The following is a 53,757-nucleotide window of genomic DNA, read 5'->3' as shown; positions in this document are numbered from 1 at the left end:
GGGGAAGAAACCCTGCCCCAGGGTCCTGTCTCCATTCTGCCTTTCATTTGCTGAGTGTCTTCAGACGAGTTGGCTTACCTCTCGGCCATACTCCATCTGTTGATGATGAAGTTGGACCGGAACTCTGACCGTCCTGCCAGAGTTTCCGTCTCTAATAAGTTGGGTTTATCATTGTGCTTACTTGGTGGGTTTGAATCCTCAGTCTACCAGTTCTAGCTGTGTGAACCAACGGCAAGGCACTTGACCTCTCTGAGCTTCAGTTTCCTGGTCTATTACATGGGGATGATGGGAGTGCCTTCTGTGTAGGTTCTTTGTGAGTATTAAAGGAGTTGTTAAATGCAATTAACACAGTCATAGACTCTGGCACATGGACATAACTGCTGGCAGAGACACATGGGAGAATGCTTAAGGACCTGGAGAACCAGAAGATTCTGCCAGCAGGCTATGGAGCCGCAGGAATTGAGGAAGAGGGGTTCAAGGACCGTAGTCCAGTCATTCAACAAATATCGAGATGGCCACTGTGTGTGAGGCACTGTGCTAGGTTCCACTAGGCACATGGTGGCAAACATGAGGCTTGAACTACAGGAGATGTTGTAAATGCCATTCTATATCAAAGATACGTGAACATGAAGGAGGGCATGTGATGTAATGAGCACTGGGTATTCTATGAGACTAATGAATCACAGACGTATACCTCTGAAACCAATAATACATTATACATTAATTGAATTAAAGTAATTTAAATTCTAAAAAAGATATGGGACCCGTGTACTATAGGAAAGCATGTGTGAACCATTTTCCTGAAAGATATTTTGCATCTATGTATTAAAATCATTAATGTGCATACCTTTGACCTAAGAAATCCTACTTCTGGCAAGTTTTCCTTTAAAAATGCAGGTGTCCACAAGAGATGTTCATCATAGTGTTTTTTATAATGGGAAAAATGAAAAGATATCTAAAACGGGAATTACTATTTTGGTGAAATATGCAGTCATTTAAAACCTTGTTTTGGCTTGAAGAAAATACCCATCAAATATGGCAAAGTACCAACCTCACTAATACATGAAGCAGTCTGCCAAGTTACTAAGAAAAAGGTGAATAACTTGGAAGCTAAGTCTAATAACACAAACAGGCAATTAGTACAAGAAATACAGGGGAACCTGTGTGGCTCAGAGGGTTAAGTCTCTGCCTTCAGCTCAGGTTACGGTCCCAGGGTCCTGGGATCGAGTCCCACATCAGGCTCTGTGCTCAACGGGAGCCTGCTTCTTTCTCTCCCTCTGCCTACCATTTCCTCTGTTTGTGCTCTCTCTCTGTCAAATAAATAAAATCTTTTAAAAAAATAAAATGCTCATAAGGGCGCTTGGGTGGCTCAGTCGTTTAAGCATCTGCCTTCGGCTCAGGTCATGATCCCAGGATCCTGGATTGAGTCCTACATCAGGCTCCCTGCTCAGTGGGGAGCTTGCTTCTCCCTCTCCTGCTCCCCCTCCTTGTGTGAGTTCTCTCTCTGTGGCAAATAAATAAATAAATAATAAATAAATAAATAAATAAAATCTTTAAAAAGTACACAACAGAGTGTACTTTGTGCCTGGGTGGCTCAATCGGTTAAGCGTCCAACACTTGATTGTGGCTTGGGTCCTGATCTTGGGGTTGTGGGATTGAGCCCCGAAACTGGCTCTGTGCTCAGCATGGAACCTGCTTGGGATTCTCTCTCCCTCTCACTCTGCTCCTCCCCTGCCCCTCCTCGTGCCTGTGCCCTCTCTCTCTCTCTCTCAAAAAAAAAGAAAACAAAAAGCACATAACACTCAACCAACTGAGCCTCCCAGGTACTCCATAAATAAGTTCTAAAGAAAAAAAAAAAGAAAAAAGAAAAAGTAAAAAATGCTTAAGAAGACATAAAACATCAAAGTACAAAGCTAAATGGAAAAAACAAGCCGTAAATTCATATAAAGCACCATGCGTTTTTTTGGTAAACGTGTATAAGAAAAAAATTGGAAATGCTCACAACAAATTGTTAATAGTGGTTAACTCCGGGAGAGTCATTTCCTGTTGTATTTCCCTCTGATGTCTAAGTTTTCTGCATCAGGCATGTATTATTCTTATAACGGGGGAGGAATCTATTAGAAGGGGGCTGCCCAGAGAGGGTGTGAACACAGAGAAATGCAAAATGTGAGCCCCCGGCTCTGGCTCCAGGCCTAGAACCCAGCTGCTGGGAGGCCCAGGGTTCCCCTTCCTGAGCTCCCAGTGAGGGTTCGTCCTTGCGTGGCACTGCCAACTGGGAGCTGGGCCTCCCCAGAGCTCCCTGGGTGGGTGTGCCTCACAGGTGGGGGAAGTGAGGATTAGCACCCACCTCAGACTGGCACCAAGAAGCTTTTTATTACTGGAAAAAGTTTCCTTCCCAAGCTCAGCTTGAGGCATTTCCTGGAGGCAAGAGCTGGGACAGTCTTTACGGTTAGAAAGCTCTGGGGACTCCCCACCTGCTCCCCTCGCACAGGTGTCAGGAAAAGCTAAATGCTTGGAAACCTCAATAAGCAAGTTACTGAAGGCCTCTGAAATCCTCTTCTGAGAAGTTGGCATCCAGTATAGCTCTCCTCTGAGCAAGCAGGACAACTCTCTCAGCTAAGTGTATTTGAGCTAATGTCCTATTCTCCTAGTTTCTCTCTTGTTTTCAAAAATCTCTCCAAACTGGTAGAAACTTCTCATTTATTCAGTCAGTCTGTCAGTCAACCAATACATCTTTATTGAGTGCCTACTCTGCTTGGCCCTGTTCTAGACCTCATACACAGTGAAGAACAAGAAAGATCCCTACCCTCTCGCAGCTTGCATTCTAGTAGGGGAGACAGATGGTAAATAAGAAATTAAATAAGAACGTCAGCTCACATTAAGGGCTATGAATAAAATAAAACAGGGTGACATTTGGGACTGACTCAGGCTTAAAGAGCAGTGTGAGATGCTCAGGTAGGAAGTCAGGGAACATTTCTCCATGGAGATGGCATTTGAGCTGAGACCTGAATGGAAATCTCATCCAAGTAAAGATCAAGAGTATTTCAGGAAACAAGAACAGCCAGTGCAAAGGCCCTGAGGTGGGTGTGGGTTTGGTTTATCACGGAACTGAAGGAAATGAGGCAGTAATAGATAGGGTCATGGTCTTATAGGTCTTATACGTCATGCTGCAAGAGTTTGGATTCCATTCTAAGAAGACAGGTAAGCCTCTGGAGGGTTTCTGATGAATAGCTTACATTTATCAACCACTTACCATGAGCCAGGCATTGTACTAAGTGCTTTGCAGTTTATGTGTCAATTTATTTGAACAGTGATCCAAGAGGTCGTTTTATTATTCCCACTGAAGAGCTCTAGTGAGGTGTGAAGAGCACTGGTTTTAGAACGGACAGTCTTGGGTTAGAATTCAAGCCCTGCCACTCACCAGCTGTGTGAATTTAGGCAAGTAATTTACTGTTCCTGAGCCAGTGTCCTCATCTGTCAAATACCCACCATGATATTGCACAATGGCAGCTGTGATTCTTGTTATTTCTGGAGATGTTGTCATCTTGGAGGGGTGTCAAGGGGAGTAAGGAGTAAGTGCAATAAATCCTTACCCAGCTGACTGCTTAACTAACCCAGCCAGGGGCTAACCAGGCTGGCACTCTAGGGGTGCCTGCCAAGGTTCAAAACTTTGCAGCACTGGGTGGAGTCCAAGTTGGCCTGGCAGCTCAAAGAAGAAAGGCCCAGCCCTTGGAACATTCTAGGCTTTTCCCCAGTAGACACAGAGAGGCTGCCTATCACAGGCTGTGTTCCCCAGGAAACAGATTCTGGGCTGGGCGTTAGTGTGTAAGAGGTTTCTCTCTCAGGTCTATTTAATTTTTAAAAAAAGATTTATTTATTTGACAGAGAGAAAGAGAGAACACAAACAGGGGGAGCAGGACAGGGAGAAGCAGGCTCCTCGCCAAGCAGGGACCCCGATGCGGGGCTTGATCCCAGGACCCTTGGGATCATGACCTGAGCTGAAGGCAGATGACTAACTGACTGAGCCACCCAGGCGCCCCATTTAATTTTTTTAAATTAATTTTTGTATTCGACTATAGCTGACACGCAGTGTTACATCAGTTTCAGGTGTAGGACAGAGTGATTTAGCAAGTTTATATTTTATGGTATGCTCATGAGTGTAGCTACCATCTGTCACCATACAATGCTCCTCTAATGGAATTGACTATATTCCTTATGCTGCGCCTTTTATTCTCATGACTTACTCATTCCATAACTGGAAGTCTGCATCTCCCGCCACCTTTCACCCACTCTGCCCATCCCCCCCACCCACGCTCTCAGATCCATTTTAGACCTTGAGACCCATCTACTCCTTGAGGACCCGCAAGAACAGATTTGCCAAATCAAATAGCTAGATGCCCTTTTACTTATTAAACTCATGAAGATTTGTAAAAATTATGACAATATCCAGCGTGAGCAAAGATGCAGGAAATGATCCTTCTGAAATCCGGCTGGTGGGAGGGGCTAATTCGACAGTCAAGAAACTTGACTCAGCAATTCTAAGGATTTACCCTGAGAAAATAACCATGGATTGGACAAGTATTTAGCCAGGAGGTTGATCGTTGCAGCTTAATAGCAAATAATGAGAAACAACCAACACGCACAACTCTAGGCACGACAGTATCACCAGAGAACATTGCTAACCCTTTAAAGAGGATACAGATGAGAAAGGGAAACATGTTCACTATGTTCAACTAACCAAAAAAACAAGGATAAGCGCCTGTGTAGTATAATCCCATGTTTGTGGAAAATGCATATGTAAAAAAAAATAAAATGCCTATGTATATTCCTTTTTCTAAAATAATGTCATAGGGATAAGAGCTAAAGTCCTAACGGCAATTATTTCCGGGTGGTGGAGATGTTCTTTCTCTTTGCTTCCTGATGTGAACCACACTGAGAAGGATGTTACCGCTTTTGTAATAAGAGGGGGGAAAGTCATGTAAGTTATTAAACAGAAATAGATTTCATCCCGTAACTCAGCCAGCTCTTCCAATAACACGGAACAAGTCTGTCCTACAAATGAATTTGAAGTCTTGCGAGGAAAGGACAGGAATCAATGAATTTAAAATGTCTGAGCAATGTGCAAAGTTGGAGGGAATACAAATTCCACAGGCAAAATAGAGGTTATGGCCATTGCTTCAGTGTGAGCAAAGGATGAATACGGGAAAAGGGGCAGGCACCAGCCCACCCAGAGGATATCACACACACACACACACACACACACACACACACCTGGGCCTGCTACCATTAACATACCCTATGTTACTAGATTCCCCAGCCCAGGGTGGGCACTGCTCTCTACCCCATTGTACAGGTGGAAAATGAAAGTTCAGAGAGGTTACGTATCTTGCCCAGGGTAACCCAGCTAGAGAAAGTAGAGCAAAGGTTCAAATACAGGATAGTTGTCTCCACAGGCTGTGCTCATAACCACAGCTCTGTGCTGTGAAAAAATCATTTAGCTCTCTTCACTGGGGCCTTGGACTGATATGCTTGGATTTATACACAGACTGAATGCCAAGGGCAGACTCCCGCTGGCATCAAGGACAAGGCAATGATGGAATATAGTGAAAGTGTCAGCTGGGAGCCACTTAGCCAACACCCTGTGAGTACAGGGGTACTGACTGTCTTCCTGCTGTTCCCAGCCTTTCCTCCCTTTGAAACTCCTGCACAGAAAATTTCCTTGGCTGCTCTGGACACTTCTCCACTGCACCTTCATAAGACCGCCAGATCAACTCGCTTGCTCAAACAGCTTCAGTGGCTCTCCACTACTGCTAAAAGCAAGTTCAAATTCCTTAACTTGACATTTAAGATCCAAGCTACCTCCAATCTCACCTTACAAACTTTCCAAATGCAGTTCTTGCTGTGGGTCCCTTTGCTCTCCTGCCTCGGTTCTAGGCATGGATTGTGGAAATAGCGCATGCCTGGGTTTGAATTCTAGCTCTTTTTTTTTTTTTTTAAAGATTTTATTTATTTATTTGACAGAGAGAAACACAGAGAGAGAGGGGCACAAGCAGGGGGAGCGGGAGAGGGAGAAGCAGGCTTCCTACAGAGCTGGAAGTCTAATGCAGGGCTCCATCCCAGGACCCTGGGAGCACGACCAAGCTGAAGGCAGACGTTTAACTGACTGAGCCAACCAGGTGCCCCTGAATTATAGTTCTGCTACTCTCTGGCTAGGTGACCTTGGGCAGGTTGCTTCCCCTCTGTGAGCCTCAGTTTCCTCCTGTGGAAAATGGGATAATGATAGCAATACCTCACAGGGTGGTTGGGAAGCTATGTGACGTAATGCTTCTAATGTTTTTAGCACACGCCTACCAGCCGTGGTTTTGTTATGTTGTTACCATGAGTACATTATGGGGGGGCTCCCTGCACAGTCTTCAGGGAACAGTGCCTAATTAGCATATTTGATCCACAAAATACGGGCTGAGAGCCTTGGGGATGACTGTACAGCTGAATCATCGAAGTGCCCCACCCCTTGTCCTAGCTGTTTTGAAACCGTGTTCCTGACATCCTTTCTATCCCTCTAAGGCCTGATCACTTTCTTGTGCTCCCCTGCGTGTCCTGTGATAATCTTGTTTTCAGTGTCTCTAACACTGTTTTAAACTCCAGCTGACTGGTGCATTCCTCCGGCGGTCCTTATCTCTTCCCCACACCTTTAACCACATAACGGACTCCTCTCTGCTTTCGTCTGTCTTTCTCCTTTGCAGAAGTCTGAGCACAATTCTCTCTCCCTCCGTCCAGGCCTCCAACAGAGAGGCTACGTCCTGCCCTGGGGCTGCAAGTCTGCGCGATGTCTTATCTCCTGGGCTCACTAATCTTTCCTAATGAAACACCTCCTTCAAGTTGGACCCTCTAAGGAGTAGCCCGTCCTTCTGCTCGCAGACAGGGAAAACTATTTTAAAGTGGAGATTTGGGAAATATATCCTGCCCAACTTCCCACTCTCATCTCTGTGAATGGAATGACTTGATTATAAGTTGTACTCATAGAAGTATGGTGTTTAGAACAAGGGAGGTGATAGGTCCTCTTTTCCATGCGGAGCTAACCAGGCATGGAGTTAAGTGTCAAGCTATAGGGAAGTAGGAAAGCCAGGAGGCTGAAAATAATGGACTTTGGAGGCTGGTACACCTGGGTTTGAATCTTGAATCAGCCACTGCTCAGCCATGAGCAACTGGCTGAACCTCTAAAGGAGGCTTTTATAATCACACCTATCACCTGGCTTTGTTTCAAGGATTCATGGCAATTTCCTGTCCCACAAAGTTGAGCAGGATACCTCCTCTGTGCTCCCAGGGCACCCATCACACACTTACCAGGGTGGATTGTGCCAATTGTCTTCTCTTGTGTGTCTGGATCACCCTGAGCCCAGAAGCTTCTGGAAGGACTGCCGTACAGGAGTCACAGCAGCCGTGCTAAGAGGCTGAGAGGTGGGCTGCACGGAAGTCTGACTGGGGCATTGGTGGAAGGCACCCACCCCCTTCTCCTGGGTCCCACTGAGCAGGGCCCTGTGAGTTCGTGTGCCTGCCTCACCATGGGAGGACTATATATCTACCTTATCCCAGCCATCCTGGGTCCCACTGAGCAGGGCCCTGTGAGTTCGTGTGCCTGCCTCACCATGGGAGGACTATATATCTACCTTATCCCAGCCATCCTGCCAACATCTCAGTGTAGAGACAACCGTGGCTCAGAAAAATGAGGCCACCTCGCTCAGAGTCCCAAAGCCAGAGAGTGGCTGAGGCCAGCAGCTTGCTTCTAACCCCAGAGCTCAGCTCCTGCTCTAAATGGCAAAACCCAAATAGGCCACTGGCCATTGCATGTTACTCTGAGTTACTACTCTGGGGGAGGAGCCAGTGCCTTTCCGTGTAGACTCTAAAGTTGGGACAGGCTGCACACACCCCTGTGGCCGGTCACGGAGTGGGTCTGTTGCCGCTCTCCTGTGACACAGGCCAGCTGGACCTGGGGTGCGTTCTGCCCATCTGTGGCATCTGGTAGACCAGTCAGGAGAAAGGGGCAACCGTCTCACCAGCCAGAGGGGTCCTAGTGTGAGAGTTCCCAGGCTCCCCTAGGGGCAGGGGCCTTTTGGGGGAGGCTGTTCCGTGACAGAACTTGCTCATGGAGCCAAAAGCTTTGGAGTTCAGGCCTTCCCTGATTCCGTCCTTCCAGGGAGAACGGTCAGCAACAATCCAGACAGTGGCAGCTCTCAAACTTTTCCTGGCCCTGGGACCCTGGCATTCCATGGGAAATGTGCCCGTTGGAAATGGGTGATTTGTGCAAAGAAGTTTCTGGCAGGGTGAATTAAAAGAGAGAAGAGGAAACTGCCCCAAATGCAGCGTAGCCAGAAAATTCCCATTGGTTTTCTTCTCTCCCCTTTGAACAAGATTCCCCAATTTCAGAGTGCCCTCTGCCCCCATCCAGCATGATCTCAGCCGACCCTCACAATTACCCATGCCCATGAGGCAAGAGAGATGAGGGAATGATCATCCCCATTTCCTCTAAGAAGAAATTGAGGCCCAGAGAGGACAAGGAACTGACCCAAGGTCACAGAGCTTGCTGAAATCTAAGGGCCTAGACCCTAGGCTCCCGACCCTCAGTCCAGTGCTCTTTTCGCCACCCTTTACGAACAAAATAACAATAAAAATGTTGGGCTCTTGAGGCCTGCAAACGTGCACGTGAAAGAATGCAATGTAAGCACGTTAGATCACAGGATGGAAGATGGGGGCAGGAGCCTGCGTGGAAGCTCTGCCCATAAAATTCCTAAACGGACGGGCATGGTTGGCCCTTATCCCACTGAAGGGCCCCCTTTCTGCCTGGCCCTTCTGCAAAAACCACTTTCAGAAGAAAACCCAAATTACCACCTTGGAATGGTAGAGCACTTAAGGGACCCACCAGAGTGCTGAGGGTGGGCTTGTGCAGCCAGAAAAGGCGTATTCAATGTCATAATTTCATAGTGGGGAACCTAGAATTAAGTGCCTGTTGTTTTTGTAATTCAGACCACAGCGAGTAAAGCTCAAAGATATAACCTCCATGGCTGGGAGAGCACCTTGGAAGCCCAGTGAATTCTCAAGCAGGGTGAACCTCCCCGACTCCTGGGAGTGGGGGTGGGGGTAACTGAAATCCCAGGGTCCGAGACTTGTGGGGGAGGGTTGGGGGTTTAAATAGGTTGAGAAACTGGGCAAAATGCCCTTTAAGGCTCTCCGAGGTCTGCCAGCTGTGTGAAATTCTCTTGATGATTATCGATTGTTGGGAGAGAATTTCCAGTGTGATGCGAAGTCAGAATTTGATTCTCATTTTAAGACACACATACCAACCCACCCCCATCCTCCCAGGGGCTGGAGATAGTAACCTTTAGATTACATTGGTTACCTCTCTTCAGGCTGCAGAATTGCAACACCAGTCTCAGGCCATAGTCAAGGTCCCTTTCTCCTGCCCCAGCACTCAGAGATATAGCTGGGGCAGGACACCAGGCTGACCTGGGGAGCTCCTCCTGGGGACTAGCCTTCCCCCAAGCACATCTTCTAGAGCCCTGGTGCCTCCCCTCCTCCTTCTAGACATCCCATCAAAACAGTCTGGGTGGGGTGCATGGGTGGCTCAGTGGGTTAAAGCCTCTGCCTTTGGGCTCAGGTCGTGATCCCAGGGTCCTGGGATTGAGCCCCGCATCGGGCTCTCTGCTCAGCGGGGAGCCTGTCTCTCCCTCTCTCTCTGCCTACTTGTGATCTCTGTCTGTCAAATAAATAAATAAAATCTTTAAAAAAATGAAAAACAAAACAAAACAAAAAAACAGTCTGGGTTCCAAGGCTCCCTCCTCTCCTCTCAGCTCTCTTTTCCTCCCGAAGCCAAGTTCCTTGGAAGAGGGGCCCACTCTCCTGCTTTCTCTTCCTCACCTTCCATTCTTTCCATGTCTCCCCATCACTTCTTGGCAAGGTGGGACAGAGCCCCCGAGAGCCTCACTGACTTAGCCTGGTTGACCTCCCAGCTGCTGCCTGACACTGTGACCACTACCCTTTGCTGCTGCTGCTTCTTTTTTTTTTCTTTTTTAAAAAAGATTTTATTTATTTGAGAGAGACAGAGAGTGAGAGGTAGTAGGGGGCACAGAGGGCAGAGGGAGAGGGAAAAGCAGGCTCCCCACTGAGCAGAGGGCCTGACTCCTCACTCGATCCCAGGACCCTGGGATCATGACCTGAGCCGAAAGCAGACGCTTAACCAACTGAGCCACCCAGGTGCCCCCACTACCTGCTGCTTCTGGAAAGTCTCTTTGCTCTTGGCTTCTTTCTGTTCATCTTGCCTGTTCATTTCTTCATTCATTTATTAGGGTTTAGTACAACTGTGACTAAATCACTTTCCCAAAATGTCTTAACATCCAGATCCCACCTTGGACTGTGAACTCCATGAGAGCAGGGGGTGGGGGGCTGGTCTTTCTCACACATGCCTGACTCAGTGCCTGGCACCTAGTAGATCTTGGTAAACATGTGCCGAGTGGATGCATTTAGCCTCTCCTCCCTTGGTCCTCCCAACTAGGCTGACCGTCCATGCTCCAAGCCCTGAGGACAGCCAGTTAATACTGGGAGCTGCTCTGGACAAAATGTCTGGGCCATGGCCTGGACTGTGGTCCTAATCCTGGGGCTCCCATCCTCTTTCCCACTCTTCTTCCATATTCACCCTGGACCCTTTGGCCCCCTCCCAGGCCTCTGTGCTCCTCAGGGTCTGCTGTCCCCATCTCTGCTAAGAGAGATCTTTTCTCTGCTTCACCCCGCAAGCCTTTTCTATGCTTCCCCTGGACGTAAAAATGAAGAATCATTCAGTGGGCTTCACAGCAGACTGGACACACAGAGGAAAGGACAAACCAATCTGAAAACAAAGTGAAAAAAAAAAAAAAGGTCTGAAGAACTGGGATTTCCCATCCTCTTGTCCTATTAGGCTTATATTTTCTTCTTTCTTTGTTAAGAACACTAGTGACAAGGATGCGGAGGTGGGGAAAGGAAGAAAGGATGGCACATGGCATAGGGGTTAGAAGCGTGGGCTTTAGGAAATCCTGGGCCTGAAGCCCTCCTTGGTCAAGTGGTAAGTGTGGAACGTTAGACAGGTCACCTACGCTCTCTGACCTTGGTTTTCTCATCTGAACCTACTGGTGTGAGTTCGACAAGATAACACAAGGAAAGAGCCCAGCAGAAAACTCTGGTGGTGAGTACTCGGTAAGCGCTTTTATTCTCATTACAAATATCATGGTCTTACTGTCATTTTCATTTATGCACATTGCTTTCCAGACTTAGTCTGTACACGAAGTTTTCCAAAAATATTTTCACAATCGTGGAGCATTACCATCCAGTTCATTCTCTTAAAAAACACCACCACCAAAAACAAACTTACTCTTCAATATTTTGTTTCTCACATTGCTACCAAGTGTTCATTGACATCATTTTAAAGTAGGGGGCTCCACAACAACCCCCTGCATTTTTGGTGGGTTTACTTTTGTTTGTGGTTTTGTGGTCTCCCTCTCTGCATTATTTAACCCAAGCTCCCAGTGTGACAGGGACAGGCGGGCTCCTGCTAATCGTTTTCTTTTCCAGACTGCACCTGGGGCTAAGGACCGACCTGCATCCAGGCTCCACTGCTAACTTGCCTCCCTGGGCTCCCGGGTCCCTTTCTTTAAAATCAATGACAGGCCCTGCCCTGCCCTCCCCACCTCACAGAGGCCCAGAAGCCCTGTTCAGACAGACACATTTGCCATCAGTGCCCTTCGTGAGCTAGAAACAATGGCACTCGAAATCCTAAGTCCTCTTGGAGGCACTGGGTCGTAAAAGCTTCCTGGGAAATGCCTGTGATAGCCGTGTTCTCTAACAGGGTGCAGAGAAGGCACTTAGAAATTCCTGCTTAGGAGCAGCGGTGGGGTGGTGGGGCCCAGGGATCAAGTGAGCAGGGTTCAGGGCTCCTACCCCACTTCACTTGTAACACTTTTGCCATTGCCCATCTTAAATCTTGGGGCCTCCTCAGAGGATTTAATTGGCACCAAGTGGAAACCATTCACCTGGCCCAATGCACCCACTTTGCAGATGGGAAAACTGAGGCCCTGAGAGGCGAAGGGTTGTGCTTGCCAGCACTGCTCTGGAGGACTCCTGAGTGAGGTGTTTGCAAAGCATCCCTGAAGGGGGCGCCCTCAAGATCTGCAATGAGGAAGAATAGTTTTTCAAGGGAGATCAAGTTTGGCCTGGCAGTACATTCTGGAAAGTTTGAAAAATCGTTTTTCTTCTCTAATCCTTTAGACCGGGATGCCAAGGTGAGGCCCAAATGCCGCTCTCAGAGGTCAGGAGGTATGTATGACAAAATGAAGGCGAGAAGGGCTGTGTGAACAGTAACAGGTAAGGTGGGTAAAGCCCAGGGCTCCCCCAATTCACCTCGCCTTGCTCCAGGGCCAAGAGCTGGGTCTGAGGAGCTCAGGGAGACAGTAAAGAAATGACCCTCACCTGTGTGGTCCCTGGCAAAGGCCTCTGGGAGGAAACAGAGTCTTCCTGCTGCCTGTCAGAGTGGCTGACCCCGAGCCCAATCTCAGCTAATTCAGCAGCTGGAGGGGAAGACACCGCTCCCCTCTCTGGTCTGCATCTCAAATGCACCAAGAGAACTGGCGTGACTCAGAGGAATTGCTATTGATTTTCACTTGTGCAGCTGACCTAACAAAACCAATTCGTCAAGTGCCTGTCTGCCTCGCTACTCCGGACACTCATCCAAACCACGTGCAAATAAATTACACAAGTATCTCGGGTGATTTGTCAAGGTCCAGCTGGGCAGGGGCCCTGGCTCCCATGGATGGACTCCAGGCCGGGCTGGGGAGGATCAGGCCAGCAATACCGCATACTCGATCCTCTGTTGATCAGCAACAATCTGGGGGTGGGGGGAGACCAGGAATTGGGATGCCTGGCACCTGCTGCCACACTATCAACCAACTGACCACACCCGGGTGGGGTTTTGAGGAACTAGGCCCAAGTCCTTCAATGGGGCTTGGCACGGACCTCCTTCACAGGCGTCTTCTGGTCTCCGACTCCTTGACTCTGGAGGATCTGACTTCTGGTATTGGCTTTGCTACTGGACAAGTGTCCTCAGGACAGCTGTGAGATGGCAATGACACCACCTATGGGAGTCTAGGACTCTATAAAGGCCAGGGGTCAGACTGAGGGTCTGATCCTTGTTCTTCCTCCAACCCCCCTGCCTATTGCCTGAGCAGGTACCTCCAGCTCTCAGTGCCTCACCTACACCACGGGGCTGGAAATACTCCCTCCCTCTAGGGGTGGAGATTGCAGGGACTGGACGAGAGCATGGAGGGGACCAGAGGGCCTCACACCCTCACCTCTTCTTTCCACAAGCAGGGACTAGAGGTTCAGAGGAGGAAGTAATATGCTCAGGGCCACACGACAAAGCAGGGCAACCTCAGGAGGGGTTAAAACGAGAGACAAGCACGCCAGGCTGATGAGCAGAGCAATCACCCTGCTCTCTCACTCTCCTGATGGTGGCTGCCACTGAAGAATGGGATACAGGGGGAGCAGGCTGGGGGCACTCATGGATCATTGCTTGAAAGGGTCATAAACTTTATTTGCAGGCCTTTTCTGTTTTTGTTTTTGAATTTACAGGTTTCCTGCCATCCGGGAAGGAAACCACCAAGAGAAGTGGTGTCTTGCTGCATGAGGTCTATGGGGCTTGCCTTGGGGCTCTGTCCCCATCCCTTTCGCCTGCTCGCTGGGCCCAGGGGCTCTTCCACTGTGGGATAAGGCACTGTGTGTTCTGCAAGAAGGCGCTCACGGCTGGCTGGTGGACGACGAGGCGGCCTTCTCAGGGGCTGCGAAGCTGAGGCTGTTGAGGGGTGGAGTTGAACTCGGGGCCCCGGCAGGAAGCCAATGGGTGAGGAGACCCAAGGCTGTAGTAACTCAGCCTGGTAGGTCTGCTGCTGCCCCCTCCCAGCTGGCCCTGACAGGGTGGCCTCAGGATGGAATCATGCCTTTGCTTCTTTTGCGGTCAGCCATGGTTCTCCGGTTGTGGTTGGCTCGCGTTGCCTTGTTGGCTTCCTTCTTCCTGCGTTCCTGGGTTGTCTCACGGGTTTGCCCGTGGCCCCGGGGGCTGCCGGCCACTGCCGTCGAGCTGTCATGCCTGTACCTAAGGGGAGGAACAAGCCACCCCAGGGAATGGGAAGAGCCCACTGCCTTTCTTAGAGGTCCCTGGGAGCAGACACACAGCTTGGGCCAGGACACCCCCGTCCCACCGCCAGTGAGAAGAAATGGAGCGCCGCAAGGGCAGAGTCCTGTGTCTGGTGAATTCTCTTCTCTGAGCCCTGCCTCCAGATGGGTCCCTGGCCTCCCTGCGGGAAGGACCCGCTGTAGGCTGAGCACAGCCCACAGCAAGGAGAGGAGGGCTTGGGGATGGGGATGGGCCTATTTCTTCCTCTGTAAAATGAGGATGATGATAAAGTGGCTATGTCATGGGGCTGTCGTGAGGATTAAACTAACACACATAACACACTAGGTGCTTGGCTGAGCCTTCCCCAGATGGGTCCCTTTCCCCCAGAAGGCCCCTTTCCCCCCAGACACAGCTCTTCAAAATGCTCACCCCTTCCTGGCGAGGAAGGCCATCCGCCTGGCTTCTGCTTTCTCCCGCAGCACCGCAGGGTCCTGCACAAAATGATCGGGCTGTGGAGGGGAGGGGAGAAAAAAAATCTAGAGTCAGGAGCCGCCCCATTTGCCTAAGCCTCACTCAGCTGTGAAGCTGCGCCTGGCTGAATCTTGTAGACGCCTCCGGGCCAGGAGTAGGGGACGCCACAGAGTGGCAGGGCGAGGCCCTGTAATGCAGCCACCCTTGCTTGGGTCCAAGCTTTCCATGAGAAGCCTCTCTCGTCCTTTAGAAGCCGCTAAAGGGATGAAGGCTTCCTGCACAGGTAGGGTGGAGCAGGTGGACCACAGATGGGCGCGTGGATGACAAATGGGGGACAGGATGGCCACCACGAGAGTCCACACAGGGCCTTGGAGGCCAAGAGAGTTGCCCCTGGGATCTGCCTTGTCCTCGCTCTAGGGCCGCCCCCAGGGTGCTCCGGGAGTACCCACTCCTGAAGATCGTTTTTTTGGCCAATAAGCAAAGGAACCTGGACTAGCAGTGGGGAGAACTGGGACTGAAGGATCACACACAGGCTTTCACGGTCTGTACCGTTTAAAAAGAAACACAAACAAATGCAACTAGTAACATTCAAAAACTGTAAGACTTTACAGAAAAATCTGGGCTGATGCCTTGCCTGGGAAGAAGAGAAAGCCCTTGAAGCTTTGGGCCTCTGTTTCTTCTGAGAAACCCCTCAGACAGGGTATATGTGTGCTTCTGCCCCACCAGCCACCATCTCTGGCAGTCTCTGCTACTCGTTACCTCAGGAGCCTGGTCTGGATGCATCAGAATTTGTCACCCTGGTGGGAGGGCACGAGGGGATACAGGGATCCCAGGGTGCCACTCCGTTCAACCTGAGCAATACTACCCTTAACCTGTTTTATATGTTGAGGTTCTAGTTGAGATTTCATTTGAGGAAAAAGTTCAGCTGCCAAAAAACAGAATTTTCAAACCCAGCAGCCCAGATGACCTCCAAGGGCCCTTGGGTTCTAACATCTCTGTGAGTTTCAGAATTGCCATCCTGGGACGCCTGGGTGACTCAGTTGGTTAAGCGTCTGCCTTTGGCTCAGGTCATGATCCCAGGTTCCTGGGATCGAGTCTCACATTGGACTCCTTGCTCAGCAGGAAGCCTGCTTCTCCCTCTGCCTGCTTTCTCTCCCTGCTTGTGCTTGTTCTCTGTCTCGCTCTGACAAATCAAATAAATAAACAAAATCTTTTAAAAAACAAACAAATTGAAGAACTGCCATCCTGAGCACGGTGGCCCAGAGCTGTCCTTCTTTCAGCCCCCAGGCTCATGGGCCCGACGAACCCAGCAGCTCAAAGTCTTGGCCTCTAACCTGTCCCCTAAGCCCACACTCTCCAAGCCAGCAACTCTCCAAGCAGACATCCTAGGCTCAGAGAAACCCCTCTTCTCCCGGGCAGTGAGGCCGCCTCAAAGCCAGCTGCAGGCAAGCAGGGGCACAGTGGCCCCAATCTGCCCTTCAGAACCGCCCCCTGCCCTTCCTCTGCCACCTGCCAAGGCGGTACCTTGGGGGCCTCATCCTCAGCCTCCTCCTCCTCCTCCTCCTCCTCCTCTTCCTGCCCTTCTCCGGGCACTTTGGTTCTCAGCACCTGAGGGATGGTGAAGGGCCTGAGGGTTTAGAGAGAAAGTGAGATCAAAGACTGGATTAGACCTGGAAAGGGAGCCTTGGGGAGGAGGTGATGGGGCTGGGTGAGAGGGGGCATCAGGATGGGGATGGGTTCAGGTGGCTGGGTGCTTTTAAGCCAGCTTTGCTCCAGCCCCCAGACTCTCTGAGAGTACCAGAATCTGAGGTGGAGGCTTAGGGGAGGCTGAGCTGGGCAGCTCTGTTTTTATCTGCGCTGGGAAATCTAAGATTCCATGGCTAAGAGTTTTCTGCATTTAAGAACAATCTGAAAGGACTGCATGAAATCAAATAAATGCTGCCCCACTGGGGATGGGTTGGACCAACTGGCTGAGGGGGTGTCTGGGGCTAGAGGGAGCACTGCACCAGGAGTCAAAAGGGCTCAGTTTGGGCCCTGGCTCTACCACTGACTTGCTAATGCCATCAGGGCCTCAGCTGTGCCCCGCCCCTGGCCCCGCCCCCCGAACTCCACCCTCTTAGCGCCCCGAAGCCTCACCTGCGGCTGATGAGCTCATCATCTGAGTCGGCATCATTAGCGCCCACCTGGTTGCCATCGTAGGTGTCATCGTACTCATCCTCGTAGTCGTCGCTGCGGTAGGGCAGGCCCTCGCCAGGCTGCAGGGGCACCTGCAAAGAGTGTGGGGGTTAGGAGTGTGGGGCCGATGGGCCCGGGGCCGGCCGACTCCCTCCGCTCCGCCCCCACCCCCCGCAAAGGCCTGGGGTCCCTACCTCCTCCACCACCACGCTGTACTGCTCATAGCGCTGCCGCTGAGCCACCACCTCCCTCTTGTCGTTCAGCAGGCTCCGCGTGTTCTCCTCCTTCCTGGCGGCGGTGAGCCGGGACAGCGCAGAGAGAGGAAGGAAAACCATCAGGCCTTGGAGGCTGTGAGCGCGAGTGTCCAAGGCACCACGGGTTTGGGCTGGTGCAAACTGACAAGTAGCCGTGTCAAAGGCGGGGGGCGGGGGGGGGGCGAGGAGGGCAGTTGTCCCTGCTGCTGGTGGCCCTGTGACCCGGTCCAGCTGCTCTGGAAGGCATCCCAAAAGGGATGCTGCCATGTAAAACGTGCCTACCCTTCGGCTGGGAAATTCTTCTCAGAGGCACCCACCCTAGGGAACCACTGGCCAGGTGCATAAAGAGGTCTGATGGGGAATTTTCTTTTCAACGTTGATTGTGACAGTGAAAAATGGAAAACAACTAGTGTCCATCACAGGTGAAATGGCCAAATGATGTGCCACATCTATATTACAGAACGCTGTGTGGCTGTTATCAAGAATGACATTCATCTATTTGTGCTGATGCAGAAAGAATTCTAAGACTTACTCCTGAGTAAGCTACAGAAAAATGTATGCAGTAAGATCCCAACTGTATAAAAAGCAGAAGGCAAACCAGACAAACTATGTGTTCCTATGAGCATATAGATTATAATTTACACGTCAATGCACAAAGAGCTATTAAATCCCCTGTCAAATGACAATGGTTACTCCTAGGTAGGGCCTGGGATTATTTGAACCTTTTAAAACAACAAAAATTTAGGGGCACCTGGGTGGCTCAGTCATTAAGAGTCTGCCTTCGGCTCAGGTCCTGATCTCAGGGTCTTGGGATCGGCCCTGTGTTGGGCTCCCTGTTCAGCAGGGAGCCTGCTTCTCCAGCTCCCACTCCCCCTGCTTGTGTTCCCTCTCTAGCTGTCTCTCTGTGTCAAATAAATAAATAAAATCTTCAAAAAAAAATAAAAAATAAAAACCAAAAATTTAGGGGCACCTGGGTGGCACATATTCTAAAGCCTCTGACTCTTGGTTTAGACTCAGGTCATGATCTCAGGGTCCCAGGATCGAGCCCCTTGTCAGGCTCCGTGCTTAGCATGGAGTCTGCTTGAGATTCTCTCTCTTCCTTTGCCCCTCCCGCTCATGCTGTCTCTCTCTAAAATAAAGAAAATCTTTAAAAAATTAAAAAAAAATTTAAGAAAGAGCGAGGCCACATGTGGCCTGTTTACTAAGCTCAGGGGAGCCACAGGAGACCTCAGGGGGGTGAGGGGAGAGCAGGGGTAGCTGCCTTCTTCTTTGCACCCCTGCTTTCCTCACAGTAGCCTTCTATCTCTTCTACCGTTCAATCTTCCACGTCAGATTGCACTGGAAGAAAAAGTCCAAAAGTTCAACTCCTGTTATATATCACAGGTGAGGAAATTCGGGCATGGTGGAAGAGAGAGGGATGTGCTTGAGATCTGTGAACTGTATAGCAGAGCCTCAGTGGGGACTCAGGCCTCTTGACTGTGGCTTTGCAAATCTGTAGAAAAACCTGGCTTGTCAGACACATAGCAGGCCTGTGGAATGTAGTTTCTAGCCCTGCAGGGGAAAATCAATATGAGATGCCAGGCAAGAAAATCCAGCTTAGCTGTGAAATCGGTTTTCTGGAAGGTATCAAGGGTTGGGGGGAAAAAAAGAAGAAGAAGAAGAAGAAAAAGAGGTACAAAGTCATACACAGCTCCCATAAAAATCTTCTATTAACTGGCTTTTGATGCAGAGAGGGACAGGGGCCTGTGTCACTCAGGCTGTCTGCCTGGGAGCCTGAGGCAGGTCAGGATTTGGCTTCCTTCAATAGTTTTTACTAAGGGCCTACTATGTGGCAGGCAGGGTACTAAGGCTGAGTTGCGAGAGAGAATTAAAAAAGAGTAAGGTCAGGGCGCCTGGGTGGCTCAGTGGGTTAAAGCCTCTGCCTTCGGCTCAGGTCACGATCTCAGGGTCATGGGATTGAGCCCAGTATCAGGCTCTCTGCTCTGCAGGGAGCCTGCTTCTCCCTCTCTCTCTGCCTGCCTCTCTGCCTACTTGTGATCTCTGTCAAATAAATAAATAAAATCTTAAAAAAAAAGAAAAGAGTAAGGTCTGGATCTGGCCTCATGGAACTCATAGTCTAGAGAGGGTCACAACCAAACAGCAGCTACCATGAAATGTGCTGAACGAAGGTAAGCATGCCCTAGGAACACAGAGAAAGGAAACATGACCTCTGGCTTCAGGGGGGTCTAGCGGGGGTGGGGTGGGAGGAGAGGAAATGGAGGCTCTTGGCAGGTGGTGTTAGGGGGCACTGGATCTAGACCAGGGAAAATTCTTGGTCCACAGGAAAATTTCATATCATGCCAAGAAAGGGGGCCTGTGACTTTGGGCCCAGCCCTTACCTGGTCCTCTTCACCAAGTTGGGGGCTAAAGAGGAAAGAAGAGGGGAGCAAGGCAAAGGGGCCCGAGCTCATCCAAGTGGTTGGCGCCACTGGAAGGAGCACATCCCCTCTTTCTACACATTTCCTGAGGGCCTACTACGTGCTAGGACCTGTGCTGAGCCAGGCATCCAGGGATGAATGAGAGAGGTCACTGTCCCTTCTGCCACACCCCACAGCTCCTGGTCCATCCGGTCCCTGGTTCTCGTGCATAAGGTCCCACTGTAGGCTTCTGGTTATGTGGCTCCCTGGTAGGGCCAGCAAAGCCTTGACAACTCTGTCCACCCAGGGTCCTAGAGAGGACACACGCAGGGACAGTGGAGCCTAGTGCCCTGGGCATCCCATCCAGGGAGGTACAGTTTCGGCCACATGACCTCATTTAGAGCCAAGAAGGAAAAGTCAGGGGCAATGAATGCCAGCCAGGAAAAGACCCATCCGAGGCCCAGAACTCCAGTCAAGTCTGGAAACACGAGCGACCGTGGCTTCGGAGACTTTGGAGCAGGTGCTTCTTCGGCCTCTTACAAGATGACAGGGAGCCCAGGGACCATGTGGGCTCCCCTGAAGCCCAGCCACTTTCCCCCTCCTCATTTCTTCCTGCCTATCCTTCAAGGCCCAACTGGCACTTGGGGGATGACTCCCACCTCTGAACTCCCAAAGGACCTGAAGAGGTAAAAAACCCCTCCTTTTGCAGGTGAGGAAACGGAGGTCCCAAAAGGCATAGCACCTTTCACCCAGCTTCTACCAGCCGAGCCAGGGCCAGAATACAGGTGTACCAACTCGAGTCTGCTCAGGTACTTCCTGAGCTGTGTGATCCATCACAAGTAAGCCTCTTATCCTTGCCAAGTCTTAATTTTGCATCCCAGGGATGAAATAAGATGATGACTAAAAGTGAACCTGGCACCTACTGAGCTCAACAAAGTGAATCCTGTTTCTTTTCACTGCAGGACTTGTCAGAGCCTTTAATGTGCTTATGTGCTCTGTGCCTCTCCAAGAAGCCAGGTGCACAGACATTTTTTTGGCCAGAGACCCTTTTCTGAGGGAGAACACTCATAATCTTCCAGATTATGAGTTTAGTCCAAAGGAGTTATGGGACCCCACCTTATACACACTGCCTCCTTCATTTGGCCCATGTGCCTGGCATCTACCCAACAGCCATCATCTACCTCACCCCACTCCTAACAGACCCTCACTTGGTTCAGGTCTTTTGACCCTTCCCCCTTCTGCTGGAGGCCTGGACCTTGGCACTGTGACCCAGCTCCCCACTGGGATGAGACCGGAGTCTGGAGACTTCTGGGAAAGGCTTCCTGGTCTCCAAAAGAGATACAGGAAGATCTGGTCCAGACTTCCTCTTGGCACTGTCACTTCTGGAGGTCGTGGCTGAAACAGCTGCAGCCGTCCAGGGGCTTCGAAGGAACTAGCTCTGAGAGATGGCAAAGATGTTTCCTTGATGATGAGGCTGTACCACAAGTTAACCAAGCCTAGACTGCCCTACCTTGTAACTCCCTGTCATGCCAGGAAGAGATTTCCCTATTACTTGAGCCACTGAGTGCAGCTATTTGATTTAACCACACACCTACCTTTTAACTCAAGTGTGACCTACCTTGTGCTACTTTTCTTGTGTGCCTGCTGACTGCCCTGCCCGGATTAGGACAGGCGTCCCCACTGCGGTCCCTGTATGCCCCACCCCAGCACCTCTCCCACTCTGTCGCTACTTGTTTAATGGCCCGAGTCTTTCCCACGGTCTCTGTGCCATTTGAGAGCATGGCCCTGAGTGCCCCACTCACCTTGTCTCCCTGGTGTCTAGCACAGGATCTGGAGCTAGTAAATCACTTAATAAATATTTGCTGAATGAATAAATAAATAATGAACGCATAAATGGAGGCCTTGCCTCTTTGCAATCCCCAGCTCCCAGGCGACCCAACTTCACGAGTTTGGTAAACATTTGCTGCCCAGTCTCTCTGCCCGGCGACTTGGTGTACCCTTGGAGCAAGGCAAAGCCCTCCTCATCTGCCCCTTTTTCCATAGCAGGAGCTGCAAGGGTCATGCTGGTCTGGAACAGTGGCCGCTGATGCAGGATAACATCTCTGGCCCGGGATCTGGGGATGTCGCAACGTGTGTGACTAAGCAGTTTACAATTGCTTCCTGTCCAGCCAGCCAGATGGCTTTATAGCTGCCCTGCGCCCGCTCCCCGAAGCCGTCGGCCAGCTGAGCTTCTAGCACGAGATGGCCCTGGGGAGAGGGAGCTGCACGGGGCCCTCACTGAAGAAGAAGCTTGCAATTCTGCTGCCGGGGCTCCTATCATAAGAACGGGGCAGGTCTCTCACTGCCCCTCTCTAAACCTCATTGTCTCCATATGTATATAATGAGGGAGAGAGAGGGGGCAGCCTGTACTTGTCCGGCAGTTCCCAGATTCCCAGATTTCATGAACCAATACCATTTAAAGGAACCCTGGGGGCTAGCACAGTATTGTCAATGTCTTACTTTGCCTTTTCTATTGAACCATCATCAATACTGACTCGTGGGCCCTCCAATGGGCCTCTACTCCAAAGTCAGGTCCTCTTTCCAAAGCATAAAATGTGTCAGCTCACGGACCATCACCATGCTCCCCATGATCTCGGGGTCACCGTCCCTATTGTTTACTCTGCCCGGGAAGTTTCTCCTTGCCCGCTCTTTTCAGAATTGACCCTTTGACCCTTCCTCATCCTTCCGCTCTTGGTGCCATGTCATTTCCTCAGAGGAGCCTTCCTACCCAGATCAAATCCCTTACCGGAAGCTCGGAAGTCCGTACACCTTCACCTTATAGTGCTTGTTAGATCTGCAATGTTACTCTGCTTGTTTGAACAACTGATTAGTGCAAACTCCACAGGGCCAGGGGCCGTGTCTGTTTCACTGTCCACTTACACCTCCAGCACCTAATAAATCCAGGGCCTAGTATGCCGTAAGCACCAGGCAAATATTTGTTGAATGAATGAATAAATCATAAATGGGCTTTTCAATGCCAAAAAAGTAGAAAGGACATACACTAAAAATAAGTAGAAAGGCCTTAAAATAGAATGTGTTCACCCTCTGAAAAACTCACTTAGTATAGGCCTTTAATTTTCTCATTTTGTCACAGAATGGAGAAAATCACGTGGAGGGGCGGCTTCTAGAAGTACGGCTCGGCTCTATTGTCCAGAGATTTGACAGTTGACACATCCAAAGATATAAGAAGGGAGGAGGGGGACAACTTAGGTTCCTCTGGCCTTTTGCTATCCATAAGGGGATTCATTTAAAAACCACCCCATGCAGAATCAGAGCTTAACATATAACCATTAGAGAAGCTGGCCCTATCGCTTCTTGGCCTTTTGGCTAAGATCAAGTGTAGAAGCTGGCCCTGCCTGCTGGGAGTACAGAGGTCCTGAACTGCTCAGGTGGACCCTAAACTGAAACTCAGGCCAGTTCCATAAAGATGGAGCCCTTACTGTCTTTTGATTTTCTCACTGCACATACAGAGTAGGGGAGCCTGGCACCCCCCAGCCCACTGTACTCACCTCCTGCCCTTGTGCACCCGGCTCAGGTCCACTGAGTCTCTGCTGAACACGTCAAACTCGTCATTCTGGAAGACGTTGTGACGAGATGTCAGCAGGGGAGTCGGGTCTGGCTTCGCTTGCCTGGAAGTGACCCAGAAATCAATTTAAGGGGGACTGATTGGTAAGCTGACACCTACCTTGTGCCCTATGGACACCCACCATGTTACCTCCATCAGATTCTCCACTCCCCTTCAACAGCCACACAAGACGCAATCTAAATCCCTGCTCCGTCTGACCCCTCCCTGGGGACACAGCCATCCCTCACTCAAGGCTCCCCCTCGGTCCCACGGGCTGGTCACATGGATTTTCTTCAAAGTTCCCTCCCTCACCGAACACTTGCAATAGTCTGAGAAGATGGGTCCCTAAGAACACTCAACCCTTCGGTGCCTCAGTACCCTCCTCTGTAAAACGGGCACAAAGTGGCTAAGGAACTTGTCCAGAGATGGAGCTAAGTTCATTCATTCAAAAAACGTAATTTGTTCATGGGAGAAACACCCATTTGCGTACCCATCACTGCGGCCCTGTGGGCCTTCCGAGAAGCAGTGGGCCAAACTCTGAAAGGGAGGTGTGAGGAAAGTGAGACGCGCTGGCCATCCTCCCTTGGGAATTGACTAGAAAGGTGACAATGACAGGGGCAGGCCAGAAACTTTGACACTCTGAGAGGCTTGGCAACCCCTTTGTCACATGCCACATCGGTTCTTCAGTGAGGTGCTGCGGTGCACACTCTCCGCCCTGCAGGGGGCACATGAGGACCCCCCAGGGACCTAAAGTTTTGAGGTTTTCCAGAGGAGGCCATCATTTACATGGCTGGTAAACGCTACCATGGGCAAGAGAGAGAGGGCTGAGTTTTGGCACAGGACGGGGAAGCAGAGAAGCCAAGAAGGGGCCCAGACAAGACCCCCAGAGCGCCTCCAGCCGGCCCCATGCCACAGCCTGGGCACCAGGAGCCACCTCCCACCTCTCTCTCCCACCTGTCTAGGCTGCGGTCCAGCTGGCTGAGGGCCGGGGCCAGCCGTTCCTCCAGGAAGTTGTTGATCACCTGCTCCGGGTCATAGCTGTAGTGCTCCAGGCAGGCCAGAATGAAGCCCTCACCGAGGTCCGGCAGCAGGTCCTTCACTTGGGAGATGAGCGAGTCCAGCTCCACACCACCCACGGGAGGGCCCAGGGCAGCCGCTGCCCCCATGCACTGTGCAGAAAGCTGGAGTGAAGGCGGGGAAGACCAGGCCAGGTGGGTGAGAGGGCCACAGGCCCTGGAAAGCACAGGACCAGGAATCGGGGGACCTGGTGTGAGTCTTGGCCCTGCCACACCTGGGCCAAGGACCTCAGCCAAGTGACTTAGGGCTCTCAAGTCTTCATTTCCTCCCCTGGGAAAAGGAGGGTTCTGGCAGAGCTACTTCTGACTGTGTGACTTTGGGCAGGGCACTTCCCCTCTCTGAACCCGAGCTCCTTCCATATAAAATAGGCCTACTACCACACACCTCATGGGGTTGTCTCAGATGGCTCGGAGAGAATCATTCACTCAAGGCACCGAGCACAGTGCATGGAGAAAACTAGACACTATGTAAATGGCTGTGGCCTCTACTCGTCCATAGCCAGCTCTAACAAGTTGATGGAGAGGAACAGCACTGGAGAGGAATGGCAATCACCAGCCCTGGACCATGGGGAGCTGCTCCCCTTTGATTATATTCCTTTTAAGAAGGGGTATTCAGTTCATATCCTGCTCCATGTGACTGAATTGAGTTAGGCTTTTCATCTAAGGAAATTCGTAAATCAAACAAACAACAGTAAGAATCATCCATGTCAGGGGCGCCTGGGTGGCTCAGTGGGTTGAGCCTCTGCCTTCGGCTCGGGTCATGGTCTCAGGGTTCTGGGATCGAGCCTTGCGTCGGGCTCTGTACTCGGGGCGGGTGGGGGGCTGCTTCCTCCTCCCCCTCTGCCTGCCTCTCTGCCTACTTGTGATCTCTGTCAAATAAATAAATAAAATCTTTAAAAAAAAATCATTCATATCTCTGCTAAGAAGCCCAAATGGGGAAGAGTGTGGGAAAGGTGGCGAGGACTGTCATTTTCCAAGGCCCTGTGGCAGTCACAGGCCTGAGTCTAACTGGAAGGAGAATGGCATCTGTTAATAGAGCACAGAAGGCCAGCTGGGTTTGGGGCGCTCCGTACATCCCCTCTGGGAATCCCCACAAACTCGAGGAGGCAGGGATGGTGACCATCCTCACTTATAGATGGGGAACAGAGGCTAGAGGGGAGTGACGGCCACATGGCTGGTGAGTGGCAGGAGCCGGGTACACCCCTGAGCTACTGGACCCCAGAGACTGGGTGGCCTTGATCCCCATATCACGCAGCCTCCCAACATGCAGGGAAGAGTCCTGGGCTCAGTGGCCCATCTGTACAGCTGTAGACTGGGCAAGTTCTGGAAAAGCCTGGAGAGAAAGTGCTAAATTGGGGGCTTTGAAACTTGCTCAGTGGAGCCGTGCAGTGCCCTGGTGGGGAATCCAAGCTAGCCAAGCAGTGAGACCAGGCACCGCTCTCCACTGCAGCCAAAGTAGGGCCGCAGCGATTTGCTTAGAGGAGTGCTCCAGGAAGGATTTCCCAAAGCTCCAGCACTTCACTTTAGAGGGGAGAAACTGGGGTTTTGGCAGCTGAAGCAACTTGCAGGACTCTCTAAAGGCAGCTCGAGGCTGTCAATTCCAAAAGAAACCCTTTTCTCTGAGGGCGGAAACAGAGTAGGGGAAGAGATTTCCCGGAAAGGGCAGGGGAAGCCGGAGAAAATGCCGCTGCAGACACACACCTCGTCTTCCTCTGAGTTTTCCAGACGTGAGGATGGTCCCCCGACGGGCTCTGCCAGCGCAATGACCCCATTAGGATCCTCGGCCGCTGGCAGGTCTTTAGCATCTGTGGCTTTCCGTCGGTCCACCCCTTCCCATGCACCCTCGACGGCCTGGAGGATGTAGGCAGTCCGTGTTTCGTCCCTGTTGACACGGGTTAAGGAGTCTCTCTCTTGGGGGCGGGGCCTTCGCTGCCTCCCTTGCTCTGAGGCAGCTTTTCTCAATCCCTTTCTGGCACCTGACCCTGTGACTTGTGTTAGGGGCTATCTGAGCTGCACCCAGTGGGCATCATGGGCACCCGGGCTGCGTGGGGAAGCAGGGCAGGACACAACCACCGTGGCCTTAAAACCAGTGCCTGACACTCAGCAGAAAGCAGGTCTGGATGAAGACAGGGCCAGGGCACCCTGGGATGTGATATCTGGGGGAAGCCAGCAGCTCCTCCTCTGCACTGACCCCTAGGAGGAGGGCCTGATGGGGGTCCTGCCACCCGGCTTCCTGTCCAACTAGCTGAGGGCTTCCTACAGAAGCTGGGGGCCCGGCTCTCTACTCAGCAGGGAGCCTGTTTCTCCCTCTCTATCTGCCTGCTGCTCTGCCTGCTTGTGATCTGTCAAATAAATAAATAAAATCTTAAAAAAAAAAAAAGGCTGGGGGCCTAGGGGGTATCCCTGAGGCGATCCTGAGCCACCTAACCCAGTCTCCAACATGGCCCACAGGCCCTCCTCCCTGTCCTTCCTCACTCTCTACCACTCCAGCACTGCCAAGCCCGACGTCTGGGTGTTGCCCTAGATGCCCTCCCACCCCTTCTAAACCACACCCCCACTGGCCACACCTGGATGTCAGCCACAGCATCCTCACCAGCCCCTGGGCCTCACAGAGGTCCCAGGCCAGTCTGTTCTCTTCCCTGTGCCAGACAGAGCTTTTCCAAAGTATAAAACTGAGCCTGTTACTCTCCGTTTCACATCTTTCCATGACACCTCAGTGCTTGTAGGACAGAGTCCAAACTCAGTGAGAGTCGTCCCGGAGCCATGCAGGTCTGCTCACCTACCACGTCATAGTTTCTTCCTGCTAGACCCCGGCACCCGGGGCCCCACACCCCCAAGCCACACAAAATGTCTCAGGGCTCCTCAGAAGGGCCTCTCTATCCTCCATCTACTGGGAACACTTAGCCCTGGTCTTGCCCTCCTCCATTCTCTTCTGCTGTTCTCAGCTCAGACAGCACTTCTATCTCAAAGCCTTACCCTGAGCTTGCTTGTTTCCTTGTCTGTCTCCCCTCCTGCTATGAGGTCTGTGAGAGCAGGGCTGAGTCCATGTTGGTCACACAGGCCCAGACACTCAGTAAACACCTGCAGAACGCAGGCCTCTGACCCCACCCAGCTCTGAGGACCAGAGTAGTCATCTCCTCCAGAGACAGGGGCTGGGACTTTGGCGGGCGTTCTGGGGACCCGTGGGTTGTAGCTGGCTGACCCGTGGGTTCTGGAGCTAAACCTCCCTCTGCTCCCCGGGGTCCTCACAGCCCATCTCCAACTTGGTCAGGCCAGGTCCTGTCTCAGAGGCTGTGGGAGAAGGATACAAGACTGTGGAGGCCTGCTGGAGCAAGCTGACATCATCGGCCACAGGGAAGAGTGCGTCGTAGTCCCGGAGGAACCTGCTGGCCAGGGAGCAGACAGAAGGGACAAGGCTGGGGCAACAGGGGCGCTGGTCTGCTGACCAACCAAGAACCTCAGACCAGGATAAGCATTTGGCAGAGGCTGTAGTATGTAAGGCCTCGTGCCGACCGGTCCCAGCTCGGCCGCACTCACCTCTTCTCCTGCAGCAAGGAGCTGAATATCTGAAGGAACTCTTCAATGAAGCCCTGAATGTTGTCACAGCTGGAACAGGACAGCAGGGCAGATGAGCTCGCTCAATGCAAATGATCTGGAACTTCCCTCCCTGCTCCTCTGCAAGGCCTCAGGCCAGTTAGAGGAAAGAGGCATAGGTCTCCTTTTCCCATCTCCGCTCAACCAGGAAGGGGGCAGAGGAAGTGAGGGGGACACCTCTGCTGGCCTAGCCACCTAGGCAGCTGCTCCCAAGGGCTCACCTGCTTTCCAGGACAGGGAGAAGGCAGATCTGGTTTATAAGGATGTGAAAAATCTCCAGTAGCTTCTTCCTAGAATGGGACAGCCTCTGCCACAGGTCCCCTAGCAGCCTTTGAAGGCCAGAAAGAGAGAGGGAAGGAAAAAAAAATAGAGATTAAGGAGATTAAAAAGGCCCGGAGGGAGCTTATTCTCAACAGTTGCAGGTGTCCCTCCCCAGGGCTGAGAACAAGTCACAATGCACTGTGGATAGCAGTTGGCAAAAGGCTACAGGCCCCAAGAGGCCAGTGGATTCCCCTGCTGCTTCTCTGTAAACAGTGGGTGGGAAACCAGCCCACCGATTACTAAGAGGTTGGAGCAACAGAGGAGGGGAAAAGCCTAGGATGCTGGGGCTGGGAGGCTGCTAGGCAGGGACACTCCATGCGGCTACCCTCTCGTTCTCAGAGATGGGGTCGCTGAACCCCGGGGAAAGCAGGGCCTCTCTCTCCCTGACGACAAGGCACTTAGTTTTGTCCCCTGCTCACTTGCTGTCTTCAAGCCTCCTCTTCTTCATTGCAGACTCCAGTTCAGGAATTGCGATTTCATAAAAGGAAGCTAGTCTGTGAAGGCACACATGGGGAGAGGGTGGGGTTAATTCCTAAATACCACACTTCATCAGAAAAATCAACAGCAACCCATGGGAAGGGGAAAGGCCCATTTCTTGCTCCCAAGTTGTCACCACAGAAATTTGCTCCCGGAACCAGCCCAGCTCTTCCCACAAGCTCACCCCAGATTGGGCCCCACAGTGGCTGGTCCAGGAAGAGCCGCGTGAGAAGTGACCTGTAGCTCCTGCCCCCTTTCTCCTGGGAAACTGAGGCCCAGATAGGCTCATTCTCACAGAGCAATGAGAGAGCTACTCAGAACCACTGAGGTTTGTGAAACAAACAAGGTCACTCTTTTTGCTTGCTCAAACCTGCCAGGAGCTCCCTACCTCCCATGACATCGAACTCTTTAACAACTCTCTCTGGTACCATGCATAGCTGGCATGGAGCAGCCAACCTTGCTTCTCACCTCAGCAATCTCACACCTACCCTCTTCCCAACTCAGATTCCAACTCTCTGTCCCAGCCACACACTTCCTGGTGATGCTCACCCATGTGATAACTCCTTCCTGGAACTAGGTGCCCAGCACCCATTATATGTTACCCTTACAATTTAAAATATAGCTGCCTCTCTTCTGTGGTCAAATTCTTCCTCTGAATATCTTAGGCTTCCCAAAGCCAGAACTATAAACTCAGGACCTAGGACCACTGCTGAATTTGCAGCAGGTACTCTGCAAACACTTCACTACTCATTGGCTGGATTCTGGCAGCTTCTACGCTAGTATAGTCCCGTACGCAGCAGAGGGTAACTGGGCCCAAAGAGGCAGGGTTTCTAGGCCCACGGCATGGCACCCAGAAAAAGACAGAGGGGGCAGTCTGGCCCAAGCAGATTCAGGTGTTGCCAGGATACATGGCTGGTGGGAGGGTAAACTGGAACAACCCCTTTGGGGGGCCATTTGGCGAGATCTAGAATTTAAAATACACAAACCATCTGTTCTTGTGATTCTACTTCTAGGAATATATTCCTCAGATGTACTTGCAAAGGTGCAAAATGATGTATGTGCAGCTATTCTTTGTAACATTTTTCTGGAATAGCAAACAACTGAAAAAAATCTGAAGGTCCGTCTATGGGGTCTGGTGTTCCATACAGTACAACGGAATTCTATCCAGCCGCACCAAAGATGGAGGTTGCTTTGTGTACTGACACACATTAAATTGAAAAATAAAATGTACCCAGCCTCTAGAACTGTGAGAAATAAACTTTTATCGCTGAACAAATAAATTATTTAATTAAATAAAATGCAAACAGTACATATAGTACTCGTAATAGGTCAGCAGTTAATTCAAAAGGCAGGGGGTGGGGGTGGGCACCTGGGTGGCTCAGTCGGTTAAGCATCTCACTCTTGGTTTCAGTTCAGGTCTCATTCGCAGGAGTGTGGGGTTGTGCCCCACATTGGGGTCTGGGCCCAGCAGGGAGTCTCCTTGAGATTCTCTCTCTCCCTCTGCCCCCACCCCTGCTTGTGCTCTCCATAAAATAAATAAAATCTTCAAAAAATAAATAAATGAAAGGATGAGGGGGGCGATATGTAATATGTGTATCTCTGGAAAATGCCACCAAAAAACCCTAACAACAATGGTGGTGTGTGAGAACGGGACTGGGGAAGGGGAAGAGGTAGACTGCATTTTATGTGTGCATATATACATTTTATTTTTATTATTATTGGTTTTACTTATTTTAAGTAAGCTCTATGCCAAATGTGGGGCTTGAACTCATGACCTAGAGATCAAGAGTTGCATGCTCTACTGGCTGAGCCAGGTGCCCCTCATTATACATTTTGAGTTTTGAGCCACGTGAATGTATTATTTTTTCATAAAATTACGTGACAAGGAGTTACTCAGATATACTTGAGGATGTCTGGGAGGAAGGAGGTTGTTCTGAGAGGATTAGCCACAGAGCTGTTTGGTGGCTGTAGACCCTTCCAGAAAGTTGCGGGCACTGAGATGGCTGTGTTTGCTCAGCGGGCATTCCTGGCCTCCGACACAGTGAGAACATGCTGGGCCAGCCTGGAGCTGTTTGTGGGTCAAAGGCAGTGTCACTTGTAGTCAACCCTGTTTTCCCTTCTTCCTCCCTCCTCACTCTGACATGGATGGAGCTGCTCCCCGGCCTTCACTGTCCCTTGCAGGAAAGTAAGTTCTTCCAAAAATTACCCTCTGTTTCCAAAGACCCTTTCAAAAGCAATCTGTTACCATGTTTGGGAAGATGCTTTAACAAAACAGGAAAATGCCTATGGGGGCACCTGGCTAGCTCAGTCGGTAGAGCATGTGATTCTTGATCGTGGGGTCAGGAGTTTGAACCCCACACTAGGGGTAGTTTACTTAAAAAAAAAAAAAAAGAAAATGCCTATGGTAAGTGAAGATAAGCAGGATACAAAATCCTAAAAATAGCATGATCTCTCATAGTGATTTTAATTTTTTACCTTTGGAGATTTTCCAAATTTCCTATGAGCATTTGCCACTTTAACCATGAGAAAAGATACCTTTTCAAAAAGGGGATGGCAGAGCACCTGGGTGTCACAGTTGTTAAGCCTCTGCCTTTGGCTTAGGTCATGATCCTAGGGTCCAGGGATCAAGCCCCGCATCAGGTCTTCCTGCCCAGAAGGAAGCCTGCTTCTCCCTCTTCCACTCCCCCTGCTTGTGTTCCCTCCCTTGCTGTGTCTCTGTCAAATAAATAAATAAAATCTTTTCTAAAAAGTGGGGGGGATGGCTACAGGCCTATTCTAACCCCTTTCTTCAGGCGGAGTGCCGACTGGTGCTTTATTCTAATATCCTCTGGGAGGCTGATCAGTCCTTACGTGCGACCTTCTCGAGCTGAGGGGACCCAGGAGGGGTCAGAACACCAGCTGCTCTCTCTGACACAGGTCAGTGCTAGACACATGTTTTGTTGAATGGGTGAGTAAAACGACTGAATGGACTGGTGGCTGAGTGCACAGAGTTGGGCAGCTCCCAGGAGCTCCTGCAAATGGTGGGGAGATGTCTGGCAAGAGCGACAGCCAAGGCCACTGAGAACAGGCCAGCACTACCCCCACATCGTTCCCAGGCAACATGCAGGTTACCAGCCCAGGCCTGCGCACCCCTTTCTCACTGCACAAGGAATAGACAGATGCCTGTGATGCTAAGTGTGCAAGGAGGGTCTCCCTCCCTACATCTTTCCTCATCCTGGCAGGATCTCTCTATAACTCCTTTGGATAAAAGCTCCCAGTGGCTCCCTATTGCCTACAGAATAGAGGCCCCACTCCCTGCCAGCGACGTCAGGGATCGTCACAATCCAGCTTTTACCAACCTCTCCAGAGTGTCTCTTTGTTAGCAGCTCCTTTTCCTGCTGCTCTGGGCTCTGCCTCATCCCACTCCACTCTCTGGCTCTCCCAGGACACCGTCTGGGGTTTCTTACCCTCGCTCTGCCTGCTGGAGTAATCCTTCCGTCTGGAAGGTTCCTGTCCATTCTCACTTAAAGGCCATCATGAAACCTCTTACTTCACCAGACAGAATTTTGCCTCCCTCCTCTGTGTTCCCAGAGTGCTTCATAATATGGCCACAGCAGCCGGCCCCACATGTGAGCTTATCTGCTTGTTTCTTTGAGTGTGCTCTGCTCGAGACCAGATGCTGAAGTCCTCAGACCCGTTTTTTTGTTTTGTTTTGTTTTTTTAAGATTTTATTTATCTATTTGACAGGGAGAGAGAAAGAGCAAGAGAGAGCACAAGCAGGGGGAGCAGCAGGCAGAGAGGGAGAAGCAGGCTCCCCACTGAGCAGGGTGCCCGATGCGGGGACTCGACCCCAGGACCCTGGGATCATGACTCAAGCCAAAGGCAGACACTTAACCATCTGAGCCTCCCAGACGCCCTCCTCAGACCACTTCTTATGATCTGTTACTCCTTTGTGCCTGCTCATGAGAGGGGCTTTGAAACCAAGGAACTGAACTTGGGTTTTTTCCTCCCTTATCTAGTTCTTAGCCAAAAATGGGAATGCTTGGGGAGCCTGCTTCTCCCTCTCCCTCTGCAGCTCTGCCTGCTTGTGTCTCTTGCTCTCTCTGTCAAATAGATAAATAAAATCTTAAAAAAAAAAAAAAAAAGAAAAAGGGAATGCTTCTAAAATGCAGGTTCCATGGCACCTGGGTGGCTCAGTCGCAAAGCATGTACCTTCTGCTCAGGTCATGATCATAGGGTGCTATGATCAAGCCCTGCATCAGGCTCCCTGCTCAGCAAAGAGTCTGCTTCTCCCTCTCCCTCTGCTCCTACCCTCTGCTCGTGCTTGCTCTTGCTCTCTCTCTCAAATAAATTTTTTTTAAAAGATTTTATTTATTTATTTGACAGAGAGAGATCACAAGTAGGCAGAGAGGCAGGCAGAGAGAGAGAGAGGAGGAAGCAGGCTCTCCGCCGAGCAGAAAGCCCGATGCGGGACTTGATCCCAGGACCCCGAGATCATGACCTGAGCCGAAGGCAGAGGCTTAACCCACTGAGCCACCCAGGTGCCCCTCAAATAAATTTTTAAAAATCTTGGGAGAAAAAAAAAGATAAAATGCAGGTTCCACATAAGCAGGAGCCTTACCTGTCTTCTTCACTACTGTATCCCCAGGCTGGAAGAACGCCAGGCACATTCTAAGTACCCAGTAAATATCTGCTGAATGAGGATGTCAACTAGCACCTCTACTTGAGGAGCTGGAATTACCACTGTACCTGTAACAGAAGTCGTGTTTCTGGAAGGTTTGGCAAGCCAAGGGGAAGATATCCAGAAAGGCCCAGAGCGTTGTGCAGGTATCACAAAGGTAGAGAACAATGTCTTTTAATTCCTGTTGCCAAAAGAAAACACTGCATTATTTTCCTCCACCCCCATACACAGCTCTGTGGTGGGTATGAGACAAAGTTGACAAAACCAGTGGGAGCCAACAGGCAGCTAGTTGCCTTGGGTGGGTGGGGAGGTGGGAGGGGGAGAGATCATTGAAGGTCTATGTGAAAACTGGCTGGTCCGTCTCTAGCACGGTCCTGGACCTGGACCAGTTACTCAATCTTCCTACCTCAGGTCTTGCTACCTTAGCTCCGACGGGCACCCACCCAGTGATCTGGGGTTACTTCTAGTTCTAGCATAATACAGTTCTCTCTTCTAGGCTGAAGGACCTGAAGACAATGCCTGTGGTCCTACACAGAAGGTACGTCCACTGAGGACAAGAATATCAAGTCCATACAGAACACGGAGTACATTCTTACATGCGTTCCGGAGTCTCTTGACCACTCTGAAAGGCAGGCTGAGCAGCTATTCGGATCTCTATCGTACAGATTAGGAAACTGAGGTTTAGGCAGGTAAAATGACTTGTTCCCACAGAACTTGGTGTGCCTCCTTCTGAAATACCTGTTTAATGCCCATTTTCCCACGAGGTTGCGAGTTCCGAGAGGGCGGCTGATGGCTGCCTCTTTCCTGCTCTATCGCCAGTGTTTAGCATAAGGCCTGACACAGGTCTGTGTTCATTATTTACCTCTGGCTTAGACTGCAAGTCCCATGCCTGCTTCTGCCCTGCTGCTTTACCCTAAAGGCTCAGCACCTGCTGGAGTCTCCTCAGTACAAATTTGTGGACCAAATACAGGGCTCGATGAATAACACGAATGAGCTCATTGTGCTGAGCTACGTGAAGACTGAACCTCCCTCTCGGAACTCTAGTTCCCTGTTCTTTCCACTGCCCCATAAAGAAGCTCCCAGAGAAAAATACAAAGCCTGCTAAAATGCTCTAAGCCTGTGTGATGGGACTAGCTGCTTCTGGAGTTGGGGAAAAGGGTCACAAGCAGGGGAATGAGCAGTGGGGTCCTCTGCTGGCCAAAAACAGGCTGGGCTGAAGGGCAACCTCACCAGGAGAGGCATGTCGCTGGGGGTCAACCGGCCCCTCTCCTCGAGTTTCTGGGGTGTGGCGCTGGCCCCGTCCCCTTGCAAACCACAGTGCTGGAGGATATTGCTGAAAACCTGTGAAACACAAGAAGGGGTCCTCCTACATCCTGTCAAACCAGCAGCTAGGACCCCTGACCTGCAGTTGGGGATCGGCGATCTGGAAGCTGCCTTGGAATCTTTCGAGTATGGGCCAGTGTTTCCAAGAAACCAGCTGAGAGAACGCCAGGACACAGGGTTAGAGTGGAAACTATAAAATTGGGATGATGGGGGTTATTCTTCTTACAGGATTGTGGGGAGGATTAAAAACACAAAATGTAAAGGGGCACCTGGCTGGCTCAGTTCGGAAGAGCTTATGGCTCTTGATCTTGGGGTTGTGAGTTTAAGCCCCATGATGGGGGCTTAAATAAAAAAAATTTATTTTACTTAAGTAAAACTAAAAAAAAAAAAAAAAAAAAAAAAAGACAACATGTATGAAAAGCTCCCAGAATCCTACAGAAATTATCTGAATGAATATACTGGGCAAGTGTATGGTAATGAACATTTAAGATACACTTTCAACAATATATATTTTGGATCCTCTGGAGATGACCATTTATGGAAATATATTGAAATAAAAAACAAATCAACAGTGTGAAGAAAACAGAGCCCATTGTAAAATCACGTAAGTCTTGAATTCATTGTACCATCTAAAAGGAAGCTAGCACATAACTACCCTAAATGTTATCGTGAATAGTAGAGTCTCTTGGTGGTGGGATGATGGGTTAATCTTCCTCTTTTTATTTTTTATTGGTTGTTTATATTTTCCAAATTTTCTACAATGAACATTATTATATTCTAAAACAGTTTTATAGAATTTTAAACTCTTATTTGAGCAACACAGGCCTCTCAAAGGGGTGTCCTTAGAGGCTTGTGGCTGTTGGTAAACAGCACACAATTTAAGCTCTTTTTGTATGAGTGCTAGACAGCCCTTAGATTCCAGTTCTGTTCAAGTGGGGAAAAGGGCGAATTTGAAAGGGTGTGCTGAGGCACAAGACCCAGAGACTGTCTGGAGATGGGGCTAGAAAGGGGTGGGGAATAAACTTTTCCCCACGCTATTCTCAGAAAGTCCAGGGCCATGCCATCAGGTTGGGGAGGGGATCTGGGCAGGGATGAGAGCTGGTACCTGAAGGATGGTGGGCATGGTTTCATCCAGGTCATTATAGTAACTGGGCTGCTGGGTAAAGATGTTTCCTGAAAAGAGAAAAGAAAGGTAGGGATTGGGAAAAGTGGGTGGGGGAGGGGAGGACACATTACAAATGGTTGCCAGCATGTTCTGTGACCTTTCTCCCCTTTCTTAAGCCTGTCTGCACTAGAGCAGTCCTGGCCCCAGGCCCTGCTGGCACAGAGCTTTGGCCCAACCTAGAAACTTCCCCAGCACGAGGGAGGACTTTACTCAGTACAATTTAACCTTTTAAGCACCTCTGCCTAGCGAATTACATCAAAGGCCTACCCTGGGAGCAACTGGGTGGCTCAGTCAGTTAAGGATCTCCCTTCGGCTCAGGTCATGATCCTGGGGCCCTGGGATTGAGCTCCGTATCGGGCTCCCTGCCCAGTGGGGAGTCTGCTTCTCCCTCTGCTTCTGCCCCTGCTTGCATTCTCTCTTGCTCTCTAATTTAAAAAAAAAAAAAAAAAAAAAAGGAAGAGGGAAATAAAAAAGGCCTGCCCTGGTCAAACCAGCTCATGCTGACGTCCCCAGGGAGTGATCATACTTGGGCACCGTGCCTTGGATGACAGCACTGGCTTTGGAAGTGGGAGTTAGTCATCCAGGAAAATCAGGAGATATGATCTCTTTGCTCAAGAAACCTGGATGCTACAATCCAGGACTCTTGCCAGGCCACGCCTCTAATAATGTGAGGAGACTCTAGGGAGAAATTTGTCTGGAAATTCTCTTACCCTCTGCTTTTGAATACGTTAGCCATATTAACCTACCCTCCTCCAAGGGGAGAGGCCTGGGAGGGACCTAGAGACAGGTTTACCACGCATTTGCAGTTGTTCCTATAAAACAAAGCTCCTCTCCAAATGTTTACTACCTCCTCGAGCTGCCGCTGCTGTGAGTGCGTAGGTTAGAGCATATGGTAACTGGAACAGAGACCGAGTGTTCCAGCTGCCCAAATGGCGAGGGAGGAAGGGAAAATCATAGCTAGCCAGGAGACATGCTGATGCAAAATACCAACACCCTTAAGAAGAGGCCAGGGTTCTTCAGCTCACCACAATCCTAACGGCTAAGTCTGGCTGTCAGGCTGTGCTGAATTCTAGGCACCCTTTGTCTTTGGGCAGGTCTGTCCTTGGTTTCCTTAATGAAAACCAAGGGAAGCCCTTGCCCCATCCTTGAGGATTTGAAAATTCATGGGATCAAAGGCCAGATGGGACTGGGTGAGGAAGCAAGTCACTATGTAGCCAGACTTTCTGTAAACGATTTCTTGGATGCCCCTTCATTCCTTGACCCCACAAAGAGGAGTTTTCCAAGTACGTGCTCACTCAGGGTATCCCACCTTCAGAAGGGTGCTGATCCCTCAACCTGTGAAGAAGGTACTCCCTGACCATCTGTGGCAGCCTCCTACTCTTGACAGCAAGCAGGGACTGAGCTGTCTCCCCACCAACTTCTGTTCTTTCTCATAAAACCCTCCCAGCCAATGGTATCCTCAAGGTCAAGTCTGAAATCCCGACTGGAGCACAGAGGGCCATGTGAGATCTGGCCCAGAAAGCACCTCCAGGCACCCTCTCTCCATTTCCTGGGCTGCATTCTCTCTTGTACCTCCTTAACCTCAGAGAACAAGCCCTGTCCCCTCCCCTTGCCTGAAGTGACCTCCCAGAGTTGAGTCCACCATAAGGCAGGTGTCACCTCCTCCAGGCAGTGCCTTCTGACTCAGGTGTCAGGAGCCGGTCTCCCCCCCAGTACCATACGGTAGACCCCACTGCACCCTAACCACCTGACCTGAGGTAGGGCACTCTTTCATAATCCTTCTAGTGCTTATGTCTGAGTAACAGGGATGTTTTACAAGCATCAAAACAGATAACATTTCACAACTGACCCTTTCCTCTCCTTTATCTGATCCAGTGATGGTGAAGATCTGACTTGCGATCTCTTAAAGAAACAATTAAGAAGTAAGGGACAACGGTGGCATCCTTCTTGGACTAAAGCAGTTCAGAAACCCAGGGTGAAGGGAAGGGATTGCCAAAGAGATCAGTGTGGTCCTCGATGGCACCAAGGCCTGACGTACTCCTGCTTTCACAAAGTGCCTCCAAGAGTCTAACTGGAAGGCCCTGCTTTCAAAATCACACTTCCTGATTCAGAACACCAATCTTGAGGTTAAAAAAAAAAGTAAGGTGTGTTCGTGCAGGAAGGTTGAGGGGGGTGGAAGGGTGCCAGGTAAGGACTGGGTTTCTGCCCAAAGGATAATCAGCCAGTCCCCTTGTTCCCTCCTTCTCTCCCTTGTCAACACTCTTACTACAGCTGATTTGCTTGGATCAAGAGCTTCTGTGGTAGAGACAGTGGAGGCTGCCCCTTGTTGGGCCTTCCGCTCAAGGGCTGGAAAGACAGCTGCAGTATGTGTGTGTGGTGGGGGCGTATGTACGCACTGTGTCTCCAGGCCCCTTCTCCACACCAACACACACACACCCCAATGCACACACAACGAAGGGGCTCCTGATGCCTGGTCTGCCTTCTTTTCCATGAACCACCCTCTAAGAGCCAAAGAAAAGACTCTCTTAAATGAGCCAATTAAGGGTTCTCAATCTGCGGGACAAAAACATTCTACGACACTTCAAAATTTATAAGGGGGTATGTTCTTCTAGGGACAAACTTTCATCTGATTCTCAAAGAAGTCAGTGACTCAAAAAATTAGGAGCTTTCTCACCCACCCTTGCCCACCTGGAACTACGGGCAGAAGTCCTTTCCCCCTGAATCTGCACAGCGTCTCACACCCCACAGATCTAACACTGACTATGCCTCCACTTGCAACACGCCCCTCTCACCCCCACCTGAAAGGCCCTTTTCCTGCACCTGACACCAGTTTTTTCTAGAATTGTTGATGTCTCCCTCTAGCTCACCTCCCTAAGCCCTGCTTTATTCTACCTCCAGGATGTCCTCTTCAGCCAACCCAGGCTCTCACCTTCAAACCCACGCTGAAGTACTGGCCTCCTCCTCAGTCTCCTGTCACCACCCTTCCCACTGGCACACTGCCAAATTAGCTATAACATCAGACAGCTCCTCTCCACAGCTCCCATGACCTCATTCCAGTAAGAGCTCACAGTAACCCGGTGCTTATAACGAGCCAGGCACTGTGCTAATCCTTACAACCATCCTATCAGGTAGGTAGAGCATTAGTCTTCCCATTTTTCAGATGTGAAAACTGAGGCTCAAGGGGTTGACTGATTTGGACAAAGTAATACAGCCAGGAATAGGGTTGGGGTGTGAACTGGGCAGAGCCCGACTTCTGAACCATCAAGCGATACTGTTCCCTGAGTGCTAACGGCTGGCATAGAGTCCTCCCCGATCCAGCCCCAGCTTCCCCTTCCCCATCTCCTGTTGTTGCCCTCCCAGAATGCTCTGCTGCTGCCCTCCCAGAATGTTCCACTCTAACCACTGGCCTAATAACTGTTTCTCTAACTATCTCTCGTGCCTGGTTTTGCTCACTCACCCCATGCCCTCTGTCTATAGTAACATTATGAAGAGTTTTTCTCTGGGAAAGTAAAAGAATTGAACTGATGATCAGGGAACAATTATATTGGAATGAGAAACCAGACACCATATCAATGAAAAGGCTGGATATGAAATTTCATATACATTATGCTCTGACATGTTTTTCAAAACCACGCAGAGAAAAGACTGGAAGGAAATAATCACCCAATGATTGTCTATGGGTACCGGAATTTGGTAATTGCTTTCCTGCTTCTTTACACTTTATATTCTCCCCAAACTTTCTAAACTAACCTGTATTACCTTTATTATTACCTTTTTCATTAGGAGGAAGGAAGGAAACCATTTCAAGGGACAAGTTAGCTTTGAAATTGGGCATTTGGGAAGACTATGTCCTATAATCTCAGGGTGAGGAGGGCTGACAGTGGTGTCCTGTCTCTGTGTCCCACCCAAAATGCTAGGGTGTTGTTCCCTCTGCAGCATCCCAACCAAGCTTCAGTCTCTGACTGACCCCTCCAGCCCACTGCCTCATGATGGGATCCAACTGCTAAAGTCATTCCTTTCTCAACCCAAAAGAGTCCTCTCTGAACTCAGTCTCCAAATGATCTCAGCAACAATGCAAATCATGAGACTTCTGAGGCAGGGAGTGACAAAGAGGAAGAGCTGGAGAGTCAGGCCTCTGTGACATAAATCCCAGCTTGGCCACTTATCAGTCATGGGCTCTCGGGCAAGTCCCTTACATTTTAACCCCAGTTTCCTTGTCTGTAAAGAAGGATGATTACAGAGCCACATCCCAGGACTGCCGTAAGGATCAATTAAGATCACATACAAGGAGCTCGGCAGAGTGCCAGGCCCCCAGTGAGTGCTCACCTAAAGATGAGCAATCACTGCTATTCTTACTGTCACCGCTGAAGCAAACCTCCCCACTCCTTCAACAGTTTGACATGTGGCTTAATACTAAGACCCTTAAGAGACCGTGGGGTCCAGTGTTGTCTCCACTCCCCCACGGCCACCTAGCTGTGTCTTTCGGAGTTGAAACACACATACCTGCAAAGTCAGGTCCAAACCCCATTTGCCACTGCAGTTCTGAATTCCCCTGCGCTCATCTAGGTGCTCTAGTTTGGCCTGTGGGGGCCAGCTCTGTGCAGCCCTCCAGGCCCTGTGCCCTACATACCTATCATCTTCTGGAGCAAAGGCGAGTTGCCTTTTCCAAAGAGCACGCAGAGGTCCAGGATCTTTGGGATGTCAAACAAGAAGTTATTGTAGAGGATTTCTCCAAATGCAGAGGGGGAAATGAAGTGATCCTAAGGAACAGTGCAGAGAGAGAGGATGAGAGACTTTCCAAAAGCATACTCTTGGTAAAGTAATAGCAAGCTCACAGGAACAATGGGGGATTGGCTAATAAATGAAGGTCCATCCATACTGCGGGCATGTCTGAACCTCATATATTGACCTGAAGCAACAGCTATTCTTCGTTTTAATGTAAAAAGATACAAAAACACACTATTAAATAGTCGGTTGGGCATTCATTCTAAAATATTTATGGGTTGGGGCACCTGGCTGGCTCAGACAGTAGAGCACGCAACTTTTGATCTTGGGGTCTTGAGTTCAAGCCCCACTTGGGGCGTAGAGCTTACTCAAAAAAATAAAATATTTATGGATAAACTACTATGATGTTTGGAATTGCTTTAAAATACTCCAGGAGGAGTGCCTGGGTGGCTCAGTGGGTTAAAACCTCTGCCTTCGGCTCAGGTCATGGTCCCGGGGTCTTGGGATCGAGCCCTGAGTCAGGCTCTCTGCTCAGCAGGGAGCCTGTCTCCCCTTCTCTCTCTGCCTGCCTCTCTGCCTACTTGTGATTTCTCTCTCTCTGTCAAATAAATAAATAAAATCTTTAAAATAAATAAATAAATAAATAAAATAAAATGCTCCAGGAAAGGGGTGCCTAGGTGGCTCAGTCAGTTAAGCATCTACTGTTGATTTTGGCTCAGGTCATGATCTCAGGGTGGTGAGATTGAGCCCCGTGTTAGGCTCTGTGCTGGAAGTAGAATCTGCTTAAGATTCTTTCTCTCCTTCTGCCCTTCCCCCACCCCGACCCTGCACTCTCAAGCTCTCTCTCTCTCCTTCAAAAAAAACCAAAAACCAAAAAACAACAAAAAAACATTCCAGGAAAAAAAAACCCTCAGGGGAAGAAAGAAAATAAAAGTGATAATTGTTGAAGCTGGGTGATAGGTAAGTACATGGGGTTCATTATGCCTTTGCATATATTTGAAAGTTTCCATACTACAAAAGGTTTTTTGGGGGAAAAAAAAGCAAGATCTTATTGTAAAAATAAATATGGACTCAAACACACACAAGCATATTGAAAGGAAAATAATTCCCTGAAGGAACTTGCACCATAACGGTGGTTATATTTGGGGAAAGGGATTTTCTGGTGACTTTCACTACCTACAAAACATTTCTGCAATGTTTGAGTTGTTTAGAGAGCGCGTTATTTTTAAAACTGGGGGGAGAAAAGTGAAGGTTTTTAAAAAGCACATAAAAGTTCCTTTAACAAATCAGAATCAATGTTTTCACCCTCTGATGCATGAAAAATGGTACAGTCACACGTACTGGCAAAGGGCCCTCAGCTCCCATTGATGAAAACACTGGATGTAACGCAGACCCAGTGAATTCACAGATAAGGGGGGTGGCCACAGATTTCTTCCCCAAAAGTGGGAATGAAGGTGGAGGGGAGATGAAGAGGAAACTCGGTACTTCCAGAACCTTCCAGAGTCTTCCTTCCCAGGGGCGGGAGAGTCTGGCACAGAGATGCTGGGTGTCGGGCAGCACCCTGTCGTGGGGCCGGGGCTTACTTTGGATTCCTTGTGAGTGGACATGCGAAGGAAAGTGAGGAAAACACTTCGATGGAGGCGTTTCTGCATGTCAACAACCTCAGGGGCCGGGGCCACCCACTCATCGAACTTTCTGGGGACATGGCGCAGATAAGAGTCCAGGCACTTCTGCAGGGTTTCATCGAAGATAACCTGTGCCAGACAACAGATCAGAGCAAGGATTTGTCACTGAGGCACAAGGACTTGTGGGTGGACTGCGCAGGGGCTCACGGGCCTACCAGCCCTGGCCTAAGGCAAACACTCCAACCCCGAGGGACTAAGGAGGTATGAATGAGCCGCGGACTAAACACAAGTTTCTAAAAATGACACGTGGGAAGGCATTGTGTAAACATCGTTAAGATTGTGATACAAGACAGAGCAATCCAAACCACAATTTGCTGTTAAGGATCCAGTGTAAGAAGTAGGGAAAAAAGCATCTCCTAGGGGGGAGAAAAACAACAACAGCAACCAACCAACGGCATGTCATGTGCTTTGTCTTAGTGTTAATTTTGATAGAATGTTACCTGGCACCAGAATTTATCGTGAGGCAAGGCCAGGAGCCAGTCGAGGTCATTGGCTACGAAGGTGGCGCGTTCCAGGTACTCCTCCACTAGGGCGGGAATGTTGTCTTTAGGGGGCGGTTTGTATAACACAAAATACCGGTCTGCCTTCTGCTCGGGGTGCTACGGATCCAAAAACCACGTGTTAACGTGGCAGAGGTTAGTCAGCGAGGGCCCATTTGCCAACCCACAGCAATGACAACACTTGGCTGTTCCAACCGGTGACCCTCCAAGGAGTTTTTAAGCACAAAGAACCAAGTGTCTTTAACAAAGGGGGCTTGGTTGCACCCAGGGAACACTAGGCAGGCATTAAAAACCATGTGTTTTGGAGGATATTTTAATGCCATGGGGAAAGGTCAAGGCAAGAGAAAGCAGGGATATAAACCTATTTAATAAAACCAGTTTGGGGATTTTTAAAGAAGTATATATTTTTAACACAGATTAAAAAAAAAAAAACCGGCACACGCAGGGTGGGGGGCTAAACGTACCAAAGCTAACAGTGGTTACCTTTGGGGGGGGATTATGACTATATTATGACTGGAATACATTTTCCAGTTTAAAAAACACATACACATATTATTTTTTAAGTTATTTTGTAATTCTACAGGGAAGACATGCACATCTTTTCTTTCAAAACTTACAAACCTGTAGAGAAGGTGAGATTACTGGGACCACGCTCCCAGTCCCCACATCCTCCCAGGAGTGACCACTCAGCATCAGGTGAGTGTCCTTGCAAACCTTTTCTAGGCTTTTACGGGAAAAATATACCCATAGAAGGTATGTTAGATCTGTTTTCCTCTTTCTTATATAAATAGTACCATACTGTATGTATCATGCTATATCCTTCTTAGAATCGGGGGAAAAAAAAAACTTGGTAACTTTTTTCTTTTAAAGAAAAGAATGCTGATCAAGTAATTGCAGGTCTCAGCTTAGAATCACAAGTTCTCTCTCCCAACCCTTACCTTGCCATGAACAAACCTTACTTTGTTCACCATTAAGAAGAGATGATGAGCTCAGTTTTCTCCTCTGACTACATAAGGGCTGCTTTCTCCGGGGGAAGTGAAAAGAGGAGGAAGGCCGGGCAAGGTCTCAGTGGTTATCAACCATAATCCACCTACTTCCAGGTCTGTCAGTCCAGGGGGACAGGAAAATCATGATGGATTGGTTGGTTTCCTCAAGAACCCCCTATGCCTCACTACTGCCTGATGAGAGTTTTCAAATTGTGGAGTCTTTGGGTTCCACAAGGATTCCTCGAGGCGGGGTCCCTATCAGGTGGGTCTTTAGGACCCCGCCCCCATGGAAATCAGAATTTATACAGTGGGCTTCCAGGGACAAGCTTTTTGAAAAAGGGACTCCTGCCAATTGAAACAAGTTCAAAACTACTCTCTTGGACCTAAATTACCTCCTTGGTTTCTGAGCTCCTCCCGTCGTCTTTCTGTTGACACCTCATCTCTTAGGTTACTTCTCAGTCAGGGCTACTCATCACCCCCTACTCCTCTGACAGACAGACAGACAGACAGACAGATAGACACCCCCGACCCGAGATTCTACTGTCCTTGCATTCCTACAAACATTTACTGGCACACCGTTGGGCCAGGTATGGCAAGGCACATGAAGAAAATGTCAGCATGCTCACAGAGCCTATGCTCCAGAGAGGAGATGCATATCTAAGCCAGCAAGTGGGCACAAAACAAAGAAAGTGACAGCCCAAACCTGGCAGAGGGACCGTGGCGGGGGTGGGTGGGTAAAGCTGATTATCTGCACCCAGAGGACAAGGGAGAACTTCCCAGAGCAAGCAGCATCTAAGCTGGGCCTTGGGAAATGAGAAGGATTTTTTTTTGATGGAAGAAATGGTACATTATGGAGGCATAAAAATGGGCCGAGAACCAAAAAAAGAGGCCAGGATTGCACTGGGTGGTGGGAAACAGATGTGGAGGGAGAGAACACTGGAATGGTGAAAATAAAGGCCGCCACTTGACAAGACCAGCTCTGTGCCGGCTGCTGAGTGCGAATGCCCCACAGGCTAGTTCTTTTTCATTGATAACTACTTAAAAGGGAGATAGTAGTCTCCCCATTTTACAGAGGAGGAAACAATCAGTAAGGGGCAGGAATTTTGCTAAGGTCACAGGGCTAAAGAGGCCACTGAGGCAGGATGTAAACCAAAGCTTACGCTGCAGACCTACTCAATGACCCACAGTACCCACGTGCTCTCCTCGTGCTGCTTGGCGTTCTGATCCCAGCTCTAACCTCACCTACTCCAGGAAGTCTTCCCAGCTCCCAACCCTGACCAGGCGGGGTGTGCACTTGGGCTCGCCCAACCACGGCAACCGTTGAACTGCATCAAAAGTACTTTCAGATCAGTGGGTGCTGTCCATGGGGACAGAAGAAAGGTTGGGTCACTGAAGGGCACAAGGAACCTTTCTGGGAGGAGTAGAAATGTTCATTACCTTGACTATGATCACAGTACCCTGGGGGCATACTGATGGCAACACCAGCCAAATTGTATACTTTCAGTATGTGGAGTTGGACTGTCTTTCAATCATGCCCCCATCATGTTATATGAAAAGGAAGGGCCTGCCTTCTCTGTCTCCCCTCCTAGCCTATAGGTCTGCAGAAGCAGTCTGGGCCTTGCTCACCACAGCATTCCCAGTCCCTGGACCAGTGTCTGGCTTGGAGCAGACTCTCCATCTACATTTGCTGGCTGGACAAAGCATCAATGTGGGTAAAGAAGGACCAGATCCCACCAAGTTCTCTGAAGGACCTTGAATGCCAAAGTCAAGAGTGGGGACTTAATTCTGTAGGTAGCAGAAGCCGTGGGAGATGTCAGGGCAGAGACTAGCAGGCCCAGCTGTATCTTCCACACTTCGAGTTTGGCTCAGGTCCTACTTGCTCTGTGAAGCTTTCTGGACATTCTCTGCCCATCAAACTTCTGTTCTGCCGATCTTGATAAGAAGCCATTTCGCCCTGTTCTCTGCCTGTTCCATGTTCCACTTACATGAGTCTTGTCTTCCCCAAGAGCTCATTCACTCATTGTGGCTCAAGACTTTATTTCTCTTGGGTTTTCAATAGCACTAACTGTGAGCTGTGTGCACAGTAGCTACTCAATAAACATTAGCTCCACTTATCACCCTGCAAAGGCAACGTGGTGGCTGTCCCTTGGCTAGAGATCTCCTTGTCTTAAGTTGGGACTAACGAGACAAATATAGAGTAAGTACAGATCTCTTCCACAAGACCGCTCCTTCATCAGGCAGCTGTCTCCCTCAGCTCATCTTCTTCCTACTCTATTCCCCATTCGAACCTTCTGCCACTGTCACTGCTACCATCACTGTCACTGAGCGCTTACAATGTTCTAGTTATGTGGTTAAGTATGTGTGAGATTTAACACAAAGCTTGTGCTCCTTGACTCAATGATACTGCTTCTACCCCAAGGGAGTGGTGGTTGGGCAGGAGTTGGGCTCTCAGGACTCCGGGATGGTATACTTGGGTCCTCCTGCCAGGTTCATCCTTCTCCCAATGCTCTCATGGCTACTGATTATTCACCCTTCAATACCCAGTCTGGGATCCCTCCCCTCCTTCATGAAGCCTTCCCTAGCTGCACATGCCCTCCCACCAGCCCCAAGGCATCCCTGCCCCACACACCCCATTCAGTCTGGATCAGTGGCCTGGGCTCTGCATTCAAGTAGCCACTTCTAACACCACCTTGATCACACTGTAGAGAAACTACTGGTCTGCTTTTCTCTTCACTGCTGGTCTTCTCATAGACTCCTCAAAGGCAGGAACCATGTCTTTTTTTCTCTGTAGCTCCAGGATCTGGCACAAGGGCTGGTTGGAGTCCTTGACTCATTTACTGAATGTTTCCTGAAAGAAGAGTACCTGGCACCCGGGAAACCAGAATGAAGAGAAGGGACCAGGATCCTGTTCTCATGGAGCCCACAGCCTAGCAACCCGGGTATTAAGTACACAGGGAAGGACTGAGGTGGAAAATCAGAGTTTCTGTGTTAATGGGACTGTTCCCTATCTGTGCTGGCAAATACAGTAGGCACTCACCACATGGACTATTTTAATTTAAATTAATTAAAATTAAATATAAAATGTAGCTCCTCAAACTGTCTACATCTCAAGTGTGTAACCCCTATTTGTGGCGAATGACGACTGCACTATGTGGCTACCATGCTGAGCAGAACAGATCTGGATTTTCTGATAAATACCTTCTCACATAAAAAGGTTATAAAAAAGAAATGGCAGGCTTTATAGCAGAAAGGTTAAGGGTATGAGCTCCAGAGTCAGTCTAGCTGGCTTCCCATCCCTGCTCCCTTAATTTCCTAGTTCTGTGACCTTGAACTTTCAGTTTCCTCATCTGTAAAGTGGGGACAATCAAAATACCTACTCACGGGGCTTAAAAAGAGATAATCCAGGTGAAGTGTTTAGAAAGATTTGGCCCAGAGCAAGTGCTCTATAAACATTAAGTCCTATTATCAGAGAGGAGTTAGGAAGTAATAAGAAGCCATCCAGAGAGCAGGAAACCCAACACCAAGCTTTTGTTTCCCACGACTTTACTCAAGCCCCCCTAGAAAATACTTCCTCCCACCTTGCTCAAGTAAGCTCATATTCTTGGGAAAACAGTAAGTGGGTGTGGGGACTCCGGTCCCCACGTCTGTCTCCTTCAGCAGTCTGGCACCTCTCCGCAGCCCTAATCTCACTCTGCAGCTGGTAATCAGCACACTCACAGCCTCCTTATTTTTCAGTCTCCCAAGCCCTGCAGAGTCGGTATGTGGCAGGTGGCGCTTCGTGGCCTGGTGCGATAAAAGACAGCCTGACCTCTGAAACTGGTGTTCCCCCACTGAAGTGTGGATAGCAGGTGAGATAGCTCTGAAACAAGGCCTACCTGAAACCTGAACGCTTCCCGCAGGGTCAAATCCCCAAACCCGGCTTTGGGCTGGATCCTTTTCTAGGCCAGCTCAGGTTGAGCCACAACTGCCATCAGACTCTGATTCAAAATGAAATGCTTTGGGGGCAAGGTGTGGGGTTGCAACATGGAAAATAGGACTCAAATTCAAGCTGCTGCTCTCAGAAAGGAAACTTCTGCACTGGGTCTGGGAGGACCTAGTAGTGTCCCAGCTACTGAATTGCTGACTGTGGCCCTCGGGTCATTCTTGGAACAGATAAAGGAGGAATTTGCTTTTTGCTTCTGAAATTGCAAGAACAATAGTATCAGGCTGAACGGCCTTAAGGTCCCGGCTCACCAGCGCTGGGGAAGTCCTCAGTTTTCCTGTCTTCAGGTCCGTGTGGGTGATCTGAAGTTGGTCCAAGGGCAGAGCTGGCATTGTGCTGCGTGACCCTCCTGAAAGGAATATGGATGGGAAGAAGAGAGCAGACACATAGGCTCCTGGTGGCAGGGGCCTGCCCTGGAACTGATCCCAGAGCCAGGAGAGAAGCTTCACCCTCTGGCCTCAGGAGGCTCCTGACTTGAGCCTTGAAGGCCCAGTGCCTGCACCTACTAGTCCAGATGGTGCTGACTTTTCTGCCTAAAGCAAGAGCTCTCAGCTGAGGAGGAAAACACTCACCAGGTGACTCCTGAAATACTCCCGCCCTCTTTGTGAAGTACTGGCTAAGTGGACCTAGGTTATTTTTATTATGGCTCCAGCTCTGTGCCCTCCTTGGCCTGTGAGCTCTGTGAAGACAATGCCTGGTCTCTCCTCTTATTATCTTTTCTGTGACCAGCACAGGCCTGGTGCAGAGTTGGCCTCATCAACTGTTTGATGAGTGACTGAATATAAGGACACTTTTCTTATAATTCTAAGCAGATCTGCAGTCTTTTCAGGGATGGAGGAATGGGCTTTTCCTCATTTTTTAAAATATTTTATTTATTTATTTGACAGAGAGATAGAGAGCACAAGTAGGCAGAGCAGCAGGCAGAGGGAGAGGGAGAAGCCGACTCTCCACTGAGCAAGGAGCCCAATGCGGGGCTTGATCCCAGCACCCTGGGATCACGACCTGAGCCGAAGGCAGCTGCTTAATCGACTGAGCCACCCAGGTGCCCTGCCATTCCTCACTTGTAGAGGGTTTTAAGATTTTACAACCTCCCTAGGCTTCAGGGAAGAAGGATGTGGATGAACAGAAGGACCAGAGAGGATGACAGAATTCACAGAAAACTGCCAGTGTGAGCTCTTTTCTGCAGAGGCCCAAACGCACCTCCAAGTCAGTGAGTGGCATATGCCACGTCTCTTGTCTTCCCATCCAATGTTCTTTCCACAATTCTACTCGGCCTGCCCCACAGAAAGGGACACACATATTGGCTGGATCACAGAGTGAAAGTGAATCAGGCCCCTTAGAAGACATGCCACATGAGGCCAGCACAGTCTCAGTGACAACACAAAGACATATTGAGGCTGGGATGAGGAAACCATCTGTCACCTCCTGAGAACCTCATAGATGAGCTAAGGAGGCACGGTCAGCCATTGAGCTAAGGGATGTCCCATATCTCGGATATCAGGCCAGGCCCTGGTGTTATGAAGACAGAGCGATAATGCAGGGTCTCTGCCCCACAGGAGCTTACAACCCAATAATTATGATAATGGCAGTAGTAGCAACACACTTATAACATGTGCTGGTGCTGTCCCTAGGGCTTTTCTCAGCATTAACTTGCTATGCATATATTAATGCTTAGAACAACTCTAAGGTTAGGTCTATTTTTATCTCCATTTTATCAGTGAGGAAATAGAGATGCGGAGAAGATAAGAAACTTGCCCTAGGACTTAGTAGTTGGTGAAGCTGGCCGGCTCTTAACCATTCGCTGTATTGAGTCTAGTGTACTTGAGCTTGTAGGGAGTGTTGCTGTCAGGAAAGTATTTCTGGGGAACCTAAATGATCAGGAGAGCCTGCCTTGAGCCTTGGTAGTGGAGATTAGCCAGGAAGGAGGCTGCTGCAGGCAGAGGACAGAGCAGGAGCAAAGGTAAGGAGGTTGGAAGCAGCTTGGTACAAAAGGAACCTCAGTTCATGGGCTTTTTAAAAGATTGTGAAGATATCCATTCTAGAAGGATGTAAAAGAGACAGGACCACTCTGTCTAATCCCCAATGCCTGTTCCAACTCTAGGATCTCCGTGGGTCAGCCACAAGGTCCCTGTACATGTGAGGTAGCCCGCCAAAAATTATAAGGTGTGAAGTAATGAATGGGGCTTGGGTGACTTTTCACCTTTCAGCTTTCCAGAACATAGATAATAGACACATGTTGCACAGATGTTAGTTTGAATCAAGTTATGATTGTACTAGCATCTCACAACAACCTAGCTACAGACAACAGGGATTATTGATGCTCAGAGGTCCAAAGAGGGATAGACACATTAGTGACCGAGTTGAAATTGAAGCCCTGCCCGTCTGCTTTGGCACCTGGATCTCTTGTGCTCAACAGACTAAAAATACTTCTTTCCTAATCTCCCAGTGATGCTGGGAGGGCAGCTGGGAACACCAGGGGGTCTGCTCACCAGTCCAGAAGTCTAAATGATTCACGGGCCCAGTTCTTTCCATGTTCACCTGCCAAAGAGGGTTGTGGGAGTGTTCAGTGTAGGGACCTAGGTTGGGGAAAGAGCCATAGTAGGTGGTGCCTCTTCAACCTTTTAACTTCCAGGCCCCAGAGGCCAGGCCTAGACAGGTAGAGAAAGCACCTGATTTCAGAAGAAATCCACTCCTACAAGCCAGTGCTTGTAAAGGCGGTTCAGACTCAGGCTGGCATGATGGTTAAAAGAGAGCTTTATAGTTCTGCAGCCTGGATTCATATCCCAGCTCCACCTTTTCCTACCCATCTGAGACCTGGAGACAGTTCCTTAAACTCTCTAAGCCTTGTTTTCCTCATCTATAAAACTGAGACATGAGAAGTAATCAATGCTAAGTGTTCAACACAGTAGTTGGCACATAATAAGCACTCAATAAAGTTTACTTGTGATTGCAAGTCCCAACCATAGGCAGAACACTTTGGGCTTCCTCATTTACTCAGCAAAGGCTGACTGAACACATTCTGGGTCCTGGGCAATGTAAATGACTGTCATTCAGTGTGATCAGAGCTGTAACAGGGAATTTTCAAAACAAGCACAACAGAGAAAGGGAGGATGTCTCTGAGAAGTGACCCATAACCTGATTGTTGAAGGATAGGAGGAAAAGATGGGGAGGAAGGGCATTCCAAGCAAAGAGCAAGTAGGAACACAGGCTCAGAACCAGTGGCTTTGAAGGAAGAGGGGGACAACTGGTATGGCTGAAAACACAAGGTCAGGTAGGGGGGATGACAGAAGTTGAGAGAGGAGGTTGGATAGGAAAGATGAAGCCATTTTAAAAAGAGCATCCAGTGTGATGCTAAAGATTTTGGTCTTTCATCTAAAGTCAATGAGGAGTCATTTAAGTAGAAAAGAGATATAATCAGAAAGAAAAGACAACAACCCAGTGGCAGAGACACTGCCTATGAACCACTGGAGAGCAAAGACCATGTTAATAATTTCACTCAGCCATTCAAAAAGTTTTTCGAGCACCTACTATGGGCCAGGCACTGAAGCCTGGAGAATACCAAGGTGGGCAAATAACAGATTTGGTCCTGCCCTTCACAGAGCCTGCAGTCTTTATGGGAAAGACAGATATGAATCAAATAGAATACCATGGTGTATGCTATGTAGATCAGGCACATGGGGCTGTGACAGCATTTAACAGAGAGAACAGATTTGAGGGAGGGAGCGTGTCAAGGAAGATCCGAGTTTTCATCTAAAGTATGGGTAGAAATTAACTAGGCAAAGATGAGATTCTAAGATCCAAAAGGTAAAGGACATTGATCACGATGACATCTATGTCCACCACTGCATCTTTCATGCCAAGCAGGGCAGCAGAAGCCAAAATCTTAGAAAAGGGCTTTCTTTAGAAGGCGAGCTTGGTGCAAGCAAGGATGCCTGGGAGCATTTCCAGGGCAATCGCTGCCTCAGTTTCTCTAACTGTCATCACCTTTCTGGTCTCAATTCAATATTACTTTCCTCAAAGGCCTTCCCAGACTCCCCAGTCTAAAGTATTCACTCCGCAGTTATTGTCACATCTTTAATTATATTGTGCCTTTATTTGTCGTTAACGGTCTCCTCCCACTGGACTGTATGCTCCATGAAGGAGGGTACCTTATCTGTCTGGCTGCTTGTATCCCTAGTGCCTAGATCTGTGGCTGACATGTAGGAAGCGATGGACCTGTATTTGTTGAACGAATGAATGAACACCAAGGAAACTGAAACCCGGAGTGCCGGTAGGAGGATTGTGACTCGTCCAAGGTCACTCTGGGGTTGAACCTCGAACCCGAGACTCTCGGCTCTAGCGGCCTGGCCTCAGGGGCGACTAACAGCCCCTCCTGCATCATCAGTCTCGGCCCCGCCAAGCAGGCGAGGAGGACCGTGGCCGCCGGAGACGTGGCCGCGGCTCGTCCCAGGCCCGATGCCACCTATTCGGCAGGGCCCAGCCGCGCACTCACCTCGGCGGCTCCACTATCGGCGCTGTGCCGCCGCCGCCGCCACCGCCACCACCACCACCGCCGCCGCCGCCGCTGCCGCGGTCCACGGTGACAGCTCCCAGTGTGCAGACACTTCCGGGGTCAAACGGCGATTCCGCAGGCGCAGACAGGAAGCCCCGACCGGCCCCGCCCCCGGTGCTGACAGCCGCCGGGAAGCCGGGCCCGTGGCCACGCCCCCAGCCTAAAGACTTCGCCCCCACCAGGAAAAGGCTGGACGGTAACCACGCCCCCTTCCCCATCCTATGTTCCAAGAGATTCCACCTCTTCGAAAATCCAAGTATTGTACCTGGTCTCTCAGGATCTCAGGTTTCCATCTCCTTCCTAACCTTCTCAATCATCGATTTACACATTTCATCCAAAAGAGTAGTTTTAAACAAGTTAGAAGCATGAACATGATGTTGAGCAAAAGAAAGGAAAGTAGTACAGACAGCAATTTTGTTTACAGGAAGTTCTAGAACCCGCAAGACTAGTGAGCGGTGATGGGATTAGAATGGTGGTTACCTCTGGGGCTGGTGACTGGAAAGGGCCACAAGTGAGAATGGGACATTGCATTGTCTTCATCTTTGGGTAGATACATAGATGTGTTCAACTTGGAAAAGTCATCAAATTGTACACCTATGAGTTGTGCACATTTGTGTGTGTATGCAATACAAATGGTTTTGTTTTGGTTTTGTTGTTGTTGTTGTTGTTGTTTGTTTTAAATCAAGAAGGCTGTGCTATAGCTATCTTTTTTTTTTTTTTTTTAAGATTTTATTCATTTGACAGACAGAGAAAAAGAGAGCACAAGTAGGGGGAGCGGCACGTAGAGGGAGAAGCAGGCTCCAGGCTCAGCTGTGGAGGTTGAGCCCCCATGTGGTATAGCTATCTTAAAAGCAAAATGCAAATTTTCCACAGAATGTTTTAGGTGGTATAAGGTTGGTATTCCCAAGTCCCGCCGTGCATTGGAATCATCGCAGAAAGCTAGTTAAAAATACACAACCCTGGCTTCCTCTCTGTGCCTAGCACACAGTAAGGACTCAAAAAACACCACTGCCAGGGTACTGGAGTGGCTCAGTTGGTTGTGTCTGCCTTCTGGTCAGGTCATAATCTCGGGGTCCTGGGATTGGGCCCATGTTGGGCACCCTGCTCAGTGGAGAGTCTGCTTCTCCCTCTCCCTCTGTCTCTCCCCCCACTTGTGTGTGTGTGTGTGTGTGTGTGTGTGTGTGTGTTGCATGTGTGCACATGCACTGTCTCTCTCTCTCTTCCTCTCTCAAATAAATAAAATCTTAAAAAGAAAAAGAAAGAAAAGAAACCCAGAAGGGTACCTGCGAGACTCAGTTGATTAAGCATCTACCTTCTGCTCACGTCATGATCCCAGGGTCCTGGGATCAAGCCCCACATTCCAGCTTTTTGCCCAGTGGAGAGCCTGCTTCTCCCTCTCCCTCTGACTGCTGCTCCCCTTGCTTGTGCTCTCTCTCTCTATCAAATAAATAAATAAAATCTTAAAAAAAAAAGAGAGAGAGAGAATTATAAGGGATACCTGGCTGGCTCAGTTGGTAGAGCATGTGACTCTTGATCTTGGGGTTGTAAGTTTGAGGCCCATGTTGGGTGTAGAGATTACTTAAAAATAAAATCTTTAAAAAAAAGAATTGTAGGGGCGCCTGG

General features: G+C 49.7%; 1 protein-coding gene across 6 annotated transcripts; it reads right to left on the bottom strand.

Annotated features, from left to right (window-relative positions):
• Positions 1-11,205: 11,205 nt before the first annotated feature.
• Positions 11,206-52,196, bottom strand: ASCC2 (activating signal cointegrator 1 complex subunit 2; the record flags this gene model as incomplete). Of its 6 annotated transcripts, none has more annotated exons than XM_080821190.1 (20): positions 11,206-14,167; positions 14,618-14,697; positions 16,184-16,286; positions 16,796-16,926; positions 17,029-17,122; positions 23,033-23,152; positions 24,043-24,269; positions 25,866-26,046; positions 27,473-27,547; positions 27,702-27,770; positions 27,980-28,087; positions 28,499-28,573; positions 33,285-33,397; positions 34,447-34,557; positions 35,645-35,712; positions 40,335-40,464; positions 42,013-42,183; positions 42,555-42,713; positions 47,834-47,931; positions 52,075-52,196. In XM_080821190.1, the coding sequence occupies 19 exons, from the start codon at positions 47,912-47,914 to the stop codon at positions 13,996-13,998; spliced, it is 2,268 nt and encodes a 755-aa protein (XP_080677316.1). In that variant the 3' UTR covers positions 11,206-13,995. The 6 variants fall into 6 exon arrangements, with proteins under 6 accessions (XP_080677316.1, XP_080677317.1, XP_080677315.1 ...); XM_080821191.1 differs by having other exon boundaries at positions 24,043-24,257; XM_080821189.1 differs by lacking the exon at positions 52,075-52,196 and adding an exon at positions 50,072-50,114 and having other exon boundaries at positions 24,043-24,257.
• Positions 52,197-53,757: the final 1,561 nt, after the last annotated feature.

Source organism: Martes martes (assembly GCF_963455335.1).
Source record: "Martes martes genome assembly, chromosome: 13".
NCBI lineage: Eukaryota > Metazoa > Chordata > Mammalia > Carnivora > Mustelidae > Martes > Martes martes.
Note: the sequence above shows the minus strand (reverse complement) of the source record. Positions and strands in the feature narration are given on the sequence as shown.